This window comes from Monodelphis domestica, chromosome 4 (genome assembly GCF_027887165.1).
Source record: "Monodelphis domestica isolate mMonDom1 chromosome 4, mMonDom1.pri, whole genome shotgun sequence".
NCBI classification, from domain to species: domain Eukaryota; kingdom Metazoa; phylum Chordata; class Mammalia; order Didelphimorphia; family Didelphidae; genus Monodelphis; species Monodelphis domestica.
This window is the reverse complement of record NC_077230.1, coordinates 216,729,254-216,801,342: the sequence shown is the minus strand read 5'-3', so window position 1 is coordinate 216,801,342 and position 72,089 is coordinate 216,729,254. Positions and strand designations below refer to the sequence as shown.

Sequence of the window (72,089 nt, the reverse complement as noted above, 5' to 3'; positions counted from 1 at the left end):
TACCGTCCAACTTATAATCAGTACTGTGTATTGCTTCCAACACAAAAGAGCAGTAAAGGCTAGGCAATGAGTTAAATGAATTGTCCAGGGCCACATAGCTAGGAAGTGTCTGAGATGATATTTGAACCTACAACCTCCTGTCTCTAGGCCTGGCTCCCTATCCACTTAGCTACTTAGTGGCCCCCCCACCCCACCCCATCTCAATACTGTGTTGGAAGTGGAAGATGGCATGAAGTTATTGGCTAAGGGTTGTTTAGCTGGTAATTTAGTTTATTCTGTCTTTATGACTTTCATTTTTCCCTGAGTTTAAAACTCCCTACATCCAATTAAAAAGTATATATGGTATAATTAACAAATAAGATCTACTTGTGCTTTGGACATATGTTGGCATTGTGGCTTTGTCATTTTCATCATTTTTATGTGGTCATTTCAGCCCAAGGGATCCTTTTCAGTTCTTATTGTCAGCTCACAACTCCTATTAAAGCATATGGAAGTTCTGATCTTGTGCCAAGTTTTAAATTGGGCCATTTATACCTATGCTTGGGTAAGAGGAGAAAAAGATGGTAGAATGATAGGAAACTGCAAATGTATTGTTTGTCTTAGAAATGAGCACCTGCCAATAAAGGCCAAAGCTGTGTAACTCGTGTTGAACCTTTTTCTAAAATTAAAAAATTAAAATGAGCATCATTTCACATATCTCAAATTTGACTCATTATAGTGCCTATTAAAATCTAGATATATGTATTTCCCAATATAACTGTGGTTCAGATGGCATTTTCATGTCTATTTTCTGTCTTTTAAAACTTTATGGAGAGAGAGAGAGAGACACAGAGACAGAGAGAGAGACAGAGACAGAGACAGAGACAGAGAGAGAGAGAGAGAAGCAGGTGGGTAGTGGGGCAGGCAAGACAGACAGATACTCAGGAAACCTTGAGAACATACCTGTAAAATTCCACTTCAAAGAGTTTACACTCCTGCTCTGTACTTTTAAGTTGCTGGTATTGTTTCAGATTTCTTGCTAGGAATGTAACTTCATTTGTCAGACCAATAGCATAACAATACTTGTCAGTGTTTCTTTTATTGATCCCATGTGAAGGTTTAAAGCAGTGCTTGATGTGAGGTGGCATCCAAGGTCAAAATCATGCTGTCTTTACTTCTACCACAAGCTTTCAGAAGTGGAATCCTAAACCTGGAGTTAGTTTTTTTGTGTTTGTTTATTTCCATTGGATAGTTTTGAGTCAAGGAAAGAACAAATGATACAGTAAGATGACAGAACAGTCTCGGGGCAGTTAGAGACAGAAAAGGAGCACCAAAAAATGTCAATGTTTTGGAAGGGCCCTTGTGTTGATCATCTGAGAGAAGGGCAAGAGAATTTGGGTGCAAATCATTCTGAATAGTAGTAGTGTCTATGTTACTGTCATTAATGTTTTAGGTGGTTTCTAATTGTATGTTAACCCAGAAAGAAATATTGGTTTGGTTCCTATCTCTGCACAATCTGCTTCCATAAAACATCCAAACCTAAGTTGTATAAAACAGTATAGATAAGACATCCTCTCTAAAACGCTTCACTCTGGTCTCAGCACTTTTGTTTTTGTTTTTAACTGGTATCATCTTTTTCCAGATAAAACTTGGTCCAGGGGTTTGCAGTTGCCTCTTAAGAGTGAGTATATGAAGGGACTGACTCTTTGCACTGGTGCTGGTGCTTACTGCTGGGCAGTGAGCATAATGACTCTTTCTATGTGCTGTTATTGCACTTATTCTTTTTCTTTTTACCCCCATCTATGCTTCTGTACACTTTCTTCTTCTACCTCTGCCCATTGAAGTCATATATATATATAGCTAAAGAATTTTGGAAGTAAACTGAATTTTCTCTAGGAAGAGTGAAGAAAGGGAGACAAAAAATATCCTATGCCCATTCAAATGATCTTGCTTATTGTCTCAATATTTTTTCACTAATTTTTGACAGAATTGAGTCAGCCTGGTGTAGTGAGAAGAGCACTGGATTTGTAGGTGATTAATCATCAGAAGCTGTAGCTATAGCTTTAGCTATTAAAGACCCTGAAAAGAAAATTTTGCTACCGAACATCAAGTGAATTGATATCAGAAACTGACATTATTTTAAAATGGAAATTACATTAAAGAAGAGGAATTACCATCTGATTTGCTACTAATGACTAGGGGACTTTTCTATCTGACATATAGCTAAAAATTCTATATTTGTTGTTTATCCAATTAGAATGCCACACTCTTGAAAGCAGGAACTGTCTTACTTTTCAACATGTGTTGCATATAGTAAATACTTAATTAATGCTTTATTTATTCAATAATTAGGAGTCAGAGAACTCAGATCTAAATTCCAACTAGTGTATTGTTATAATTTAAATTATTATATCTACCAGTTATTATTTTTCATGAAGTTTATTAATAGAAAAGGTAGATAGCATGGATTTAAATCTCTTCCCAAGTCTAAGTTCTCAGACCATATGTCTCTACCAGTATCTTTATTTCTACCCTCACCTCTCTCTCCAACCCTGTGTCCCTGCAAAAAAGTCCAGGCGAGTTCTGCCCCCTTTCTTTTATTGATGTTCAGGACATAACTGTGGTATCTGAAAAATGTTGACAGACCAGTTGGCTACTTAGGAGGGGATAAGATCCCCTCAGCACAATATGACCTTAGATCACATACTCTTTCTGAGCCCCAGATTTCTCAGCAATAACAGGAGAGAGATAGAGAATAGAAATCACTTCCAAGATTGCTTCCAATTTTAACTCTGTGATCCTGAATAGTTCTATGATTCTACTACTTATGTAAATTGTCAGGCCTAACTCAGATCCTTCCAACCCCTAAAAAAAAGGTGGGCTGATTAATATGTAGATAATTCAGACAACTTCAACTATCTCTATTGGTCGTCAATTATCTAGGTAACTTTTTTATTTTCATTTTTTATGTTAACAGTTTTTAATAATCATATTTGAAATTTTAAAATTCATGTTCTCTCCTTCCTTCTCCTTTCTCCCTCTTGCCCAAGACAAAAATAATATGATATAGATTGTACATGTATTTTTTTACAATACATATTCCATGTTAATTATGCTGTGAAAGAAGACATATTGCTTTCCCTAGAGAAAAATGCATGGAAGAAATAAAGTGAAGAATGGTATTCTTTAACCTGCATTTAGACTCCATCAATTCCTCCTATGGTAGTGAATAGCCTTTTCCATCATTAGTCCCTTAGGGTTGTCCTGGATCCTTGCATTGCTGTTAACAGTTAATTCATTCACAGTTGATCATTGTACATCATTGCTGTTAATTGTGCTTAATATTCCCTTTGTAAGAATTTAAAATTTAGGTATGAAAGTTCTAAAGTAATATTGTGGTCACTGATTTAAAAATATAGCTTAAGTAAAAATAACTTTTAGTAGTTTTATTTACAGAGGTAGAAAGAGTGAAAGTGAAAAAATGTAAAAAGGAGATAGAGAATTGTCTAGCCTACCACCCAAAGCACTTCTATGGTGTTTGGCTCACCCCCAGCAGGGCTTGATAATATTCAGCCAGAGGTCCCAAGGGTTCCACCAACACAGCCTCCTCCTGGAAAGGAAGACTTCTCTGGAACCAATCTCGCCAGAAGCCAGGAAAGGAAGGCCAGCTACTCACCTAGCAAGTGGACACAAGATCCAGGGAAAGACTCTCTTCCTTCAGTCCAGTTCACTGATGCAGAGTGTCCAAAGACTAACTCCAAAGGAGAAGTCCAAAGGAGAAGCCCTCCAAAGAAGAAGTTCAAGGGAGAAGACCCTTGGATGGGAAGTTCACTTCTTTTTATAGTCCTTTTTCCATGTCACTTCCTGTCCCTTCCTCATTTTATAGGAAAAAATCTCAGTCTTTCAGTTTGTCTAGCACTCCCCAGAGGTGGGGCAGTGGCCTCTGGAGTTGTCATCCACTCTAGCAAGTGACTCTTATACTTAATGACTGGTAAGGTACTAAGTAGGTGTACTTAAGTTTTTGATTGATTAACTTAAAAGTTGCTGATTGGTAGATATTTTGATTCATTCTTCACACCCTGTTTCTGCTCTCTTCACTTATAAAAAATAATGAAATCTCTGGGTCATCCTTCTGAGCTAAAGATCTAAATCTTAATTGTGGTAAATTATCCTGTAGCAAAGACCCCCTATAGACATTCAACAGTGTGTTTTCTAGGTTTTTTACTATTAATTAGCATGTTACTAATAAGGTAGAAGGTACATATTATGTTAAGAAACATGCCATAGTGTTTGGTAGCAAGAGCTTGGAGCATCTCATGTGAAATCATAAGTTTCAGTATAAGTTTAAGATAAGAAAACTTAATTAACTATCATACTGTTTCTGGGAGGGTTTAGGTCAAAGTAACCTTTCTTGGTCATAATACTCTGGGGAGTCTGTAATTGGCATAAATTTTCACAGGATCAAATAACACCTGGACATGCCAAGGTTGTTTCTATATGGTCTCATCAGGTCAGCTCTGCATTCATCATTCCAAATGTGCCCACCACCTTCTGAATGTGTTTCAGCTTTCTTAGATAACTACACAGAAACACCCCCCCCCAAAAAAAAACCCCTACAGTTTTTATTTCTCTAGCAGAAGATTTTGACATTATTAATTGCTATAATATTTGAATACACTAAACTACAACCTTTCTAATACTATGATTAATTTTCTATTATTATAATTGATATCTTATACACAATTTAATAACGGTTTAACTTTTCTAAAGATTATACTTGTAGTTATCTACCTAAAGTATTATATGTGATCATTTGATTTATGATCAAAAATATAAAAGCAATAAAAACAATTTTCTTTTCATACTTTGTATCACTTCATTTAAGTCTTTCCAGGTTTTTTGTTATTGTTTTTTTAGTCATTTCTTGTGACACAATAGTATTCCATTACAATCACAGATCACAATTTATTCAGCCATTCTCCAGTTAATGGACAACTCTTCAATTTCTAGTTCTTTGCCACCACAAAAGAGCTGCTATAAATATTTTTTTTCTACAAGTAGGTGCTTCGCCATCTTTGATCTCTTTGGAGTACAGACTTAATAGTGGTATTTTTGGATCCATGTAATTCTTTTCAACCTTCATTAATGCCCTTGGTGGCATGTACAACTTGTAGAACCTTAGGCAGTGACTACCTTGGATCTCAGTTTCCTCAGTTATTTCTAAAATCTTTTGTAGCTCTAAAGAAATCAGTTGATAAGCATTTATATTCTAGGCACTATGCTAAGAGTACCTGGGCAGCACCATCGCCAATGATGGGTCCCTAGACCACGAGATTAATGCCAAGATCCAAAAGGCCAGTCAGGTACTTGGGTGGCTGCACTGCAAAGTCCTCTAACACAGAGGTGTAAGCCCTGCGATGAAGCTCAAAGTGTATAACGCAGTGGTCCTCAGCTCGCTCCTGTATGGTTGTGAGACATGGACACTGTACCGGAAGCACATGAAACAGTTGGAGCAATTCCACCAACGCTCCCTCCGGTCAATCATGAGGATCCAATGGCAGGACCGAATCACCAACCAGGAAGTCCTTGGCAGAGCCAACTCCACCAGCATCGAAGTCCTGGTCCTCAAAACCCAGCTATAATGGTCTGGACATGTCATCCGCATGGACCCACAGCGAATACCAAGACAGGTATTCTATGGTGAACCGTCAGCTGGACTCAGGAAACAAGGCCGACCGAAGAAAAGATTCAAGGATCAGCTAAAGTCAAACTTGAAGTGGGCTGGCATTACACCAAAGCAACTAGAACTCTGCCTCTGACAGAAGCAGCTGGCGAACCCATATTAACCATGCTGCCACCACCTTTGAAGATGAGCGACGTCAACGTCTTGCCGCTGCGCGTGAACGCCAACACCAGGCCACAACCGCACCTCCCGTAACAACTGGAGTCCCAGGCCCCATGTGCCACACACTCTGCGCCTCAGCCTTTGGACTCCAAAGCCACATGAGGGTACATCAATAGATGATAACGCACAAAGACAATAGTCATTCTCGGTCACCGAGAGACTACCACTACTACTATGCTAAGACCTGGTGATACAAATAAAGGCAAAAACAGAGTCCCAGCTCACAGTCTAATGGGAGGAGACAACACATGAACAATTTTCAGTGTAAATTATAGCTAATCCCAGGGAGATGGCACTCTCAGTGAGGGTGTGTGTGTCTTGGAGAAGGGGCAGTGAGGTGGGGACAGGCATACCAGGTATGTCTTCTTGCAGAAGGTAGGATTTTATGCCGAGTCTTAAAGCAAGTCAGGAGGCAGAAGTGAGGAGGGAGAACTTTTCAGGAATAGGGGAAAGTCAGTAAAAAAGCCTTTGAGGCAGGACATGGTATATCCAGGGGGAGTAAGGAACAGTACTACTGGTGTTACTTGAGTAGTTGGAAGAAGTACAATTATAAGAAAACTGGAGGAGTTGGAAGGGACTGCTTGTGAAGGGATTTTATAGACAAAGAGAGGATTTTTTATTTGCTCTTGGAGATAATAGGATAGGGAGTTCCTGGAGTTTATTGAATAGAGGCCTGATAGGGTTAGATCAGTACTTTAGGAAAATTACCTTGGTAGCTGAGTGGAAGATCCTATATTCTGTTCCTAGCCCTTTTCCCTTTCCATGTTATTTCACCTTGATATTGACCTCTTATCTTCCTACTTTATACACAAGATGTATTTTAGAAAAGATTTATGTGTATATGTAACATTTCCATTTCAAAGAATATTGCACACACTGCATAGCCAATGCCCACTTTACTGAGAATTCTCATTGATTCTGTGGCACTTATATTTTTAAGCAGAAAAACTGGTAATAATTTCTCCTTGCATTTTGTAGAAGCTACTAGCTGGAAAACCCACATGTTTACCAAATGCTCAGGGTGATATACCATGCTGTTACTATCCTTTTAAAAGGCTGATATGAATTAGAAAATAAAACCAAATGGCAAAATAGAAGTTTGGGGTCGCCAACTTTCATTTTAATTCTTCTTTGTCAATACCTCCTAATAGTCTCCTAAGGCTTGCTTTACTTCTAACTGGCTTGCAGAGGAATAGAGATGCTTTTCTTCAACTCATTCATTTAGGGAACCTTAAATGGACATCATTAGCAAAGAAAGCATTAAAAATACAAGATTTCTTCTGTTAGTTGAAGTAGGCTTCATTGCTTGCTGCCAAATACAGAACTTTATAAAAGCAATATTTCACAAGTCAGGTTGATGTGTGTTTTTAAAATAACAAAAACCCAACTTTTTTGTATCCTCTTGTGTATATGTAATCCTCCTCTAATATACCAACTGATTATTTTGTGGGCATTTATAGAATTTATCTTATTTTTTCCTTAAAACAATCCTATGAGGTTGGGGTTATCATGATTTCCATTTTTATCAGTGAGGAAACCAATGCTCAAAGAGATCCAAGGTCACAAACAGAGAAGGAAGAGACAAACATTATTAGGCATATCTTACAATGTCAGGAACTGTCCTAGCAGCTTTATTGTTATCTTTTTTTATCCTTACAACAATTTTGCAAAATAAAGGTTATTATTATCCCTATTTTACAGTTGAGGAATCCGAGGCAGACAGAGGCGAAGTGACTTTTTCAGGATTACACAACTAGTAAATTTCTGAGGCCAGCTGGATTTGAACTCATATTTTCCTGACTCTAGGCCTAACAACATCCAGTACAGCAGCCAACTGCCTTTGAACATTTGAAATTCCATATCCAGTGTTTTATTAACAATACTGAATTGCCTCTAATTTCTCTAGGCTTTGGGTGGGTAAATAGTGAAATATGTTTATCTGATCTTTGGTAGCCAACATTTAACAGCTAGCATTTATATAAATAACATTTTAAACTTTGAAAAATACTTTATAGATATCACTTATTTTATCTTCATAACAGTCTCAAGAAGTAGGTACTATTGTTTTCCCCATTTTACTTATGCAACAAATATCCAGAGACAAGAAAACAAATTCCTGTATTAACAAAGTCCAGAAATGTTTGTCTTCATTTGTCCCTAATTCTATCCCCTTCAGAAGGGAGATAGTGTGTTTCATCATTGACATTCTGAAATCTGACTAATCCTTACATTGATCAGAATGCTTAAGTTTTTGAAAGTTGTTTGAATATATAATACTGTTGTTTATATGTAGAATGTTTATATATTACAGTATAATTTTGTATAATATAGTATTATATAATCAAACAACTTTCAAAAATTTAAGCAGTCTTAACTGATGAACATCTCATAGCATCTAATTTTTTTATTACCTCCAAAAGAGTCACTTATAAATAAGTATACACATATGAGACCTTTTACTCTTTCCATTATCTCAGGAAAAAGGCCTTGGGGGCAAATAGTTAAATATATATTTTTTATCTTTGGTAGCCAACATTTAACATCTAGCATTTATATAAATAACATTTTAACTTTGCAAAAAGCTTTACCAATATTGAGTTAAGAAAACTTAAAAGAACTTATATGTATAACTTTATTTATAACCACTCTTTTGGGGGTAACAAAAACAACCAGAAGTCATGAAAAGGCCATAAATTAAGGAATGACTTACCTAGTAACTTTACTATTAAAGGATATGCACATTTTAGTAACTTTTGGGATATGGTTCTATATTGCTTTCCAGGCCAGATCAATTCAGAGCTCCACCAACATTTTTTTCCTCTCTTTACTTTAGTTCAATTGATTTTGTTAGTGTAAAGATTTATTTTGGAGGCCCCATTTTCCCACAGCCCCTCCAGAATTTGTCATTTCTTTTTTTTTTTTGTTCAATTTTGTCAATTTGATGAGAATGCAGTAGGAGCTTGCTTTTATGTGTATTTTTCAAATTATTAGATTAACATTTTAATATGACTATTGGTAGCTTACATTTCTTCTATAGAAAACTACTAGTTCATACCCTTTGACATCAGTTGGGGAGTGGCTTTTATTTTTCTAAATTTGAATTTGGTCCCTGTATAATATAAAATGAGATCTTTATCATTACTCCAATTTGTTTATGATACCTTATAGATATAAACATGTACTCATTTAAAACATTCCTTGGTAATTGATTTGTGTTGACCTATTCTTGGCCTCTGACCAAACCCCTTTCAAGGTTTCCCAGAAGTTTTTGCCAAAGAATGAATTCTTACCCTACTAAATCATAAAGTCGAATTGATCAAACCCTAAGCTAATATTCTCATTTGCTTCTGTATAGTGTGTCCCTGATCTATTCCACTGATCATCCTTTCCATTTCTTAACCAGTTCCAAATTGTTTTAATGACTATTTCTCAGTAATTTAGTTTGATACCACTTACTGCTAGGTCTCCCTCCTGGCTGCTTTTTTTCCTCCTACCTGCTTTTCCCCTTTGAGATTCTTGATCTACTGTTCTTCCATATGAATGTTTTTTAAACAAATGCAGGTGTAAATCTTGTTGTTGTTGTTGTTGTTTTGATAACATTATAGTGAACAATGCTCTCTGTTGGGGAATCCTTTAAATCAAGCTTGCTTTCTCCCCTCAGCAGAGATTGAGAGTAGTAGTGCATTGTTTCCCTCTCTGAGTCTTTCAGATACCTGCAAGAGAATTGTAAACTTGCCATTCCTAATTAAATCTTCACTCCTTTATCATTAGAAATATCAGGAATAGTAATTCTTGCAATTTAAAAATATTTTTGCCATACTATATGAAACCTATTATACATAATAAACATTATACATAGTATGATATATGTGAAATGTGATATAAAATAATTTTACTATAATTTCTTTTATCTGTGTAAATGTTCTTTAAGTACAAATCCTTATAAGCCAATATTTAACTTTAAAATAAAAATTTTCATCCTACTGCATGCAAAAAATTGATGCAGTTTGGTCTTTTGAAACATTCTTTAATTCTATTCCTTCTAATATCCTTATAGATCATTCCCCCACCCTGTCATTTAAATAATTTCATGACTACATTTAAACATTTTCCATAAACTGTTTACCTGTCTTTTTAGTTATAGAGACCTATTGAATATACAGTCAATCCTCTATTATTGGTATGAATCTAATTGGTCTTGAGAATATTTCTTTCTCTCTCTCTCTCTCAATTTTGCCTTTGTTCTGTTCCTATGGATACATCATAAGACCATGATAATTATGTCACTACCTTGCTGATTATACAAGAGATCAGATTTAAAAGGATACCAATTCTCATTCTTGCAATCTTTAACTGAAGGTAATTCACTGTGCACTTTGAATACTCATTCAAATTTATATGAATAGGTATGTATTTTTATTTTTTTGATATGCCTCTTTTATGGGTCATCATTTCAAGGTCAAAGGACTATACCTGTTTCTGCCTTTACATTTAAAAGACGTGGCTCTGCCTTCCTTTTCAATTTGGTGCTAAGACTTTGTATCTCTTGATAACAGAATCACAGATTAACAGAAGTGGAAGGGTCCTTAGAGGCTAACTTGTCTATCTAGTCTTCTCCCTCAGTCCACAACTGAATGATATTCCCCTTTACAATATATCTGACATATTCACTCAACCTTATTTGAAAACTTTCAAATAGGAGGAAACCAGTTCCCAAGTCAGTCCATTCAACTTTTTAAGAGATAAGGAAGCTTTGCCTTATATTAAACTTATGTATGACTCTGCAACTTGTACCCATTGCTCCTATAGTGTACATTTTTTTCAAATAGCCCTTACTCTGCAGAAGCCTTTGTCTTGCAATAGTTATGAAAACATCCCCTGTGCTCCTAAGGTATTCAGTTTCTTTTCCAAAACTTGGTAAACATTTTAACAATATTTTCTACATTTTTTCCTAGTAGCATCATTTGTACCCATATGAATTACTAAGATTTTCATAGTCATTCAGTTTGAAATTTCTTGGACAGTTCTCTGTTAAGTTGGAGAAAAAGGAAGTCCTCTATATTTGTTATCAGGAGGACAAATAGTCTCATCCATGGCAGTCGGATGGATCACAAAAACTTTACAAATTTCTGACTGGGAGGGATGGAGGAAACTTGCAAGGAGTTCTGGTCTTTGATATGTTGAATATGAATGGCTTCTTTGTTCTTTATGGTGTAAACAAAATCTGTTCTATATTTGATGATTTGTGAATCTCACTGCTTGTAAGAAAATCTGGTACTATGATCAGAAAGAGTTACAAATTAAAACTCCCAGATTTCACTTTGATGGAGCAAATGAATAAGAGAAGTTAGAAGTCCCCATAATGTCCTGGACCTTTCGTGAATGAAGGAAATCTTTCATAGAGGATGGTCCATTTTATAGTTTTCTCTTCAGCAGATCTGCTGTAGAAGGCCCAACAACATGATTTTTGAATGTTTCATTAAGACCTAAAATACAAAGAAAAGCAAGCTAATTTACAGGATTCAATAGGAAGAAGAAGAATAAAATGAGAATGAGTCAGAAAGTGGGAAGAGGGATAGAAAACATTCCTTAATTTATTAATATATCAAATCCCAAAACTTCATTTTATTTGCCACACATTATAATTTCTAGCAGAATTAGACAACATTGTCCCTAAATTATGCACTCACATTTTCACAACTTTTTTCAGGCTCTCCTGGGTCTACAGAAACAAATTTCTCTGCTTTCCTTATTGACAATTATCTATTATTTATATCTATGTGCAAATATAATCACTTCCAGAAAACCTTCCCTGATTTCTCCCATTTGTAATATCCCTTCACTTCAGATCTCATTTAGGATTGTTTTGTAATTATATAATGTACTTAATATTAAGGGAAATAATAATGTTACAATATATAATAATGTTTCTTTTTGGTTAACATTATTATATATAACATAATATGTAACAACTATAACATGATACCCATAATTTGTTATAAATGTATAATAAATGTTCTTATTCATGGAAACAAAGTCTCAAATTAGCTATGTCTAAAATCTTTGTTTCATTCTTTTCCCTTTCTTTCCTATCCTTCTCACCTCCTCCCTCCTCAAGAAGGTAGGTAATATGATACAGTTTTTACATATATTATCATATAATATATTTCCCTGTTCATCATGTTGTGAAACAAGATACATATTATTTATACTAGACAAAAATTCATGGAAGAAATAAACTGAAGAATGGCATGGTTCAGTCTTCATTTGGACTCCATTTGTTTTCTGTGGTGGTAGATATGATTTTTGTTATTTTTTTGGCATGAGTCCCTTGGAGTTGTCCTGAATCCTTGCCTTGGTGATAACAGTTATGTTATTCACAGTTGATCACCACACAGTATCTCTTGATTCTGCTTGCTTCACTTTGCCTCTCGTCATATAAATCTTTACAAGTTCTTTTTGTGATCATCGTGTTTGTCATTTCTTATGGCACAATAATATTTCACTATGTAACTGTGAAAATGTGGGTTTCCAAAATTGCCAAAAACTTTAAAGGTTTCAGCCAAAGTGTAAAGATAATTTTTAGTGTCTTGATTTAAATAAAAAATAAGTGGTCACCATGGGAAAATTCCCAAATATGAAAATACCCAAGTCAGCTGGGCTTTATGGAGATTTTAATTAATATAAATGAAGGAATTAAAGGAAGAGAGAGAGAAAAAAAAAGAAAATAGAAAGGGCCTAGGCCATTTGCCTTAAGGAAGACTAGTCAGTCTTTATCACTCACCACAAGATCATCCCAAGAAATCTCCAGTCCTTCACTGAAATCCTCAACTCCTGAACTGAGTTCAGAGTCTCCAACTCCTCCAAACTAACTCCAAACTCCAACTAAGTTCAGAGAGCCAGCTCCTCCAAACTAACTCCAAACTCCAACTAAGTTCAGAGACCCAGCTCTGAACTCCTGACCTCCTTTTAAAGGGAATTTTCTCTTATGTCACCTCCCCTACAATTCCACATCTACCAATCACAGTAGACACTTTTCCCCAGGACTACCCATTCTTAGTTCACATCTTCTTTTGTTATCACCTTCTCTGATTAGATTATATCTTCTGAGTATTTCACATCTCTTTGCTAAGCTTGCCCTTTGTAAGTTGCTTGACCTTTTAGTGATTAATTTAACCTTTATAGGTACTTATCACCTTTTTGTAATAGATCTAAAATAGACCACCTAGCTTAGGGTTTTTGCTTCACTATAAGTATGAGTTGGGGACTTTTCATTGTTCAATCAGGAATTTTACAACTTTATCTTCCCCTAAGGCACTGTCTGAGGATGGTGGAGTAATTTTAAAGTTCTCAATACATTCCTGACTAAAATGTCCATTGTAGAAAATGGGGAATAGCTTAATCAAATCTTCTGAAGTAGAGTCTGAGCAGTTTTAAGATTCACAATTATTATCATTTACCACAATTGTTCAACTATTATCAATTGATGGACAATGCTTCAGCTTTCAATTCTTTGCCACCACAAAAAAGAACTGCTAGACATATTTTAGAACATATAGTTTCTTTTTCTTTTCCCTTGATCACCTAAGGAAATAAACTTAATAGTGGTATTACTGGGTCAAAAGGTATGCACAGTTTTATAACTCTTTGAGTCTAGTTTTAGATTGCTCTCCAAAATGAATGGATCAGTTCACTGTTCCACCAACAATGTATAATAATGTTTCTTTTAAAATAATAAATAGCAATAAAACTCTAGGTCTTTATGTGACGGTGATTTATTGTGCTACTAAGATCCTTGAGAGCAAGAACCATATTTTATCTTAATTTTGGATCACTCCCAATGCCCTATACTTTAGGCCTTAAATTGATGTCTATTGTTATATTATGTTAAGTTAAAAATTCTCATCTCAATTAAAATACATAAAGATAATAATTCTTTATGAGATTATTCTTAAAAATCTATCAAGTTAAGTAGGATGAAACAGGATATCTAGTAGTCTTTAATTTTGCTATCCTGGGCAAATAAGCTGGTCCCACTGGTTTCTAGTTCTATCTATGTGGTTTCATTTTTAGGCCACCTATATTCTATTGGTGAATCCTATAAGCTTTCCTTTGCTATATCAATGATTTCTCCTTCCTTCAATCAATCAAAAAATCAAACAGATAATTATCAAATGCCTACTATGTGCTTTTCTAGGGACCATAAAGGCAAAAAGAAATGGCTCATGTCCTCAAGCAGAATGAATTCTATTGGAAGAGGATAACCTGTATACTCTATGCACACACAAATATTTACAAATATATATATTTATATTATACACATATCTATGTATATGTCACTATTATTTTTTATATTATACACATATCTATGTATATGTCACAACTTGGGGAAGGCACTAACAATGGGAGAATATCAGGAAAGGCCTCACATTAGAGATGGTGTCTGGCTTGAGCTTTGAAGGAAATTGGGGATTATAAAAGTTGAGGAGGAAGTATATTTTAGGCCATGGGAGAAAAGTCTGTCAAAGGAATAGAAATTGAAGATGAAGTGTCATCTGTGACAAATAGTAAGAAAAAGACTAGTTTGGTTGAAGCAAAGAGTTTGTAAAATGGAGTAATATTTAAGCATGTGGAAACAGCATAAGAAGATTAGGGGCTTCCATTCCAACAAGGCTATGGAATGCCCAATGCACCCCAGTTTGCAAAGTCTCTGGGAAACCATAGCTTATAAACTGTCAGACATGCAGTCTGTTCCCTAGTATAAGAAAAAATACATAGTGTATGTTCTTCCAAGAAAATTACTGATGCAGGAGTTCTGTGAGAAGAACATATAGTATTCTATACAAAACTGGGACATACATTGATATGTTGAATTGACATGCTACCTGTGATTTATTATCCTATAGAAAACTCTGTTCAGAGCCACCTAGGTAATCTAAATCCTTTGTTTCCATCTTGTAAACCATTTTTAACCATTGTCCCTGCAAAAGACTTGCCTAATCCCTTAGACTATGCTAATTTCCCTATAAAATGTGCCCCATTCATTAAACTTTGTCATCACCCAGCAAGAGTATGTCCCCACATGTTTGATCTGTCAGTCTGGTGGTTCAACCCTCCTATAATCCCAGAATCATTTTTCTCAACCTAGTTTATGAACCCACAAGTAATTGGTCAAGCAGGATTTGACATAAGCACAGTACCTGACATACAGTAAGTGCTTAATAATTGCTTATTGATTGACTGATCATCCATATTCAGATGCAAAATCTCTAGCTAGACTGATCCTCAATTGTCAAATATCAAATATATTAAGGGAACAGCTCCTTGAAGATACTATACTTCCTCTATGATGTTTGCCTAGAGAAGCAAGTCTATGTAATGTCATGTAATTAGTAAACTTTCAGATTTCTTTGCCTTTTCAGGAATTTGAACTACATCCATAAATATTTTTTCATCTAAGGGAGGTACTTATACAACTTCTGATTGCCTTCTCTCAGGGTTTTATGGAGGGAAGACTCATCAATTCCCTCTGAAGTGTCAATGTTCAGATATCCCAGGATTTGGACTAGTTATAGGGTCATATGATCATAGAGTGAAGAGCTACAAAATCAAGACATGGTCCTTTCCCTTAAGGATCTTGGTAGCAAGATAAGTATCTAATGTAGAGACAATGGTTTCATTCCTATTCTTATTCAAAAGAAACAGTATTACACATTAATATGTAAGTATTTTTGCTTAAGTAATAAGTACATCATAGTAAACAAAGTCCAAGATCTGAGGAGGAAAAGCCATTACTTACTGGGCTCACTACCAACTTGGCTCTTTCATTTGTTCCCCTCCTCTGGTTAGAATGATCATACTTCCCAAACCCCATATCAATAAACATCTTCCCCTTTTTTATCTTCAATCTTTTCCTCTCTAATAGGTCTTTCCTCACTGTCTATTCCACTTCTCCACAGAGGATACTTTTTCATGAAATTTGAGCCAGTGTGAGCTGTGAGTTCACTTTCTCTCCCAATTTTATACATCAAATTATTTTAGCATCATTCTCTGTTCTCCCTTCCTTTACTCCAGTCTTCTAGAATCTTCTTTTTATGTGTATTTCAGGTGCCACTTCTTCCATGGAGTCTTCTCATGTTCTATCCTCTCCCCAAGCTGTTAGTTATCTTTCTTTCTTGAATTTTCCTTGTATTTGTTTGTACATATATCATATTATCTCAGTGAACTGTAATCTCTCTGAAAACAGGTACTATTTATTTTTATATTTGTATCCCTAGATCATAGCACAGTGTGCATCATATTGTTAATGCTTAATGTAAAAGTATCTGGTAAAAAGATTATTCTTTTGCAAAGTCTAGTTAAAAGTTCATTTTATTTTCCTGATTTTTGTGTCTGCTTCACACAATACATATGGTCATCATGGACGTTGTGCTCAGTACCAGGTATAAAAATCATTTTCCATAAATAGCTGTGGATTTCCCATAATACAAGAGAACAGAGACAAATGGTGCCATGGCAATGACCCTGGGTGTATGCAAATACATATTTGCAGACATAATTAGGTTCTTGCATATTTCTATTTCCTTGTACTTGCTAATTTTGTCTGTGCTATCATCTCCATACTGCTCCAGCAAGTGAAAGGACAGTGAGATTTTGTAATCTAGTTCAATTCCATGAGCATTTTTGTGCCTACAGTGTGCAAAGCAATGTTCTAGGAAGATATGAAGTTTAGATAGGACACAAGCCTTGCCCAAAGGAAACTTGTAGTCTACTTTGACAAACAGGTGAATACACAAATTAATTGTAATAAAACATTTCATGATGGTCTTTAATTTTATGATGCTATTATAATATAATTTCATTACTCTGAAGTATTACTAGTATGGGAACTTCTTTTGCTTATGCATATCAGCAATTGATCTAAAATTTATAGTTTTAGAGAGTTGCTGTGGGTACTTGAAAATTAAACTACCCGTCCAAGGTCCCATCATCAGGATGTCTCAGAGGTAGGACTTGAGCTTTGGTTCAGATGATCCAAAGTTTTCTATCCACCATGTCACCCTGCTGCTACAATAATATTTTATATGATAGAATGATAGAATATTATGTGATATTATGGAAGTGAGCTGGTCATGTAGTAAGAAATAGTAAAAGAATCCATGTAAGCCTCTGATACAATAGGTTATTATCTGTGGAGAATTTGTGTAAAGTCATTGAGTATTTATAGGATCACCAATTTATTGTTGGAAAAGACTTTTGAGGGCATAAGACCTACCATATCTAGTTTATAATTGGGGAAACTGAGGCACAGAGAGGTTAAGCAACTTGCTGATGATCACACAGCTCCTATCTGAGGAAGAATTTGAATTCAGGTTTCTCTCAATCCAAATCCATCACCCTATTCACTGTGCAACTAGCTGCCAAGTCTGGGTTGCAATTTTCATTTGTGGAAGGAGAACCTACACTGGTAATATTATAGATCTCCCGAAGTATCACAAGGTTTTTGCAAGTGCCTGTGTCCCAAGAGGTGTGCTATAGAGTTTATTTTGAAAGACACTGAATTTGAGAGAAATGTTGTTAGGTTTCCGGTTGCTTCCTAAACATTTCAGGAATATCTTATTTTTATATTTCTTTTCCACAGAACAGACATTTTCCTAACCTAGATTTAAAAATAAAAGCAGGGAGCAGCTGGGTAGCTCAGTGGATCGAGAGCCATGCCTAGAAATAGGAGGCCCTAGGTTCGATTCTGACCACAGACATTTCCCAGCTGTGTGACCCTGGGCAAGTCACTTGACCCCCATTGCCTAGCCTTTACCACTCTTCTGCCTTGGAGCCAATACACAGTATTGATTCCAAGATGGAAGGTAAGGGTTTAAAAAAAAGTAGATTTTGAAGCAAAGAATACAAAGTCAGGATTTATATTCCTGTCCTATGTAACAAGAGAAACTCATTGGGAATCAGAGTAGGAAAATGAGTGAATATTGCTGCTTCAAACCATAAATGTTGCATTTTCTAAGAACAAAGTAGAATTAGGGACAAGAGAAAAGTTGTTTTTACTAAAATTCTGTGGTAACATCATGGGAAAGTTCTCAGTAGTCTGTTTGATACTATTAATATGAACTCTCCCTTACTTCAAATATTTAATTAGTCACCAAGTCTTACTATTTTTACATTTGCAACATTTTATTTTAACAACAATAATAGCTAGCACTTATTTAGAGTTATAAAGTTTGTAAATAGAAGGTATTACTTTCTTCATTATAAAGATCAAGAAACTAAAGCAGACAATGCTTAATTGACTTGTACAATCACACATCTAGAGTCGGAGGAGAGATTTGGACCCATGTCTTTTTGACTCCAGGCCGAGCACTCTATTCACTGAAACACCTGCCTGCCACTCACATTACTTTGTATTTATGGTATATACATCCCAAGTGTATTTGCTATTTCCCCCATTATAATGTAAACTCACTGCAAGCAGAGATTGTTTCATTCTTTGCCCTCGTATCCCCCCCAAACAGTAAGTACCTGGCACATTGTAGACCCTTAAGGAACACTTATTAATGGATTGATTGTATCTCCAAATTATTGAGCCTCCCCAAGAATGATGTTTATGTAGGGAAGTTCTTCCCTGCGCTGAAGAGTTGAGTCATTCAGTAGAAGCAATTATCAGATGATTCTAACTGTCCCTGAGCCAATAGAGAAGAGATTAACTTTGAAGATGAAAGTGAAGATTATGCATTTTCATCCTAGTTAGCTGGTTAAAAAAATTCATACCATATTAAAATGATTTCATCTTCCCTGTGGATGTTTTATGAATTGAGAGGTGGATTTGTTAACTTTGAAAATATTTCGCTGCTTTATTAATCAAGCCACATAGCTTCTCATTTACATACAGGAGGCAACACTTGTCATGTTTATGGGCTTTCTTGAAAAAGCTTCAGCAAATACAAATGAGGGATTCAGTTGTATATTTTAGCTTTAGAGGTTGTGCTTATTCCCTTCTCTGAGCTTTTGATGTCCATGTGGTTAATGGCTCCGAGATGCCAGGACATGAATTTCCTTTGCTCTTGGACAATTGGGCTCTTTATCTTCCGCTTTGGCAGTACTTAATCCCAAGTCTCCTTTCCTTAATTTTTCCAAGGCCTTCTACTGTCCTGTGACACAGGTGTATGGTCTAAAGACTGATCTGAGACAAGGTTGCCTGGTGGTCAGGACACTAATATTGACCTCTCTCCCCCCAAGAGGGACTTCTCATTCCTCTCCCTCAGTGAAACCACACATTTGATCATTTGATTATTCGAAAATAATGGCTCAAATTTCTCATGTTTTAATTCATTGTGTATTTCTTGCTCCAACAATGCAGATCACAGTGCTCTCATGCCTTCTCATCCTGCCCTATTCTTGTCTATAACCTTCTGTAAATCCCCCCCTCTCCCCATTTATTACACTGGGATAACCAGTTAGATTATAGTTGAGGTTAATAGTTGTGATCATTTTTATTTGTGCCTCTTCAATTCTTCAAACTCCATATTATAGTTAAATTTTAATTGGAATAAAATCTAACTGATTTTTTTGTTGGGGAGAGGTAGGAATGCAGGCTGTACTTTGATGACTGGCATCTATGTCAAAGGATCTAGGTTCAAATCCTACCTCAATTAAATTACTCATTTTTTTATTTTTTACAAAACCCAAAGTGTTATATAAATTCCAGCTACCACTAAGACCATTACTACCACCACCACCACCACTATTACCACCAGTATTGGTACTACTCCTTCTACTATCACTTGTATTACTTCTACTATCATTATTATTACTATGATTACTTCGGATGTCTACTAGTTGTGTGGTCTTAGGCGAGTCACTTTTACTCTGTTGGCCTGTGCTCCCTCCAAGGGAAACAGGAAAAAGTTATAGTGGAAGACTTCTGAGGTCCCTTTCAGTTTTATAGTCATGTTATCTTATCCTAAGATTGTGTTTGCCTGGCACATAATAAACACTTTTTGTTTTTTATTCTTGATTAAAATAATTCTGTGCTTTCAAAGTATTTTAATTCTATTTATTTAATTTTAATTTCTAATGAATTACTTGCACCTCAATTTTTTTAGTGAGGTCTTAAGTATAACCATTTTTTTACATGTAGCTATAATTTTTTTTTTTGAAACTCTTACCTTCCATCTTGGAATCAATACTGTGTTGGAATCAATAGTTACAATTCTAAGGCAGAAGAGTGCTAAGTGCTAGACAATGGGAGTCAAGTGACTTGCCCAGGGTCACACAACTAGGAAATGTCTGAGGCCAGATTTGAACCCAGAACCTCCCATCTCTGGACCTGGCTCTCAATCCACTGAGCCACTCGGCTGCTCCCTTAGTTATAATTTTTAATAATTGCTTTCTGACATTTTTTGAGTATAGCAATATTTTAAAGGCAAAACTATTAAGGTTTTTGATAATCAGAGTCATTTAAACTTTCTTTTTATGTGAATATTTTGGAGAGTCATAAAATCATGATGGTTCATTGGAGGAGAGATACTGCCTCCTTTTCCTATGGTTTTCTGTATGTGTATAGAGAAAATATATGTATATGTGAATAATTTGTTACATTAGAAAAAATCATTTTACCCAGAACTTCCACGTCCAGAGAGGAGTGAAGCAGAGCTGGATTTACAAGCTTCAGTGCCCCTGCACAGCAGTTTACAGGAGGAACTCAAGGATATAATCAGCAAATAATGCAAATGACCACAAATCGAGTCCATTCTGCTGTTGCCCATGATTAGAAAAAAGGGTCCAATTCATTTTGCAGAAGGCTGTATAGCCAAAGTTCTGACCTAGAAATGTACCGCTAGATCAGTAAAGCTTAAAGTGAAAATGACTTTATAGATGATGAGTGCCACTCAGATAACAAAGATGTAGCAGTTGTTGAATGATTCAGGAATCCCATTGCCAAGAGATACTGTCGGCCAGAATCAGGTATCCTGTTCTAAAACAAATTAAGTCAAATCATCAACATACACACATTCAGTAAGCATATATATAGTCCCCAGCCCCCATAAATTATATAGACCATATAGTTCAGTTATTAAAGTCTGGAACTCATTTAGCAAAGCAGGCAACCATCTGACTGGTAAAGTTGGGCTGCTAAAATAAAGTATTCAATTTATTTCAGCAAGTCTGGTCATCAAACTTTGCAACCTAATTATCTCAGTGTATGGTTACAGAAGTACAAATGAGGAAGAAAGTGAGAGTCAAGGGTCTGATTATACATGGCAAGCATAATTGAACAAATAAATTGAACAAACGTATGAAGCACCTACTATGTGCAAGCTGATGTCCTAGATGCTGGGGGAAGGAAAGGGTTCTATGCCACCACTGTGGTTGTTTGTCCTGCTGTGCCACTGGCACTGCTTTACCCTTTGCTGTTGAATTCTTTTGCCAAGGTGGTAAAAAGGACCAAAATGTGCTTATGATAAATTGCCTTGTTCCACCTATGAGCAAGACTGATTTAACTGAAAGTGGTGCTTCCTTTTCACAAAAGAAGAATGGTGAGTTAGATTGTGTTCTTTTGGTGATGCTCTGAGTTGATCCTATCACAGCTAAGAGGTGATCCTTTTGTCCTTTGTATTACCCTACCTAGGAGACAGGTAGCACCATGGTACAGAGTACCAGTTCCGGAGTGAGGGAAACCTGAGTGCAAATTCAACCTTAGAGCCTTAACATCTATGTGACCCTAGACAAGTCACTTTTTCTCTGCTTTTGTCAATTTCTTCAACTGTAAAATGAAAGAATATCTGTAAAAGTGCTTACTGTAATTCCTGCTACTTTGTGGATGCTATATTTAAATATGTCTTTATTTCTCCCTTGCCTAGGCATCACCCTTATTCCAACCAGCCCTTCTCAAGTGGTGTCTCATACTCGAGACAATCTCTTCATCCTCCTATCAAAACTTGCTCTTAGCCTACATTTTGGAAAGGATATGACTAATGAAATTTATCCTTTATAAGACATTTTGTCACCCATCTCCATACTTTTGCATGGACTCTTTCTATTGCTTAAATGCACTTCCTTCTACCTCTCACCTCTTCCTTAAGGAATCAGTTCAAGTGCATCCTTCCTTGTGAGGTATTCTGTAGGGCCATTAGCTGCCAATGCCTCCCCCTTACAAGGTTACTGGAATCTCTTTCTTTACATAAACATATGTGTGTATGTTGTCTCCCCAGCTGTAAAGTAAGCTTCTAGAGTGCAGGGATTTTTATTTTTTATCTCTGTATCCCCCGTGTGTGGTACATAGTAGGTGCCCAATGAATTACTTGAAGATGGTACAAGAATATTACTTGATAACAATGTCTTAATCTAAATTATGACTGAAACTCAATTGTTGGAGGAGAAAGTTCCAAATACATGTCATTTTGGGGGTGACTCTCAAATTACACAAAGAAGTGCTTGCTTATTTTGGCTGACTGGAAAGCTCTTTCTGGTACCTGTGAACAGAGGAGCACAGAGTGATTTTAAAGCTACTCCTGGGGTTGGGTATGGTATATTGGTGTTGTTCTATATTGTTATTCTATCATGGAAATTTGATTAGAGGATGAGTCACTGCCTTATTGCATTTTATCATAATATGAATGGCACAGATTTTAGATGAATTCTTTCAAGTGGAGGAATCATATTGGATCAAGGAAGACCAAATTATTGAGAAAAGTAGCTGCAATTAAACCAGTTTGTGTACATTAAAAAGCAGTCCATTTCCTTTACCATCTTGCATTGCTGGAAAGAAACCCTTTATTGTGTTCATTCACTTGCATAGTTGTCAGATTCCTCATAAGTGGTCGTTACTGTCCTCATTTATAATGACTCCAGAAAATCAGAATCTTTCCTGAATTCCCTTTCTAAGACATCTACAGAAGGCAAGAGCCTAGAACAATACAATCACAATAGAAGTAAATGTAATAAGCACAGCAGGTGAGCAGAAAAATGTTAACATTTGATATTTATGATTGTAAGCAATTTTTTTTTACTGCAATTGCCTGTGTAAATGAATCCAATGTGCAATTCAACTTGTTTTGAAGTGTGAGATGATTATGCAAACTAGCTTATTATGGAGGATGGTGATTATGAGGCTTCTCGGATGTGATATTCTAGTAATAACAAGAGTTAACAAGGAAAATTATGTCTATGGGAAGAGAGATTTTCAATCATAAGATATTTAACTAGTGGGTAGTGATATCTTTGGCACCGCAATTTACAAAGGGCATTTACTAAGGTATAGAAGGGTTGCAATCTATATCATTGGAAGTGATGCCACAAAATTCTGCTTCCATGAAATGAATTAAGAATATTTATGAAATGAGGAAGTTGGCTTAGGTGATGTAGAAGACCTTTACTAGCTTTGACTCTTTAGGTTTGTTACTGTCACATCATTACTTAATTATATTTTCATATTTATTTATGTATACAAAATATACATATATCATTATATATTTATATTTTACACGGTATTTTAATTTCATTTAAAATCCCATATTAATCAATAATAAGTGACATTCCAGAGTATAAAATGATTTATGTCTATTTAAAAAATGAAACAAAATGGAATGCTACACAGTGAAAATGGCAATATAGTTGAACTCGGGCCATTTTGTTTATTAGGAACCAATAGTTTTTACTCCTGTTGAACATTAAAACATGGCTTCAAGTACTTATCTATTATATAACATGCATTGCTTTTTAGTCCCCATTTTAATAGCCTGGATCAAACATAAAGTGCAATCTTTTCTTACCACAGGATAGTATACTCTTGCTAAGGACTGAATATATAAAATTAGTTTCCTATCAAGATAACATTAACCTCTGTTGGATAGACTGGCTAATGACTGACTAATGAACCGAATCTTCTGGAAAACATTCAGATCATTGAGTTTGTCTATTCCATAAAGAATTTTTACATCTTAGAAGCTACCCCTTTAGCTGTTAGTGAAAACACATGAGCAAATAATTCTAAACTAGTTCCTTAAAACTAGTAGCTTAATTGGCATATTAAATAATTATTTTTTAACTCTGTTATTCACTCAAAATTTTTTGACAAGTGCTTTTTCTGTATAAGCAACTGTTAGTAAAATACCCAAGCTTTGACTTGCACATTAGATATACATATGTTTTTGTGATGATAGGAAGAGTAACAGGTCAAGAGTCAGAAAGACCCAAGTTCAAATCCACCTCTATTAATTTCTATCTCCTTACAAGCATATTCTTTCTAAACCTCTGTTTCCTTTATAAATAACTATTGCATCCCAAGATTCTGTTGGTGTCTCAAATAATATAATGAATTTAAAATACTATGTATAATTTGGTAATATTATGAACAGGAGATTCTTTATCCTATCCTTTCCTTTTTAGGGATGAGTTAATAGAGGAAAAAAATCATTTTTTGTGTAAGTAGTTTCAGTTTGACATGGTATAATACAGGTAAAAAAAAACAAGAGAAAGGGAAAATATCCTGAAAGTTTTTCCTTTGAAACCTTTGTGCAAATTTAGAAAACTTAAGATTGAATGAATTTACTAGAAATCATAGAGGGTCCTTTAAGAGTGGAATGAAATTTTAGTAGCAAAATGAAGGTCAGTTAGGGCAGGATAATGTAAAAATTCTGAATACCTAATTACTATTATATCAGTTTTAATATCCACCCACATTCTGGAACCTGATACATCCTAACTCTCAAGGGTATATAGATAATTATGCTTTTGAGGTGTTCAAGTGCTTTATCACCAAGTAAGACACTTGAACTCCAATGTGAGAAGGTTAATTATTTGGAATATCCTTGAAAACATTTTCTAGTAAGAGTGGATTACATGAAGACACCTTGAAGTGACAATGCAAGACCCAAGAAAGATAAATGTAAAAATCAATGATTTGTCCATGTTCCTCAGAGGACAGCTTTAGAATACTAACATTCCAAGCTGCTAATGTTTCCTTGTTGAAAAGAATTTTAAAATTTTAACTACTTATTTTTTCTTCTGCTCTTCATAGAAAGTAGTTTCAGTCAAATTCAGCCAGTAAGCCTTCCTATGAACCATTCTTGATAGGATAAGGCAGAGCTATGTCTTGGAAAGAGTACCAGTCATCAGGGTCCTGATTCTTTTTTTTCCTCTTTAACTCTCAAAAGCCATGTTTGAATGTAATGAGTTCATAATTTTCTACTTGATAGCCTACAGTAAATTCTTGCCATGCAACTATTTTTTAAAATACCCTTTAAATGGGTCTGTAACTTCACTGACATAGGTATTCCCACTAGCAATGCAGATAGCAACCTATCCCTACCTATTTTGTGTTACTTTTTACATGTCCTTACCAGAAGTTAATATATTTGCAGTTATCACAAGATTTTTCAAATATAATTATAGTTAAAAAACCCTAATAAAATGTCAACAGACTTTTCTATGCTAATCCAGTTTCCCAAAGTTAAAGAACTTGAGCATTAGAAGAGACCTGAGTGGCCTTCTAGTTTTGTCTAGTTCTGAAACTTAGTAGCTATGTGACCCTGGCCAAGTCTCCTAACTTTTCTGGCGGTTTGTTTTCCTCATCTGTAAAATGGAGATAATGATACTTACCACTTCCTATCTCACAGAATTTTTGTGAGGAAATTGCTTTTTAAGCATGGTGAAGTAGAAAATTATATTGTATAATTATAAACTATTATTATTATTAGTGTGGGGATTGTGAATAGAGGTGTGAGAATAAGGTAGATGGGTAAACGCATTGCTGAAGTTGCTGCAGGAGAGATTAGATAAGTGCATGGACAGGAGATCTAAGAAATGACACAGAGGACAAAGTCATGGATAAAATGAGAGCTGGTTAGGGGACACAGAGAATCAAGGACTTCTCACCAGAGCAATCAAGCTAGGGAGGGCCATGGCGGGCAGGTGGTGGAACAGATAGGTATGTATTTTAGAAGCTAATTCTATTTTGGGTGATGTAGAAGTAGAGTTCATTTCAGAGGCAATGGTGAAGATGTCCTCTAAGCAGTCTCAGAAAAATGAATCAAGTATAAATCTTCCTTCCCAAATTGGCATTTTAATGGAGTAACTCAGGCCACCTTCTGTAAAAAAGCTTAAGCATTACCCTAGTCCTCCCCGCCTAATGCCTTCCATGAAATTATCTCCAATTTGTCTTGTATATATATCTTGTATATACGTATTTGTATGTATATTGTATCCCTCATTAGACTGTGATCTCAATAAAAGTAGACCACTTTTGCCTTTCTTTTGGTGTCCCCTCCAACACGTAGCATGTGGTAGTTGGCATTTAATAAACACTTGTTGACTTGATTAGTTTTACCCTCAGTTTTCCAGATACTGCTCATCTTCAGCAATATTAATACGTATTGCTTTGGCTTCCAAGGTCAGTGTGTTTACTGATATACATACACACATGTAAATGTGTATGTGTTTGGGGGATGGTAAGAAGGAAGGAAAATTTAATGTATTTATCAAAGAGCAAACAAAAGATATTAAGACATTAGTCATGAAACATAGAAAAGCAGATATGATCTGATCCATATGTAGAAATCTGATGACCATTATGCATTTCTATGCACTGCTTTTCTTTTTATTTATCTTACACTAAAAAATTTATCCATTCAGAAAACATTCTCTGTACAAAGAAAAATTTAAAAATCAATGTCTTTATAGCAACATAACTAATATACCTACAGCAGAGGACCTTCTCCAGCCTATAAACAATTCTATACAACTCTAATGAATAATTATACTTCTGACTTCATTAGTGTCCTTTTCTACATGGTCTAGTTAAGTGAAAACCCATTTCTGAGAATCATTTAAGTCTTTAGATGTTTGCTTTTTTCATCTTCTTTGTTGTCAGATTTACAGAAGTCATATTCACTTTAAATCTAAGTGCCTTTAAAGGAAGTTAAAACAGACTTCTTGCCAACTAAATAGATTGAAATAGTAAATATGTACATTTCTAGAAAAAGATGTTTCATGGCTAAAATTTTTTAAGTATGAGTTTTAAGATTCTATTTTTAACAAGGCTGAACTTAGCTTTTCAGTAAAGTATTTAAGTAATTTCTGCTCATAGCTATGTATCTCTATTACATCAATGCTTATTATTGCTAAGAAGGCAAGAATTCAGAAAATATGAGCTTTCTAGCTATTGAATTTATGACAACCAAAATTACTATAGATGTTTCATGTCAAGTTGGTAGAACTATACATACTATTTCTTCTGTTTCCAAGGAGAAATTATCAATTTTGATGAAATCAGGAAATGCCATTGATAGGTCTAGACACTGACTTGCTCTGTAGTACTATGTTTTAATGCAGTGTTTCCAAGACTATTCTGTCCAAGGAAAAAATTTGGAATCTGAAATATATTGATGGGCCACAAAATACGGTTCTTGGTATTTGGGGGTCTGGAATAGCCAAAATAATAAAGGAGAATAATGAAAATGTAAAGTAAATTAAATATGGGAAAAACTCTACTTTTCCTCTCCTCAGAACCTGCACATAGTAGTTATTTTTATACATGTGTGATTGAACATATAAAATTTTAGAAGACAAACTATCACTAGGGTAGAAATTTTCTATCAGAACCAATCAATTAGTTACTAATCAGTTAGTGAGAAAATTGACTGCTTGAATCTTGTGAGTGGGAGAATGGAAATATACTAGACAGAAATAGAGAAATGGGTCATAATTGTGGAACTAGGAGAAAAATGATGAGCTACATTTTGGAAATTTTGAATTTGAGATGAGATGACTGAATCAAAGGCAGCTGATATGGGCCAGAATGTAATTTAGATATTTTGCTTTGGGAGTCATCTGCTTACAAATATCATCATAACAAAAGACTGAAACAATCATTAAAAGAAGTTCAATAGAGATCCAAATTGAGAAAATACCCAAGACAATCTTTTTTTTTAAATTTAATATATTTTATTTGATCATTTCCAAGCATTATTCGTTAAAGACATAGATCATTTTCTTTTCCTCCCCCCCACCCCCCATAGCCGACGTGTGAGTCCACTGGGCATTAGATGTTTTCTTGATTTGAACCCATTGCTTTGTTGATAGTATTTGCATTAGAGTGTTCATTTAGAGTCTATCCTCTGTCATGTCCCCTCAACCTCTGTATTCAGGCAGTTGCTTTTTCTCGGTGTTTCCACTCCCATAGTTTATCCTTTGCTTATGAATGGTGTTTTTTTCTCCTGGATCCCTGCAAGTTGTTCAGGGACATTACACCGCCACTAATGGAGAAGTCCATTACGTTCGATTATACCACAGTGTATTAGTCTCTGTGTACAATGTTCTCCTGGTTCTGCTCCTCTCGCTCCCAAGACAATCTTTCAAGGGACATCATTGCTCAGGGACTGGAAGATGGGAGAATCAGCAAAGGAAAATGAAGTATGATCAGACAGGTCAATAGGAGAAGCAGAAGAAAGTAATAAAAAGAAAGTCAGGGGAGGAAAAATGATCCAATATCTTAATAGCACCAAAAGTTGAAGAAATGTAAAGCTGAAGACTTAAAAAATCTTGGATTTAGTCCATAGCATTTAGAAGATAAAATCGTTAATGTGCTCCCTCTGACAGCAATACATTAAAATTAGAATGATATGGAGAAGCTGAACAAGAATGACACCCAAATTCACAAAGCATTTCATATTTTTGAATTGATGCAAAATGAAGTAAGCAGAATCAGAAAAACAACATATAGAAAGACTATGACAATGGAAAGAAAAACAACCACAAAACAATAGAAACTGAATTCTGCAAAATTTTGATGTGAAAGTTTGGCTCTAAAGAACCTATATGACAAAACACCTCCTTTGACTTCTTTGTACAAATGGGCAACTATGAAACTAGGCTTCTAATACTACAGATGCTTTAATATGTTTTTACTTGATTGATTAAAACCATTGGAGAACTATTTGATAGTAGTAAGTATGCTCAACCAAGAGAACTACTTGTTGAGTACTAAGCAAACATTTAGTAAAATTTGTGAACTCCTCATTTGTTGAATCTGTATGTCTTTGTATTTGGGGCAAATGTAATTTCTATCTCTAAATGTGGGACCATATAAAATTGTGCCACCCCATGTGGATTTTATTTATGGCTCTGGGAAAGGAAGTGGCATTTAAAGGTAGGAGGAATATAGAATGATAGCTTAAGGAGATGATAGAAGCATGTGAAGATTTAAAAAAAAAAGAATTAGTGAGATATAGTCCATATGTCCTAAAAATGCTTTATTGAGTATTTTACAAATGAGAATGAGATATGTAATTAATGTTAGCTACCATATCAAGACTTTATTTTGTTAGGATGAATTGTACATAGAAGAACAGTAGATTATATTCATTCATCTAGTCATTCATTCAGGTCTGTTGTCATTCAAATTAGATATTCTATTATAATACTTTAGTACTCCAATGTATCAGTAATTTCATCAGTGTGGTTTCTCTTCAATGATGCAGATTATAATCCATTAAGTAAACAAGATTTTTTAAAGTGCCAACTATGTGACTGGTACTGCACTAGTTACTAGAGAAATAAAGAGAAGAGAAAACCCATGTAGTCTTGCTCTGAGTAATCCTTGCATCTCTAACCTGTATCAGTTGGGCTATGTCCTCTTTTAAATTTATCATATGGCATCCATTCAACATGTTTGGAGACTTCATCTTATCTTGAAATGTTTGGATTTCTTTGGAGAATATCCATCTATTATCCTTTATTCTTGTTATGTTGCCTATCTTTTTCAGTCATATATTCCTAGAGATAACCCTTAAATTATTTGTTACATACTGCTTCCTAATCATATGCATTTCCTTTTTGAGTGACCCCCAACTTTAATTCTTCAAAGACTGCTATTTTTCATGACTTAAGGACACATAACCTCAATAGATAATTATTGGATTAAAAAGATAGGTCTTTGCTTCTAGGAGAAGTTGGGAGTTATGAAAAAAACAAACAAACTTTGTAATTTCCCAAATTAAGTTGCAAGGAATCAATCTACTTTGTGAATATGTGTCAATATATAGCCTAAATATTATATGTATATATACATACAATTTATATCTATCTACATATGTGTATATATAGAGATATCTACAGATATCTGTCATCTATCCATCCATCCATCTATCTATCTATCTATCTATCTATCTATCTATCTATCTATCTATCTATCTTAAATGACATTAGAGACTTTCTGTGCCTCTACCAGACCCACAATATACTCTCCCCTCATTTGAAAATTGTGCCATCCCCCCAAAAGGGGTGTTTTGTATGCATGATTAATGTCCTAATTCAGGAATCCTCTGGAGTCTCTGGAGGTGTAAGTATTGTTTTTTCACTTGCTTTCCCAGAGCCATAAATAAAATCTGCACTTAGAGTGGCACAATCTCATATAGTCCAATATATGGTGATAGAAATTACATTTGTTCCCCAATACAAAGACATACAGATAAAAAGTAAGGAACATTTCACAAATTTTGCTGTATGCTTGCTCTGTACTTAACAAGTAGTTCTCTTGGTTGAGCATACTTAATACTATCAAATAGTTTTCTAATGATCAACCCAAAGGCAATAAAGAAAGGAGAGGAAGTCCCAAGGAAAACTAGATTCCTGGTTTGGAAGGAAATCTTTTCTTTACAGATACTCCTAGACCATTTAGAACTTTCCCTGAAGGAATTCAGGATCCGAAGTTTACAGGACATTACCTCCTCACTCTCAGGTAAAAACCCAAACAAATTGATTTAGTGCCTGTAATTTAATTCTGGTTCCCAGGCTTGAGGGTACTTCACTCTTTTCCTTTTGCACTAGGGGCCATTCTTCTGCTCTGGCTCCTTCATAGATTAGGTTCAATCACTTAAAAGGAAAGGAGGAAGGAGAGAGAAATAAAAAGGGAAAAAAAAAAGAAAATCCAGTTTCCTGTCTCATAAGTGCTGAATTCCCATCACAATCCCACAGACTATGTGAATATTTACAAAGGTATTAAGGATCTTGGATGGACAGAAAATAACCTTCAGTCCAATATGAAACCATTGACTCTGAGCTAAAACTTTAGCATGCTTTCCTCAGTAGAATGAGACATATAACTGAGGTCCAGAAAAATGTTGTAAGTACTCCTTTCTACACAGAGCATAAAAAAATTCTCTATGGTTCCTTTTACAATAGATCTGTTTTGGTGAACCTATGGCATGTGTGCCAGGGGGAGCTGCTCCTTTCCCTCTTTCCACCACATCTGGCAACATTTCTCACATCACCCACCCCTCTGCCCAGAAGCTCAATGGGAATGCTTCCTCCCTCTCCTGTCTGGAGTAAGGGGGTAACTCACATGTGGTATGAAGATTGTAGTTTGGGCATGAAGTCTCTAAAATGTTCTCTGTCACTTCCATAGATGATCTCCTTAATGATACAGGAAAATTTCTTCTGGCCCCTTATTTTCATTTCCTCCAAAGGAATCCTGTTGTAAGAGCAGTGTTCTCGAGATTACAATTCCACTCAACAGGACAAGTAAACTCAGTAAAATAGCAAAATAAGATCAAGTAAGCACTAAAAATGATTAAGGTTTCCTAGAAAAGGAACTAAGTAGTTTCTTAGTTTAGATTCAATATCATTAAAAATTTGATAATCTGTCTTTAAATATCAGACAACTTAGTAAATATGCTTTTTTGCAAAGTCAACTCAAATGAAGTGTACAATTAAGGGAATATTCTGGGAAAATGTACAATTATAGATTTTTTTTTGCCATTTTTTTCTAGGATCTTGAAAACTAGAATAGCCCAACCTGAATGTATCATTTGAAGAATCTTTCCAGAGGTCCCTGAAAAGTGAAAAACATCAAATTTCATCCTGGAGGAACCAACACATGTAGCATACTCTCTTTAGCACATTCTCCCAGAGCTAGGCTTGCAACATCTATCGCTCATGATGCCAGTGTGGTTCAATGATTTGGAGCATTTCTTTTTTATTATCATGCGTTGCAACCCCTAACAGCTTTGTTGTTCCCTTATTAGGGGTCAGTGATGAATATTTCAGTTTTATTTAATCATTTAACACTGGGAAACTTTTACAAAGGGATATTGTTTTGAATTTATAGCAAAAACAATGTACAGAATTTCCTCTAATATCTCAGACTTATACTCTTCCTTTTACTACCTTGGTGTCTGGTAGAAGAGGCTCAACTTAACTCAGTTGGTGTACAGCACCCATTCCACTGAGTTCATGTCTGAAGGTGGTACTCACTGCTATATGTGTCTTTTCAGTTACTGCTGGGATGGGGTCCCAAAAGTCAAACATGTATACTTCTCTTTGTTCATTGATGCATCATTGTTTCTCTGTCTGCAACCTAAATTCTTAACTCATGGTTGGAAAATTTGGATTTATAGGATTATAGACTCTGTTCTCTTCACAGACAATTATGATTAAGAGTCATTGAAGTTCCACAAGAACCGTGAAGCAAAAAGATCATGTAATTAAAGCTGACGGGTCTTTTTGAAGGTCTTTGCAACCAACCAAAGAGCTTCTTTTTTTTACAACATATTTACTTGATTGGACATAGTTACAGGATATTCACACATGATCTATCATCTCTCCAAGGCACTTTTATTACATGTTATCATGGCTTTTCTAGAAGTAAGAAATAAGGCTCCCCAATGTCTCCCTGTGAAGAGACATCAATAGAAGTATTCTGAGCACACACCAGACTCCCCATTAAATATAGATATATAAATATATCACAGAAACTATATAAATATAACATAATTAGGTACAAATATGTGATGTAAATGTATGTATGTGTATATCTACATATCTATATGTATATACTGTAAAAATAAATTGGTGAGTTGTAAAAATAAAATATTTAGATGGAAAAACTGTTCAATATAGGTTCAAAACTGTTCAGATAGTTTTGATAGATGTAATCAAAAGTATCCTCAGTGATGAAGTGAAATTCAAATATGAACTTCCCTTCAGAGCCAGGTGCAAGGACACTAAAGAGACTCTTATAATAAAAATAAAATATTTATTGTAATATATAAGGATAAAACAGGATTTCTAATTCTAAGGGATTTTAAATTCACCCAAATAAACTTCCTGGTCCCGCAAGGAACTGCTTCTCCTGTATTTCACAGGCTACACTAATCCTCCCTGATCTGACTAACCCAAATTTATACTACCTAAATAAAAACTACCACTATTATCCTTATAAATCTTAATTATGTCTTCAAATAATAAAATAGCAAAGGCAACCTGGCTGAGTCTCAACAAGAATCAAGTTAGGACTCAGTCTTAACAGACTCAGAGTCCAAACCAAAGACCAAGTTTTTCTTTGAGTTAAACAATCTATAAAAACCACAATAGATATTCATTAGTGTTTCCCAAGTTGGGAAAGGAAAACACTGAGATCCTTCAGATATTTCCCTCAAACAGAGAGGCAAAGATGTTAGGTCCTCCAGCCCTGAGAGAGTCTCTGAGGGTGTGTCTCTCCCAACTGCAAGAGACCAACTCCCAATTGCCAGAGAGAGTAACTGACACAGAAAAATGATTAAAACTGTCACATCTGAAATCAACATGCTCTCCCAGCTCTGCTTTAAACTCCAGTTCTTTCTCAAGCCAGCCTCTTTACTTTTTATCCTTAAACTAATAAAGCAATACTTATTTTTAATATCATCCTTATAATTTGAACTTCATTATCAGTCTGGAAAATAGACTGCCTATATTCACCAGGTTTTTATTATGTAGATGTTAGGTTGAGATCTTTAGAGTGATTATGAATCTCATTTAGGAAGATCTGTAATGTTTCAAATATTGAAACTATTATGACAATGTCATCTACAAACAGGAACATCTGGAGGACCTTATGGTTTATAGAGAATACCTCTTAGATTTTGTACCAGACTTCTTTCATGAAAGAGATATTTAATATGTATATTTCTTCCCATTTTATACCTTCCTTAATAATAATCATGAAAAGGTTATGAAGTTATATCTGTTATGTTTTCATGGAATCATGCATGATTTTGATATACTAATGTTAGACACATTTTTGGAAGAGAGTTCTGCCACAACAAATGTTTATTTATAGAGAGCAAATAGTAAGTACAGAGGGATCTTAAATTATATCTTATAGATTTTAAAATCCTAGAAGTCTTAGACTATTTTTAGTTTTTTTTTAATATTCTAATTCCTTAGTAATTCTAATTTCTCATCCATATGACAGATTTTTAAATACTTGAAGACACATCTTTATTTTTCTTCAGGGAGAACACAGTTCTTCAACTGATCCTCATATTATTTATCTTGAGACCCTTTAACATTCTGGTTACCCAATCTAGATGTTCTCTAGCTTATCAGTATATTGCTTTAAATGAAGCAACAAAACAGAACTCCAAAATCATCTCTCTTTCTACTACTCCAAGATAACTTCATGTCATGGAAACTCTTTGAACCTTAGAGTTTCCTCTTGCGTGGTGGTTCATTCATTTCAGGTGGTGTGGAAAGAATTTTGATTCTAACTTTGTGTTTGAGCTAACGTCTTCCCAGATATATAGGAGGAAGAGAATTCAACAATCATTGAAGGGAACAGGGGAATGAAATCTCTGACGCAGTGGCAAACCATGAGATGTGTCTCACTAACTTCAAAATAATGAATCACATCTGATCTTTTAGAGCTGATCCAGTTGGCCTCAGATGTTTCCTACCATTAAAGTGTCCAAGATTTAGACTTTTCAAAACATCTATGAGCCTAGTTAAGCAACATCTATGTCGGGCTTTCCTCTACATCTTCCTTGCCTTGTTCCTTTCACAATCTACTTTCCTCTAAAATCCTGTCAGTGACTACTTTTAGGAGCTGAGACTAGGCTTTTTCTGCTCAAAATTACAAGCCTTTCCCCCCCCTCCTTCCTTCCCTTCCCTTCCCTTCCCTTCCCTTCCCTTCCCTTCCCTTCCCTTCCCTTCCCTTCCCTTCCCTTCCCTTCCCTTCCCTTCCCTTCCCTTCCCTTCCCTTCCCTTCCCTTCCCTTCCCTTCCCTTCCCTTCCCTTTCCCTTTCCCTTTCCCTTCCCTTCCCTTCCCTTTCCCTTTCCCTTCCCTTTTCCCTTCCCTTCCCTTTTCCCTTCCCTTCCCTTCCCTTCCCTTCCCTTCCCTTCCCTTCCCTTCCCTTCCCTTCCCTTCCCTTCCCTTCCCTTCCCTTCCCTTCCCTTCCCTTCCCTTCCTTCTCTTCCCTTCCCTTCCCTTCCCTTCCCTTCCCTTCCCTTCCCTTCCCTTCCCTTCCTTCCCTTCCCTTCCCTTCCCTTCCCTTCCCTTCCCTTCCCTTCCCTTCCCTTCCCTTCCCTTCCCTTCCCTTCCCTTCCCTTCCCTTCCCTTCCCTTCCCTTCCCTTTCCCTTTCCCTTTCCCTTTCCCTTTCCCTTTCCCTTTCCCTTTCCCTTCCCTTCCCTTCCCTTCCCTTCCCTTCCCTTCCCTTCCCTTCCCTTCCCTTCCCCTTCCCTTCCCCTTCCCTTCCCTTCCCTTCCCTTCCCTTCCCTTCCCTTCCCTTCCCTTCCCTTCCCTTCCCTTCCCTTCCCTTCCCTTCCCTTCCCTTCCCTTCCCTTCCCTTTCCCTTCCCTTCCCTTCTTCCCAAAGATATTGGCAAAGATATTGGAATGGTTTGCCATTTCCTTCTCCAGCTCATTTTACAAATGAGAAACTGAGACAAACGTGATTAAGTGATTTACCCAGAGGGACACCGTTAGTTAGTATCTGGGCCTGGATTAGAAATTGGAGGTCTTCCTGACTTCAGATCCAGCACTCTGTTCTCTATACTACTTGACTGCCCCTTTCTCATGTATAAAATGGGGTTTATAATAATTTCATTGTCTATTTCATAGAGTTCTTATGAGGAAAATAAAAAAATCTCAGAGCTTTTACCCACTTAAACTAAGATATGAAAACTATCTTATTATTTAATACATAAAGCTTTTTACAGGAGTGGAAAAGATCAGATAAGGTGAGGTTGTTAACTTGTATCTTATTCTCATGCCTAGATTGATTAGGAAGGAACCCCAGGACTCATCAAGCAGAGAAAGTTCCAAAGATGTGCTTATCTAGACAAGCACATTGACTTCCTTCACTTAGAAAAGGAGTTAAGCCTGGGATTTAGGGACTATAGAACATAGACATTTATATAAAAAAATATTAGGCACACAAATTGATGATCTACTGTTTCATTTGGTCTTTTGTTCTCTGCATAGACTAGGTACTCCCCAATAGAGCTTAACTTCTTTGAGAGCAGGAAATTTTTAACTTTTGCTTTTTATAATCAGTACCTAGCTCAATACCTAACACAGAGAAGGTGCTTTAATACATTGTCATTAATGTATGGAATTAAAAAAAAAAACACCAGACCCAACAAACTTTTTGACTTCCAAATGTATGGAATGGCTGGATTTATATGACTTGTGTTGACAGTGTCTAAGAATGTTGAGGTTCCTCTTTATGCCCTCCTGATTTCAAGAGTTATCCCTATTCTTTAAAGATTAGTAAGTAGTATAATTACTTATTGGTAGCATAATTACTTCTTCAATAAATTGATTCTATAGCAGCAAAACCTGATATTAATATAGGATTTTAAGGGCTATAAATTGCTTTAGACATTTGCATTGAATAATGAAATATTTCATGCCCTGATATGTTGAATCCCACTTTAGGCTTTTATGGCAATGAGAGAATCCTGGGCAAGTCATTCAAACTCTTTGAGCCTATTTCCTCATCAGTAAAATAGGAATAATAGTACCTCCTGGTACAGAGCATTATCTTGATGATCAATTGAGATGTTAAGCAAAGCATTTTTTCAACTTTAAAGCACTATATAAATGCCAACACTAATTTTTTATGACTAACACTCATAAAAATCATAAGTATACTAAAATTAAGATGAAAATAAAGTGTCTATCTCCATATTTGATGTATACTTGTTCTGTAGGCTTGTTGCCACATTACCCTCTGTGTTGTACAATTTGGTATGGGGGCTATGGCAGATATCTTGGACTTTGTTCTTGGGCATACATAATTGGAAGAAAGGGTATTATCACTTTATGATTCTGTTTAAACTAACATAGCCTAGTGTCATGTTTACTGAAGATAGGTGAATATGCTTAGACAATTCAGCAAGAAAATATTTAGCCTCCTAGGGAGCTTATGCATGACTTAATTAGGAGTACAACACTCCTTATCTAAATCAAAGGTTTATGAACTTAAGTTGAAATTATTTCTAATTTGGTATCATGCAATTTACTGAGACAGCAGAAGATATTAATTTCTTCCACAAAATAAAGAGTCCTTTTTCAAAGTTATGTTGCTACAACATCCAGAAATAATAAAACACATAAAATTAATACATTTTTGAATAATAGTAAAGTTTCTAGTCTTCAGAGTGCACAGTGAACCTCTAAAAGAAATAGAGAATGGTACCGGCTCTCAGGAAACCTGCTCAAATTGACTATTTACATACTTTATTTCCATCAAGTTCTATTGCTTCTTTTTGTATCCCCAACACTTAACACACAGTGCCTGGCATATAGACAGAATATGTCTCCTCAGAGAATGGGTTTGGGAGGTGGAGGTTAAGGACTGGAGGAGAGAGCTTTGGAGAAATGCCCCATTGCCTCCTTTCTTGATCTTATCTGTTATTGAGAGGCAGGATAGAGTTTCCTGCCTCTGGGTGCCTCTGGGTCCTGCCAAAATGCCAAAATTTATTTAGAGAACTACAGAACTCTAAGTTAACAAAAATGTTGTTCTATTAAAATTTAACCATTTAATAAAATTGAGATAATTGATTATATATATACATTTATATACTATATACATGATTATATATAACATGTATATATATAGATACATTTCTGCACATATGACTTACTCAACTGGATAGTAATCTATTGGTCAGCAGAACTTATATCTTGTACTTCTGAACATTTCCTCTAGTCTACTCTCTGTAAGGCACACAAGAACAAATAATTATTTGTTGAATTAATGACAAATAATAAAAAAGTATGATTATCTTATAAGAAAATAACAGAATGGTAGTTTTTTTGTGAAAATAAGGATTATAAATGAAAAAATCTCATTCATCTGAATGATGCTAACTTCAAATTCAATAAGAGAAGTTTGGGACTCTGCTACCCAACATGGAGATATCATGGTGTGTTTTGAAAGGAGGCAGAATAGACATCTCTAGCTTCTCTCTTGCAAGAGAGGCTTTAATTCCGGATAAGAGAGACAGCTAAAAGTCGGAGCTAGAGGACAATCTGTTCTTTTCAGAGAGGGAGTATTTGGTTCCCTTCAATATTGTTAATCTAGGGGACATGATTATGTTCAAGTGAACTTCTGTTTGCTTCATTACTGAGGTGAAGCAGGACTCCAACTTAATATCCGATGCTTCACCCCCTTTCCTGCTAAATACTAGTTCTACAATCAACACACATAGCAATTTTCAAAGAAAACCTCTTCATCCAAATTGGAAGCAAAACAGTAATGATAGAGAGTGGAGGAACTCTCACCAGGAGTGAGGTATCAGCTTATACAAGAGAATGTCTTGGATCTCATCCAAAGTAAAGTCCCCCCCCCCCAATTTTTTGTGGAAAATGTTTGGAATTGGGGAATGTTAGAGACTATCTTCTCCTCTCCTGTCTTCCCAGAGTCTTTTCATTCAACAACTTGAAGTGAGATCGAACTCATCCATCTTCCCTCTCTAAAATGAAAAGCAGAAGCATTCAAAATGAATGCAGGGCTTGAAATGACTTTAAGAGATCTTGAAGATTTGGAGGCAACTTGAAGAAAACTGAAGGAACTAAAGACATCTATCTCCTCTTGCCAATTCTGCCCTGTCTTTCATGCAATGCATTCAACTCTACCAATGAGAAGAGAATTTAATGCTAATAGGTTTTGGGACGATGGTTATAGTAGGAAACATATTTAATGTACCCTTCTTAGTATCTCAGATTATCTAATAATTTTATAAGTTTAGTTATGAAACAAAAATGTTTTCATGTCAAAACATGTTTGCATTTTACTATTATTTCTTAAATGATTTATGAAATTTAAGTCATCAGCTATGTTTTAGAATATTTTCATATTTGGCTCATCAATGATCTAAAATATAAAGAAGAAAATTTATCAACTAAATCAAAGTTGTTTATTGTCATCATTTGAAGGAATTGCATTAAATTCAAATTCCTGGATTTATAAGTGGTTGTGAAATATATTTAATTCCCTTAAGGTTAAAACAAGGAGGCTTTTTCATTATACCTGCTTTTCTTTCTCTTCATCCTGTTTAACACTTGAATATATTTTTACTTTAAAATATGTGAAATCTATTACATTTTTTGAAAAAGAAAACTCAGTACATTACCATTTCAATGAGGTATTCTCTTTCCAGAGAGCTCACCTCACCCTATGAATATTTTCAATGAAACCTAGGGGAATGTAAACCAACTTCTCTTCCAAATTTCTCCCCCTCTGAGACCTGGGCTACTATCTCAGATATAGTCTCCAAAATACATTAAATGGGGGTCACACAATTGCAAAGATGAGTAGATCCTGAATGTTCTATGGAGAATAGACTTATTTTAGATCTGGGCATAATTTCAGTTCAAGAAAAAAGAAATATTTTGCTTATGTGAAAACTCCCCAAATATAAGATTAGATTCATAAATTATATAACAAATTCATACTGTATTTTTCTCACAGATGGATTTTTTTTTTTGCTTATTATTGTTGAAACATATATTAACCAATTCAAAGAGATAACCACAATCAAACTGTAAAATGCAAACAGACTTCATGACAATGTGTTGGTAACTGCCTATATTATATTATTTTAGAGGTAGAGATAGAAGGAACTTTGTAGGTCATTGAATCCAACCGCTTATACCAAGAGGTTAAATGACTTGGCTAGGGTGTCACATCTAATATGTTTCTGAAGCACAATGTGAATTTGCCTGATACCCAAATAACATTCTACTCTATTACACAAAACAAAATGCAACCAAACCCTGAGGCCCATGGAGGTTAAGCAACTTGTCTGGGGGCATACAGAAAGTAAGCAACAGAGGCAGGATCATGATTACTAAAATTTAACATGATTTTACAAACATATATTACTTGTATAAATGATACTGATGAAACCAAAGAGGGTATGATTGATGAAAACAAAGAGAGTAATAAGAGAGATCTGGGTTGGATTCTTGCTCCCTAAACTTCTTATTTGTTAACCTCTAGGTAAGTTAAGTTATTAATGACTTGGAACTCATTTGAAGTTTCAAAGTCTCAGTTTCTTCATCTGTAAAAATGGGAAAATGATATTTGTATCTTTTTCTTTGTGAGTTTATTGTGTAAATTTATATATGTATATGTATACCTAAAATATGACAATATTAACAAAACATATCATAAGCTTAATCATATTTAGGTCATTGTTTTTGTTATAGAGTAGTGAGACAGACAGATCATGACAATGGCATAGTAAAAAAGAATGAGAAAAGAGGAAGTAAAAATAATAAAATGAAATGACATTCTAACATTCATAGACTATGGTATTCTTGAAGGAAATATGAGACATAAAAAAAATGAGGGAAAGCAAGATGACATATTCCTCCACCCATAGCTCTACTATTCACTGATGTACAACCCAACTTTGGGACTCTGAGCTCTGAAGGAGAGGATGAATTTCCAATTAGTAAATAAAGGTTACTCCAAGAAATCCACAATCGAGAGTGGTACCATTTGGGAAAAAATGGTCCTTGGTCTATGGACTTAAGCCACCTGGCCCTAGCCCCTTAACCTCTCAGAGACCTATTTCTTCATTTACTAAACGGGAAAAAATGATAACTGTACTTTGTTTTGTATTTGCATTGTAGTGTAATGATTAAAATTCTTGAGAGGTAGTATTACTTAGTTTTAAGTTAGTTTATTATTTGACTGCTTAAGACAAAGTAAACTAGACAGTAGGATCCCTCCATAATGTAAACAAATGCCAAAGAATTCAAGTGGAGCTAAGGGGTAGGTGGTGAAGAGCAGTTGGACAAGAGAGAGCTGGTGGTGGTGGGGAGCAAGCAAACAGCCTGGGTAGCCAGAAGAGAGAGACCTGGGCAAATGAGATGCTGGGCCAAAGAGACTGTGTGGCCAGTAGAGTGTGAGGGAATGCCCTGGGCATGCCACTATATACCTCTTGTGACTTCATCACTCAGTCCTTCTCCTAGACATCTCAAGACATCTTTGATGGCTAAATAGTCACTGAGAAGGTAGACTTGGAGACCCCAAATCCTTCCTCTTTACTTCATCACAGGAAGAGGCAAGTTTCAGGAGGACACTAATATACCTCTTCTTGTGGTTGGGTCACTGCAGATCAAAGTGGTGGTTAGACTGTTGACTTAATTACCTAAGAGAGTTCTTGTTTGCAGATAAATAAGGACCAGTTAACCATTCTGCCTGTGATTTGGCCTGCCCAGTGACATGTTCTGAGACCAGGCCAGGTCACTCTGGATTGGAAGCTAGATGTCCCTGGAAACCCAAGTTTTTTATTGTTTTTTTTTAAATAATATTTTATTATTTCCAAGCATTATTCCATATTATCATTTCCAAGCATTATTCATTAGAGACAAAGATCATTTTCTTTTCCTCCCCCCTCCCCCCATAGCCAATGCATGATTCCACTGGGAAACCCAAGTTTTAAGAAAGATTTAGCATAAAAATTATTATGATTCAATATTTATTTTTCCCAGTATATTTCCTTAAGGGTCAAGAAGTTCTTGAATGGAATAGAAGTTTGAAAATATGAGCTCAACATTCATATGTAATGTTTGATTGTTTTTAAGGCTTGCAAAAGACCTTTATGCTTATTTCTTTTGAGTCTTACCATAACCCTATCAGCAGGTATTATCCCTTTTAATGGAAATAATTGAAGTTTAAAATTCAGGAGACTTCCTGTGGTTACACAGGAAGTGAGTTTCAGAGATGGGAATCAAATCCAGTTTTTTCTGGACTCCATTCCATTCCATTCATGATATTCTGCTAGTCTCCTCAACTGGTCTTCCAGGACATATATCTTGGAAAGACATTGCAGAGGGACAGAATAGTCCCATCTAAAATTGAATAGGACTCAGTAGGCTTAATTGTATTTGGGAAATTAGGCAACACTTTCAACAACCCTAAGCTACTCCCTAAAACATAGAAACACTTTTGAAATATCAATATTCTTTTAGTTGTGTTAAATGACTGCAGGAATACTACAACCTCTGACTACTTAAATTATTAGTGATTTGGAGGACAAATGATTGGTGTCGAAGAAGGGTATAACTAGTATCTTCATACAAATTGTATAATTGGAAATAGGTGGCCAGTCATATGTAAAGACTGATGAATTACAGACAGATAGCCTAAATACTGCTTTGATATCTAATACTCAGAAAAAGAGGAATCTTATCAATTAATAAGGACAACTATTAGAAGGATTTATGTGAAGACATGGCATCACAATAAGTTTTATCACCTCAGGCAGTCTACTGATAAAAAATATTAGAAGCAATTTTAAGTAAACCATCAAATTATATAGTAAAAACTTAGCCACACCCAAAGCTCAAAATGTAAAAACCCATCTGATGCCCCATTCTCCAATCTATTCCTACAGCATGATTCTGAGATTCCTACACTTTAGATGCACATAGCCCATGTTGACATGAGAGCAGTGCTGATTGTTGGGGGCTGCCAGCTGTGCACTTCAGAGAGAACTTTGGGGTCTCAAGCAAGACAGAAAGGTATGAAAGAAACATATTAAACTTACCAAACTCAAATTGGTGGTTTATTCTAAGAGGTATTGTTTGTGCTTTTTGAATAATATGATTTGATTGTATGCATTGAGAAATAATTAGTGGAAAAGAGAGAAATTGCAGCAAGACAGAGGCTGGAGGTTGATCAGTTGTCAATCAAAGGAATATTCCTTTTGGAAAGTTACTGGGAAACAGTTGAAGGCAAGAGCCAACTGCTGACTGATTTTCTGGGTTTCTTGGCTGATGTTGGTGACTTTGAAGGAAGAAGCTGGGTTTATCTCTGGGACTCGGGATAATCAAGTTGGAGATGGTCTGCCTGATTTGAAGGCAGAAGAAAGAGGACAATAGTCCATATAGCTCTCTCTCTGACTTGCTCTGTTTCATGGTAGTGACTGAATTGCCATTTCTCTCAATATCCTTCAACCTAAGGCTCACTGTAGATAATAGGTAAAACCCCAACCCTCTTACCTCCATCCTCCATCTTTCCTGTTTTCCCCAATAAACCCTTACTTGAGATAAAGAAGAGAAAAGACTATTTCTTCTGAAATACCATAGCTCACCCTGAGTGACTTAGAAGGAGGTTGAAAAAGAAGGGGGAAGGGGAAACTGAAGGGAAACAAAGTGAAAGAAGGGAGGCTGGAAGAGGGAGAAAGAGAGATATATAGAGAGGAGGGTAGGCAAAAAGAAGATAACTACCTTATCCATTAGTTATCATTTATCCATCAAATATACACTCCAATATTATCTATTACAATGCATTGAGAAATAATTAGTCTAATTAGTATTTCTGTCCATTAGTTAGCACAACCAACTGCAAACCAGTTATACACACTATATGTTACATATGGACAAGTTATATGAGATCAGAAAGCATGGATACACTGAACTCTGTCAATGGAAGCAATAGCCATATCTTTGGGATGATCAATTTCCCAGACTTTTGAAGTACTTAGCATTAGATAGGCACTTGGAGTTAAATGAGATTGGATTCAGTGTCAGAATCATTGGGGTAGAGGTCATTGAGGGCTAACTGAGAATTAAAGAGCCCAGAATAGTAATCTACTATGATGAAGGGAAAGAAACACTGAATTTAGTATAGAAGAATCTAAGTTTGAAGATTTTGCCCTGCTAATTACCTGTATTATTGTACAAGTTACCTTACCTCTCTGGGCTTCAATATCCTCATCTGTAAAAAAAGAGAAAGTTGCAATAAATGATCTCTGGAATAGATTCTTACTCTGACTTTTTAAAAAAATATTATTTCATCAACTTTATTGGCAGAAAAATTGGATAACCTGTATATAAAAGGAACCTTGAATATTGATTCCTTCTGATACTATTAAACATTTAATGTGAAAAATAATAGCTTGAAAAATAAATTATGTTCAGAGCCAGGTGGTTCTAGTTTATATTATTATCCCTGACATAAGAGCAGCTAGCTAGTGCAGGTGATTGAGCATTGTACTTAGGACCAGGAAGACCCAAGTTCAAATCCTATCTCAGAAACTTACCAGTTCTATGATCATGGTCAATTTGGTTATACTCTATTTTTTTGTTTCACTTACAAAAAAAAGGATAATAATAGCACCTACCTTCTATTGTTGTTGTGAGAATGAAATTATTTATATATATATATATATACACATATTATACAGTGTTTTGCAGACTTAAAGATCTAAACAAATGCTATTATTATCATTATTTCTCCCTGCTTTTGACTGTTAAGAGATGAGAATTACAAGAAGAGCCCAAATGGAGAGGTACGAAAGGGTGGTTTTAATATTTGAGTTGGGTTGAAAGGGAAGTCAAACAAAAGGGGAGGTATAAAGAAAAAATAAGGCTTATTTCCTAATATATGTTCATTTGATCACTGATAGACCATTGCAACTTTGACAGTTTGGTTCCTTGTATATATTCCTCGGTCCAGCATAATAGTAGACCTCTTTTTAACAGCAGAATGAAAAAATATTTATACACTATTTGTAGGGATCTTGAGTCCAAAGAATGCCCTTTTCCCATGGAAACAAGGAATGTTGAAATTGATAAACAGAGGGAATATAGTAATATGTCAAAACTTGAAGGGGGAAACATAGAGCTGAGACTTGGGAATTCTGAGAGGAAAATGAGGAGGGAAGATGGAAAAGGGTTCAGAAATTTTGACTCTTTTATATACAGTAACACCTCAAATTCCCTTGCCAAAATATTCACAATAGTTCAATTATTTTTTTAAGCAAACACTTAACAAATATACAAGCAAAGCAATTCTAATGTGCAACCTGAAAACACCAATATATATTATTAAAGTTATAGTCAAATAGTTACACATAAATATATAAATACAGATTAAATATAGAAAAAAGCCTTTCTATTAGGGGTTTTACATTATAGCACATTCTTCCTGAATATTCATTATCAATGGAAAGTTTGGTTTCCAGAGAGTAGCTGACTATTCCTACCCTTAGGATAACTGCTAGAATTCTGAGAGATTGAGTTTTATAGTACTGTTGATCACAGGGTCTTATTTTATATGCTTATTATTGATTATCTGCCAGTACTATTAATTAGCTTTAAGGAAAAATAATATATGACATTGGTGGAATAATAAAAGTTGGTATAAAGGACATTATCCTCAAAATATCCTCAAAAAAAGTGGATCACACTTTTTCACAAATACTTATACGGACGCTCAGAGAATAGACATAGTATATAAAAGCCAATGGTAGCAAGTCTCTTGTGTAGAGAATATATGGACCAAAGGAGTAAATCAGTTCCTGTTTAGAAATTACTTTCTCCCTTCAGGAGGCCTTATAAAAGTTCTTGGTAGGTATATCTCTTGGGCTCTTAGGGGTGTGCTTAAGGAGTGCTGAAGCTGCCTTTCCTTAGTAGATATAGTTAATTCTTGGTTATGTCATTCAGTTGTTGATACAGACAATGCTCATAACCATGGCTGTGCAGAGGACTACTTATTTAGTCACTGGGTAGTTTCTCTGATGGTTTTGTGGGGTCTCCCAAACTCATATATTTATGAGGTGTGTGTGTAGGGTTAGGAAAGAGACCATTTCATCTACCCTTTTCTGTACCTCTCCCCTGCCCAACCCAAGCAACTCTTGCTCAATCACTTCCTTGGAGTTATTTCACAACTGGTACACTAAACTGCAATAATACTAAAATGGACTGTTCTGATACCAGAACATTGAATTCTAAATGGGCTTGCTGTTTCATCTACAGCCCTACAGGGCAGGACTGCTCTCCTTGATCAACCATAAGATATTTCCTATGTGGCCAGTCATCTTCTCTCATTTAATGAAGAAAGCATTTCACTTATTCACACATAGCTTATATGCTTTTGATTAATTGATCAGATCAAAACATCTAACCTTCCTCTGTTTAAATTCATTGGGATAAGATTTTCTATTCCCCAACACAGTTTTCAGGAGAGGAGAGCGGAAGATACAGAGTGCCTTTGTGTGCCTGAGTATGTGTGACAAATCTGTCTGTATAAATTTCTTCTTTTGCTTCCTAGACTTTTAACTCTTTGCCTTAGCTCATACATAGGCTTCTATTTTGACAATGTCTAACAACCTAAAGGTTTTTTTAAAAGCTTAAACCACTTTCCTTTTTCCTTAAAAAGGAACCCTTCAATTTGAGTTTCTATAAAATGCATACTTTAAAAAACTTTTCAAATATAAGATTGCAAGTTAGGCAGATCTTTGGGGAAATAACATATTTTTATATAATAATATATTGTATTTACATAGTGCCTTTGAGCCAAGCCTCCCAGTGCACTATTACAAGCTTTGGCATATACTAGAAACACTTTACCCACCAGTGAAATATGGTCTCAAATAAAACACATTATAATCAGTCAACCTAGAGTGTGCAGTATTAGAATAATGGATAAAATTGTAATTTGTAGGTGAATTAAAAAACACCAGTCCTAGAAAGCAAAGCTTAGAGCTTATTCAAATCCTATTTTCTCCTTCCACTTTTTTCCCTTTTCTTGACCCAATTATAACTGTTGCTTGACAGAAGGATTAATGAGGGGAATCTCCTTCTTACCAAGAAATTCGTTTATGTTTGTCAAAATTGATGACGTATTTGCCACAAGTTAGAACATAAGATCTTTCTCTGTTCAGGGACATTAAAATGGAGTCTATTAGACCATCAGCACAAAGAAAGGTCAAGTTAAAAGCAGTACATTCTAAGGAAAATGGAACAATTTTGTATTTATCTATGACAGGTATTTCTTTATATGTGCCAGGTTCTATGACTCATTATTATTTGTTTCTGAAATGAGCAAAGTACATTATTCCTATATGATACTACTGCCTTATATTTATATATTTCTTTAGTTTACAAGAGTCTTAGAATCTGGGATCTTTTTTTTTTTGTTTTCTCAGTATCCAGTCTTGTCATATAGCTCATGATACTCATGACTGGTATTGTTATCTTCATTTACTAAACAAAGAAACAGACTGAGAGAATTTAAATGACTTACCAAAAGTCACAGAGCTAATAAATAATGGCACTGAACCTCAAACCCAAGTCTTCCAAGTTCCACACACTTGCCATGATACTACACAGAATTTTTACCCTAAGAAATTACTGTATTAAACTAATCACAAACATGAATAAGAATCTCTTGGTATGTATCACAGAGGGTAATTATAACTATCAATGCCTTGATTCCTAGAAGAACCAATCTATCAATATGACTCTATCCTGCTAAGATATAGAGAATAACCCATCCACACCTTCTAATATTTTGTGAATTCTCTCTGCTCTCTCATGAGTATATTTCAGGGGGATCTTTTTAGCGTTTGAGATCCGCTAGATCTCTAGATATTATGTGGAACCCATGGAAAATATCTATTATGGAAACTTGCTGAAAACAGAATTAAAGGATAAGATTTTTCTTTCATACCCTATCCCCAACACTACATCTCTGAACCATAATTTCAGAATGTAACTTTTGGTGCAGCCTTTTCTGAGCAACTTAATTTCTTTTTTCAGTAGCTATCCATCTTTCTATATACATCAGTGTATTGGGACCAGTGGTCAATGTGCAAATAAATTTGGCTCTCAAGCAATTCAAGCAGCAGAAGAGAGAAGATTTATATAGTTACAGGATTTTCTTATTACCCTGAATTTTCTGCATGGGCCCTTTCCTAGTTAATGACAAAAAATTCTTTTCTTTTGAATTTGGGAGTATAATCTAAAATATATCAAGGAATTTTCATCTGTGTGATTTTTTTCCCCCATTACTTCCCAAGATTAATAGAATTAACTCCAATTACACAGTACTAATGTGGTTCCATAAAGAGGGAGAACAACATGCATTGCTCAATAGATAGAGATCTCTTGTTGCTAAGATAGATCAAGGTGTTGCTGGGATTAACCCAAGGTTCAGGGTATAGGAAAGACTTTGGTTAAGAAGATTGGGGTAGGGTAGGGTTAAGAATGAAAAATTTCATATGATGAGAAAGTGGAATTCCACAGAGCTAGGAGCAGAAGAGGTATGTAGTTGTTATTCTGAAGCCTTAGGAAATACCTCATGATGGCTCTTACTGCTATAGAAACTGGAGATGAAAAATATGTCTTCAGGGTATTTAGAACACCAGAGAGGAAGCAGATTGATACTGAATAGTGAGGGAGACAACGGAGAGACTGTTTAGAGAGACTGCTATTGGACAGAGAAAGGGGTGTTATTTGTTGTGTTGTTCAAGGTGAAAGGAACAGGGCACTATTAGATATGAAAAGATGGAGGGAATGTCGGGAAGGATTAAGAGAGGATAGGAGGAGTCAAGTTTGAGATAAACCCCTATTTGTCCCTAATCTCTTGTCCTTGGTTGTCATCATGGTCTGTGTGTGTGTGTGTGTGTGTGTGTGTGTGTGTGTGTGTGTGTGTGTGTGAGATCAGAGTGGACAAAGGATGGTGTCCAGAAGGAGGGTTCTGAAATGGATGATCTAGTATCCTTATAGAATTTATATGCTATGAGAATAAACAATAAGAATAGATATGAGTTCAGGTCCAATGTAAGAATATTTGCAGTATTACTCACCAACTGTAACGTAAGGATGGTTTGGGGATGGGATTAGAGGTTTAAATATAGGCCAGTATTGGAAGAATAACTTTGGGAAGGCCAGCTGTGGGCTGGCAGGCCCAGTCCAGGCAAAACCTGTCCTGAGGTAACAAACACAGACCACTATATAACAGGGACAGATTGTTGGATTTATTAAACAAGGGAAGGTGTAAAAGGGATTTGGGATAATCCTAAACGAATATCAACTATCTAAAACCCTGCAGATCTAAATATCTTTTCACAAATTTTGAGCTACACTGATTATTACCTATCTAAGATCCCAGACCCTAAAATAAATAAATCCATACTAGCTCCCAAACCCTACTTTTCCTGGTGATAGAGGTAGTGGGTTTTGTCAGTTAGGCAGAACAGGGCCCAGGAGAGGTCTTGGATCCAGATGGACCTTAGCCCTAATCTTACAGACAGATGGTTCAGGATCACACCAAGAAGATCTGTAGATACCAGCCAGCAGGGAGTCAAGTCAGACTGGAAACAATAAGGTAGAAACAGCCAAGGGCCAGTAGCCTGTCTCCTCCAGGTCAAAACCAGAGAGAGCAGCTAACAGCCTCAGTACCAGTCTAACCCGTTCTTCAAAGTTCCAGAATCTTCCTACTTGTCTCATGCCACTTCTCTCTGCAAACTTACATGCTTTCCTATGTAATTTTTTTTTTCAGTTTCTTATCCTGAGGAGCAGGTTATGGTTGTTGTAGATGAATAACGGGCAATTGGAACTCAAGTGACTAAAAATGAACTCACAATAGGGTCAGAATGGGGGAGATAAATTTACAGGGAAATAGTAGATTTGTTGGGATGAAGTCAAGGACCTCTTATGCTAATCAGATTAAGAATAATTGATTTAGAGTTTAGAGGTCATCCTGCCCAATTCCTTCATTTTATGATGAAGAAAACAGGGATAAGAGGCTAAGTGAATTACTAATCATGGCCAATCTATACTAGGAAAGGAAAGGAAGGTTGAGATTTTTGGGGGAAGTTGTTTCATCTTCAACCAAAGAATCTTCTGATCCCATCTCAGGAGATTTTGCTTGAGATAAATACTGGCTTTCTTCCTTGATGCAGTTGTTTTTTTTTTTTATGTAGGATTGAGTTGAGACTAGGGTGGCTTTAATGGGATATATGCAAAGGATCCTGTTAACTTGGTCTTCTTGAGTTAGTATAGAGCTCAACAGAAGTAGTAACAAATTTTGTAGAATTACTGTGACTAGAGACCAATTACAGTCCTCAATAAAGAGGGATAACTAAAGTACAACTAACAATTCCATAATAAGTCAGTCAACAATATTTTAGAACCTATAGAGTAAATAAAAAAAAGAGTAAATAAAAAGCACTACATAAGGCACAATCATCAACTTCTCATCCAGACTTTGATGCTGGCTATGAGAGTTGCAGAAAGAAATAGGCAGAGTTAACTTTTATTACTGTTTTCTTTTTTAAATCCTTAATTTTTTCAATTATATGTAGAAACAATTTTTAACAATTGTTATCTGATGTTTTGCATTTTAGATTCTGTCCCTTCTTCCCTCCTCTTCACATTTTCTGATGTAATAGTCATGTATAAATTATATTAGTTTTGTCAGGCAATACATATTTCTATATAAGTCATGCTACAAAAGAAGACATATTGCACATACAGAAAAAATTTGTGAAGGAAAAAAAGTGAAAAATAGAATGCTTTGTTCTTCAATCTGACTCCAACAGTTGCTTCTTTGGCTATGGAAAGCATTTTTCATTGAGTTCCTTTGTGGTCTCTTGGAACTTTGCATGACTGAAAATAATTTAGTCCTTCACAGCTGATTATCATTTAATATTTCTTTTATTGTATATAGTGTTCTTCTGGTTCTGCTCAGTTCACTTTGTATGAGTTCATATAGGTCTTTCCGGGTTTTTCTGAACTTTTTCTGCTTGTCATTTCTTTCATTATAGTAATATCTCATTGCAACCATTTACTACAACTTATTCAGCCACTCCCCAATCAATAGACATCTGCTCAGTTTCTAATTCTTTGCCACTACAAAAAAGAATACAATAAATATTTTTATACAAGTAGGTCCTTTCTCCCTGTCTTTTATGTCTTTGGGATATAGACCCAGAAGCACAATTGCTTCCTTAAATTAGGGTCCTTTAGGCTTGGTTTCAGATTGCTTTTCAAAATGGTTGTATCCATTCATAGTTCCACCAAACAGTATATTAGTGTCCCCAGAGTAACTTTTCACACCAACTTTCAATGCTGGGGCAGAGAGATGGAGGTAATTGTACCCTTTCCCGATATATTGAGGATATGGAGGAGTTGACTATGTTGCTCTATGAACCTGGAAGAAGGAGGACACTTATGTATGATTGCAGGCAAATTTTATCATTTAATTTGTTTTTTTTTTAAAACTTGCTATTTGGTTTTAATAAAATGATCATTACTTTTGACTTAGTGAGCCATTTGGTATTATCTGACATAAAGATGTATTGGTAGAATTTTTGAAATTAAGATTATTCAAGTAGTGCTCTGATACTGGTTAAAGCTAAGAGGGGCATGATAAAAGACAAAAACAGTAAGGCCTTAACAGAAGTAGAAGGGACTAAAAAGTGGTGAGAACAGACAGAAGAACTGTCCAAGATATCTGTTAAGATCACTGCTAACCACAATGATGTGGTTACTGATCTAGAGCCAGATATCCTGGAGGATGAAATCAAGTGGGCCTTAGAAAGCATTGCTAACAATCAGGTTAGTAGAGCTGATGGAATTCCAGCTGAGCTATTTAAAATTCTAAAAGGTGATGCTTTCAATATGCTGCACTCAATATGCCAACAAATTTGGACAACTTAACAGTGGCAACTGGATTGGAAAAGATCAGTTTATATCCTATTCCTAAAGAAGGGCAATACCAAAGAATGTTGAAATGACCAAACCACACTCATTTCATAAACCAGCAAGGTTATACTTAAGATTCTTCAAACTAGGTTTCAGCAATATGTAAACTGAGAATTACTAGAAGATATGGCTTATTTTTGAAGAGGCAGAGGTAGTGAGACCAAATTCCCAATATTTGCTGGAGTATAGAGAAAGCAAGGAAGTTCCAGAATAACAAACACCTACTTATGCTTCATTGACTACACTAAATCCTTTGTGTGAATCACAGCAAAATGTAGCAAGTCTTCAAAGAGATGGGAGTACTAGATTATCTTACTTGTCTCTTGAGGAACCTTTATGAAAATTAAGTAACAGTAGAACTGAACATGGAACAACTGATTGATTGAGTTAAGATTGGGAAAGGAATTATGACAAGACTGTCACTTCATTTATTTAACTTTTATGCAGAGTACACTATGCAAAATGCCAGCCTGGAAGAGTTAAAAAGCGGAATTAAGATTAATATCCACAATCTCAGATATGCAAATGATGTCATTCTGATGATAGAATGTGAAGAACAATTGAGAAGCCTCTTGACGAGGGTCAATAAGGAGAGTGTAAAAGTAGGTTTGAAGTTTTACATTAAAAAAAGTTAAGATCTTGGCAATTGGTCCCATCACTTCCTGGAAAATGGAAGGAGAAGACATAGGAATAGTGTCAGGTTTTATATTCTTGGGTTCAAAGATCATGGCAGATGGCAACTACAGCTATGAAATTATGTTTGCTTTTTAGTAGGAAAGCTATGATAAATCTGGACACACATTATAAAGCAGAAATATCACTTTGTCAACAAAGGTCTGTATTATAAAAGCTATGTTTTTTTCCAGTATGACTGTGAGAGCTGGACTGTATGGAAAGTTGAGCATAGTTGAATTGAAACTTTCAAATTGTGGTACTGGAGAAGACTTCTGAGTTTCTGTTGAACAATAAGGAGGTTGGATCAGTCAATATTTTAAGAAATTCATTACATTGCTTCACTAAATTATGGCCCTTTAGGCTTGGTTTCAGATTACAAACCTTTGGAAGAGCAAAAGTGAAGCTGAAGTTTGGGCACTTAATCAGAAAACAGGAATCATTGGAAAAGACTCTCAACTTACATTGCCAGTAACTTTACAAAACTAAGTTTCCCTTCCTAGTCATCACACCTCTTCATATGTTAACTTCCTCTGATCAAATATAAGCTCCTGTGATTATGAAGATTAAATTAACTCTCCCCTACCCATTTTTAGATTTAATCACCAGAATCCTATACACCCCACTTATACTTGAGTGGGTTAGGTCTGTGAACCAGGAATGCAATAATGGGTGACGAATCAAATTCAACTGACTGTCCTTTGGGCAGACCTAAGCAAAGCTTTAGCTATAATTGGTACACATAAAAATGGAAGGAAGTCACAGAAAGTGACAAAAAGAAACAATCTTCAAAAATGCCAAGAATTTCCTGTGAACTTCTCTCTCTTTGGTCTTTGACTTGACTTTGGAAGAGATCGGGTTTGAGATCTCAGACTGCTTTCCTTTAGACTGACACATGGTGAGTGAAAGACTGACTCCATTTCCTTAGATTTTTTGAAGGGACTAGTCTCAGGAGAGGCCTACCCTTGCATCCCCAGGTCCTTGGCTCAAGGCCAAGGCCCCTCTGGCTAAGGACTAACTAGCTCTGCCTGGGTTGAGCCAGGGCCAATACCAAAGTATTTAGTGCATAGTCTAGATATCTTACCCTTTTCTCTCTCTGATTTTTCTTACTTTCACTCTTTCTATATTTGATAAATTGTTAAAATAAATCTCTTTGGAATTAATTAAAATTCCTGGCCCCTACTCCTAAATAATCTAGTCCAACCTTTTATAAAACCCCTCATATTTCTACCCCTTAAATGGGCCATATCTATGTATGTATCTCAGGGAGGGGTAGTATCTCTGGTATGGAGGTCTTGTCATGCCCTCCTAGGGCAGCTCTCCAGCCTCTGACCCCCACCTGACACCCACCTCTCACTTGTGGCTCCTAGTAGCTGCTAGCATGTGGCAGCGGCCACACCCCGGGCAACGGCTTCGACAGGCCGGCTAAACCTTGTGAGGGTAGCCATCGGGTTGTTGACCCCTGGTGAACCAGGGCTTTGCTCATCCAGCATGTGAAGACTGTTTCGGCCGAACAGGCGGAAGAAACCAATAAGAAGGTTCAACGGCTGAGATGGCGACGCAGCAAAGCACTGTGGAGTGCTTAGGGCATGTTGGAGCACAAAAGACAACACGGCCATCCAGTGCAGCTGAGGAAGTCTCCAGGTGTAGCGACTTTTCATGCCACTGGACCCAGGCTTCCAACGCCGAGAGAGTGGGACTGTCTCTGTGCATCGACTTTTCCACTTAAATCTCCTTCACGCAGAAGTGTTTTTGTGCACACTTATCTACATCACAGATGAAAGCGCACAAAGACAATCGTCATCCTCGGTTACCAAGAGACTACTACTATGTATGTATGTATGTATGTATGTATGTATGTATGTATGTATCTATCCATCCATCCATCCATCTGTCTTCCTTTTTGCCTTTCTGTCTTTCTTTTTATCTGTCTATATCCATCTATCTCCAAGGTATAACACAGATTGCCTAATAAGTATTTTTTTCATCCATCTATCTATCATCCATTTGTTTGTAAGGTTTTTTTTCGAATAATGGCTTACTTTGTGTTTCATCTTTTATAAATCATCTATTAATAGTTTTCAATTCAATTTGATAATATTAAGTCCTAATTATAGGTCAAGTACTGTGCTCTTTTCTAGAGATATAAAAATTATGATAAAATCAATATCTATACTCATAAAGCTTACATTCTACTGTTGGGAAACAACTTATTTTTATTAATTTATATAAAACTAATACATGATAATTTTGGAAAAAGTGATAAAAACTGAGTGGATCAAGAAAGACTTCGTGAGAAAAAGACAAAGATGAGCTTTAACTAGAGCTGGAGATTCCAAGAGGCAGACAAGAGAGTCAGTAGATTTCTAGACATGGAAGTAGCTTATACAAAGACATGGATTTGGGATAATGAATGACATGTATTAAAGGACATGGAAAGTTAATTTAATTTGCAAGTAGAGTATATGGGAATAAGTAATATGAAATTAATTTAGAAAGAGAGGTTAAAGTCAGACTGTGATGAATTTTAAGTGCCAGATAGAAGAGTTTGAATTTCATCATAGAAGTAATAGAGAGACACTGAAAGTTTTTGAGCAAGGGAGCAAAACAAACTATCAAAAATGAAACATTGTGTTCATGTGGAAATAGTATTAAATAAGATAAATAATAATAGCTGACATTGACATGGCACTTTTTTTGTGCTAGGAATAGTGTTTAGATGATCTCATTTTATTACAACTCTGGGAAATAGGTGCTATTATTAGCACTGTTTTACAGATGAGGAAATTGAAGCATACACAGGTTAAGTGATTTGTCCAGGGTCGCACAGCTATCAAGTGTCAGATCAGATCTAAACTCAGGTCTTTCTGACTCTAGGCATGATTGCCTCCATACTGTGCTACCTAGCTTTCCCAAATCATAGAAAAATCAGCTAGATGACAAATATAAATAAAAGAATTCCATGCTGGAGGTGAAATGAGGTACCTATGTGCTGTTTACTGCTGACTGTTAAGGGTAAAATTTAGGGTTGAAACTGAATATATTTTTAGTGGTTGCCAGGGATTTAAATTCCAAATCACAATGAAAGGGATAATGGAATTTTGTGGTGGTTTATTTATAATAGAAAGAAGAAATTAAGAATGAGGGAGAGAGAGAGGAAGGGGAAGTTCTGCTCTGGCCTTGCCTGAGTCAGGGGGAGTTCAGAGGCCTCAGCCAAGGGACCTTTCCAGAAGATTAAATCTAGCTCTGCTTCTAGCCATGAGACTTCCTCCAAGATAAGAGGCCTCCTTGGAGATTGGTGCCTTCAGAAAGCCAGGGAAAGGGTATTCAGCCTTAACACTCACCATGTGGTCACCTAAGGGAAGCAATCTGAGGCCCTACACTGGTGTTCCTCCAAGTCCAGTAGCACCACCAAGGTCCCAAAAGTCCCTGTCCCAGGAAGTGATGCAAAGTATAAAGACAGTTCTTTACATCACTTCCTGTGTCTCATATATACCAATGGTGGTTTAAACATGGCTTAGGATAGCCCAGGGGGCAGTCAGATTTTTCTGATTTGTCATTTTCTAGCACACATGGGTCATAGACCTTTCTCCCCCAAAGTTAATCCTTAAGTGGGGGTGTATATATTCCTGGTTGCTAGAATTCTAAAGACTAAGCAGGGTGGAGTAAATCTAAAATTCACACTATAAGAAAGGAGTAAGAGGAATTATAATCTTAACATTTATCCAACAAGAGTCTCTGATTTATTACGTTGAAATACTATGATTTTACATTTCTTTTAATTTTATTTGAATATCTTATCATTAAGGGTGGCATGGAATAGAGATGCATGCTAGCAAAAGATGCTTTTCATGGATAATGTTTAGTTTAGATTCTAGATAGAAGAGAAATTCAATATAGAGGACAAGGCCCTCCATATGGTCCTGTTTACATAAAAAATCATGCTGATTACATCAAAGCCCAGCACACTGAAACTGTTTAAGTAGAATCTGCAATTATTCCAAATCTATTCTTCCTGGGGAAAAAAACAGTGGATGAAGACTATCTATTACATATCTATTGTTTAGAGCAATGTTCTATAAAGTGGCAGCTGTGCATCCCCAGGGCTTCTTGGTATGATCCAAAATTATGACATCAGTCAATTGAAGAGTAGAAAGACTAGCTGCATCCTGCCTTACCTGTAGGCTTATCTGCACCCTCATACCACTGACCTCCACTGCCTAGCCTGAATATTGGCACTTCAGGAGGGTTACAATCTAACTAAATCAGTCACCTTTAGCAGCTGCAGTAAGAACCTGGCATCTTCCCTTCATCTTTAACCATTTGGCATGATAGAATAAGTTGCACTGAATGACCAAGCATGGATGAGCTGTAATCTTTGATGCTTTTTCTCACTATATTAGTTTTCTATACAAACCTATCTCTCTAACAAACTTAGCTATTACTGTTTAGGGCGAGATTCCTAAAGTCAATGTCATCTTTATTCTTTACTTTTAATCCAAATCAAATGCTTGATCTCCACAACAACTTTCCCATCTTTTCCCCTTCTCTCTAATAACACAAACATCATCCTAGTTCACCCTTTTAATTGCATTTTTCTTAGACTCTTGTAATAAGCTTTTAATGGCTCATCTTGTCCCAATCTTGCCTAACTTCAATATATCCTCCACAACATGGACAAAGTGATTATCCTTAATTCACATATGAACTTGTCCCTTCCATATTCAATCAGCTCTAGTTCTCCATTGTCTCTAGGCTCAGAATTATTTATTCTCTATCTCTACATAAAATTTAAATCAAATTTAAATTTAAAATTTAGCAAACTAATACATATGTATAATTTATTTTAAGAAGGTGAATATAAACAAATTGGGCTCAATTTTTATTTTAACTCATAAGGTGCATAATGAAAAGTATTTGGTGGTTTTGAGTCCAAACTATAGCATAAAGTTGAATGTAAAACCTAAATAGCCAATCTATGAAATATTATTGTATCTACATCTAACACTAAATAATAACTAGAGTATAAATGAAAATCTGTTACCCTAAAAAAAGAGCTACATTTCCCAGGAGCCTACTGACTTCCTGTCATTACATACTTCCTGTAGACAGGGAATAAATATCCAGTGGGTAGTCCTGCCTGCCTCTTCCTTTGGCATGCAGCCAGTGGTGATGGTGGTGAGTGGTGAGTTTGAAAATGGCTAGCCAGCCATGGAAATGTGGTCTTTATTTTGTAACCTCTTATTCCTTGATTCCAAATGATAGTTTAATAAACCTCCTAAAATATATTTTTATTATTAAGACATAATTTTAATTTTTACACTAGTGACTAGTAACTAAAAACTACTAACACTAAATACTAGTGTATGTACATCTATTTTTGTAACTACATGCAATGCCACATATATATGTATTTATCCCATGTTCTACATAGGTATGTATCTATCTGTGTATATCACAAAAGTGTAAAATTGTAGAATAACTTGTACAGTGATCTGTATTTATATTTCAAAGATATTTTGTTTTCCAAATTACATATAATAATAATTTTCAATGTATAATTTCTAAAATTATAAGATCAAAGCCATCTTCCTCCCTATCCTCCTCTCTCTCCTCCCTATCCACTCAGAGAAGATAAGCAATTTGATCTAGACTCTCATACGTGTATTATCATTCAAAACATTCTTGCAAACTCATCATCGAACAACCTACATTTCTACATATATAATTAATTTGCTCTATCTGCCTAGTATAAAATACAATCCATCCATCTCTTCTATCCCATCCTATGCAACTTTCATTCATATTTTCCCAGAAATCTTCCATAGGTCATCAATTTGGCATATTAAAAATCTTCCATTATTTTTGTTAGCACCCAGAGCTACCAAGGCCAAAGTCTGGAAATAAGCCTCAACGCACTATTATAGCACACATAAAGCATATTATAGCACACAAGCATACTATCTTGGCTCGTTGGATACCTTGCATAGATTTGAACAGGTGGGGAAAAGGCTGAATTGAATTTATGAAAATCTGTAGCACTTTTCATGATCTCAAATCACTTCCTAAAACAAACAAACAAAAATTTAAAAACAATATTCTTACTGATGAGCTTTATGGCTGTGCACTATGAAGGAGTCAGAAAAATTAAAGTTGCAGCTAACACAAAGATCTACCCAAAGATGTATGACTGGACTAAGAAGGCTTCAGTATACCACCTCTTTATGACTTGCTCTCAAGAAGTGGCAGGAAAGATTCAGAAGTATGATAAAGACATAGCACGATTGGAAAGGGATATTGTATGACAGATATATAGCTAGTATACTGCTCTGGTACTCAATGTCAACAGGATGATATGCCTACATGCCAAATGGATCAATCCCCTGTGGAGACTATAGATGAATTTTTTGGACTAGAGATGCACAGGATGAGATGGCATGAATGGGCTGCAATTTGATTCATTTTAGTGCCCAAATCAATGAGATCATGGCTCCATCAAAGAACTGATGAAGAATATATGGCAAAAACCTAGAATCAGAGAAAATAGGTGATTTGCTTATGGGCGTGTAGCTAGTAATGAGACTTGAACAAAGATATTCTAGCTCTAAATCTAATATTCTCATCATTATAATGTTTTAGCCATAATAATAATAACAGCAATAATGATGACAGTTGCCACCTCTCATGTACAATATATTTTACCAAATGTCTCATGTAAATTACATCATTTCAGCCTCCTAAGAAACCTTTAAGGCAATTGGGGCAGGAAAGAGTGGAAAAAGCATTTCATTGTCCCCATTTAACAGAGGATGACAAAACTAAGGCTTGGAGAGTTTATATGACTTGTAACAAGATCACCCAGTTAGTAGGCAGCACTACAGGTATTCAGACTGTGGACACTGGCTCCAAATTGAGAGATTGCTTTACTAATTATACCATCGTGCCCTGACATACTAGTCTTTATCTGGTATTCCTAGAGCATGGACTGAGTATGCTTCAGGAAAAGAGCCAATAGGAATGTTCTGGTGGAACTCTATGTAGTCTTACTGTCTCTCCTCAAAGACATGGCATTGCTTATCTAACAGATAAGTGACACAGAATCAAGCAATAAGCAAAGAATGAAATTCATTCAGAAGCTATTTTTTTCCTGCTAAAAAAATTGATGTATATACAGCCACAACAAAGTTTATTCAAGTTCATTTTAGGAATTATGTTTTCCATTGTCCCACCAAAGGCATCAGGCCAAAGTCAGAACAGTGAAGGGACATACTGGCATGAAATATGGATTTGAAATGCCAACGCAAACTGTGTGCTTCCAAGGTCACATATTGCATGAGCTTATATATTAAAAAATATATGACTTTAAAACTTAAAAATTAAAGATGTTTGGAAATTGACGAGTACTCCATTGAAACTCAATCATATTCATCCACCAGTTGAACAGAGCAGACAAGCCAGTCTTCATCATGAATTTTTTTAAACAAATAACATATAAAACATCTGAAAGGAAGCTATTATAGGGAAGCCAGAGGCTGTTAAATTACATAGCAACTGTTCAATATTATTTCATGAATGAAAAGGGACTTGGATTTTTACAAGGGTAAATAACCTCATGATTTTAGGAAACATAAGTAAAAACAGCAATTCCAATGAGAATCCAAATTTATACTCTCAAATACCAACATATTTTAATAGAATTTAGTGTTTGGAAGAGAATGCTGGACTGTTTAGGGTGAATTACTCTAATTTTTTTTTGTTCAGTCATTTCAGTCATGTACAACTCTTTGTGGCCCTATTTGGGATTTTCTTGGAAAAGATAAAGATAGTTTGCCATTTCTTTCTCCTGATCATTTTACAGATGAGGAAACTAAGGCAAACAAAGTTAAGTGACTTACCTAGGTTCACAACGTTAGTAAAAATCTGAGGTCAGATTTGAAGTCATTGAAAACAAGTCTTCCTGACTCCAGGCCCAGCAATATATCCACATCACCTAATTTCCCAGCTTACTCTAATACTTTTAAAGATTATTTCCCCATGCTGATTCTACTATGGCCCAAGATTCCCCCCACTTGATCAAATCACACACTCAAATATTGAACTTTGTCCGTGAAATTGTAGGGTATGATACACGAGCTACAGTTTATAAGCACTAACACTGGAGGGAAGATGGAAGGATGCAGGTATAGGCCAGACACCTGTCTCCTGGAGCTTCATCTTGTTTCAAACTAGGCCTTTGAGCCATTTTTCCAACACACTGCACACAATGTTACTCCTCTATCTCTTTATATGTTTTCTTACTGATTAGAATGTGTTGAATACACTTAACATCTTATTTGTTTTTATTTATATTCTTAGTTCTTGGCATCATAGTAAGGGTTAATAATGTTTATTATCTATCTCTGTCTCTGTCTCTGATCTCTTTCTCTCTGTCTCTCTCTGTCTTTCTCATTTCTCATCTCTCTCTCTCTCTCTCTCTCTCTCTCTCTCTCTCTCTCTCTCTTTCTCTCTCTCTGTCTTTCTCTCATTTCTTTCTAATTTCCTCTGTCTTTCTCTATTACATGCTTATGATGCTGAAGGCACTGTTCTAGAAAAAGGAAATACAAAGACCAAAGCTGAAATATCTTGTACTAGTTAAGTTGATTTTTTTTTCAATTTAAGTATAATATTTTACATCCATCCCTAAATTTGATCCTATTATAGATTCAGCTCATGGTTCAAGATGGTCATGAACTTTTTTTCATACAGACTTTAATCATCCTGTTTTTTAGCTATTGATACTAGCCTTGAGTCATGAGCCAACTTGATAAGTATGCCATCTATACTTTAATTCAAGTAACTGATAAAAATACTAAATGGCACAGATTGAAGTAGATTCTGGGAATATGCCATTCAGATTTTCCAGTTCATATAAACAATTCATGATCAATCTTTTGTTCTGGTCATTCAATGAATTCCAAACACAGAGAAGTACTGTGTCAAGTATACATTTTTCTACGTTTTTCATCAGAATGGGATACTAGCAAGTGCTTTGCTAAAAACTAGGTAATCAAGAATCTTACCTTGAACCTATTTAATAAAAATGTCAAAAAAGAGAAATGGGATTATTCTCCCATGATATTTTTAGCTATTATTTTTTTACCATTTATTTTTATTTTATATATAGCATAATATGACATGTAACACAATTCATGATTTGTTATAAATTATAATAAATATATTTACCCAAGAGAAACAAATTCTCACATTAGCTATGTCTAAAAATCTGTCTTATTCTTTCCCCCTCCCTGCTCCTTTCTATCCCTCTCAACTCTTCAAGAAGGCATATAATATGAGATAGGTTGTACATATGTTATCATATATTACCCATTTCTCTGTTCATAATGTTGTGAAATGACACATTGCTTATGTTAGGAAGAAATTAATGGAGGAAAAAAGTGAAGAATGCTATATTTTAGTCTGCATTCCAACTCTATTCCTTCTGTGGTGGTACATATCCTTCTTCATTATGAGTCAATAATACTTTATGGACTATATCTAATTTTTCTGCCAAGTTGCTTTCTAGTTTTTGCAGAATTTTTTTTTACCATATAATGCAAAAACTTGAATCTTTACCTTTGCCAAACAGAAGTTTACCAGTCTTTTATTTATAGTTTTATAGTTTTATTTATAGTTTGTTATATAACTATTCTGTTCCATTGATCCACTTTTTAAAAATTATTCAGCCAGGATTAGATAGTTTTTGACAATTATAGCTTAAAATCTGATACTGGTAGACCTCCTTCCTTAACATTTTTATTACTTCCTTTAATATTCTTGACCTTTTATTTTTCCAAATGAATTTTGATTTATTTTTTTCTAGTTCAATAAAATATTTTTTGTAATTTAATTAGAATAGCACCAAATAAATAGATTAGGTAGAATCACCATTTTAAATATATTGGCTCTGCCCACCCATGAACAATTAATATTTCTCCATTTATTTAAATCTTACCTTCTATAAAAAAGGATCTTAATATATCCATATGATTTCTACATTTATTTTGGAAGTTCTACTCCTAGATGCTAAATTCTATCTATGGTTAATTTAATTGAGTTCTCTATTTCTTACTATCTCTTCTTGCAGGACATTGTTAATGACATATAGAAATGCTGATGATTTCTGTGGGTTTATTTTATGTCCTGTTACTTTATTAAAATGATAATTTCAAATAATTTTTTTAGTTGAAACACTAAGATTTTCTCTTTATATCATCATATCATTTGTGGAAAGTGATAGTTTTATTACATCTTTCCTCATTCTGATTCTTTCAATTTCTTTTTCTTTTCATATTTTTATTGCTAGAATTTCTAGTACAAATTGAGTAAAAATTTTGAGTACGTATCACATATGTTCTTGAAGAAACCATTCTAGTTCTCTGTTATTTCTTTTCTAAATTTTGATAACAGAGATTTCTTAAGGGATACATAGAATCTGGGATTTGAAAAGGAATTAGAGATAAAAGACTTCAAGGCAGAAGGATTGAGAGGGAGAGTAGAGAAAACTCTCCCTCATTGTTTTTCTATTCTTTTGTCTTCATTTTCTGGATGCTTTCTCTATCATTGCACTTTCCCTCTAGCGATAAGTATGCCCTAGCAAGTTTTGTTTTAACATCATGATATTATCATGTCTGTTGATACTGAATTTTGCATATTAGGTATGAGAAGAACATTGCTTTCTATCAGTCTCAGAACTTCCCCAAAACACTTCATTCTGTTCTTGGGGACTAGTAACTTGTAAATTAAATTTATACAATGAGCAAAAGGGACAAAGGGAAAGGAGAAAAATGGAAGGAAGGAAGGATGTGAGAGGAGCTGGACACAGATGGAAAGAAAAAAGCACTATGAAAGGATATACCTTTTCCTTATGCCTGTCATAAATATGACGTTTAGCCACATTGGAGGAAGTTTCCTTAATCTCCTGCTAAGTTTCTCATGGATGTATTTATTGTGCTCATTCCAATATATTTAAAGTGAGAAGAAAGTATTAGAAACCAAGAAAGACAGTTAATGTTTCATGATACAATGTTAAAAAAATCTTTATAGACTTTCAAGAGGTGTTTTCATCCTGGGGCTTTATTTCAAAAAGTGTTTTATTTCACACTGCTTTCGTTATCTACTTAAGGAATATTGGATTATTGAACTGAAGTGTTTATAATGTGTCCCTTATTTGTCAGCACAGCTTTTGGGACCCCTGTCTTATTTAGGGGAAATTGTGATTTATATTATCACTTGTCTAATCTTCTCCTTGACAGACTTGGAGAAGGTGTGAGATAGAAAGAAAGGTGAAAATGAAGGTAATGCAAAAGATATTTTGCCAGGTGAAAAGAAACATCTATTATAGCATTGAAATGCTAGGTCCTAACAAATTCTGTCATCTGATTGATTTTGTCATTTTGGATGGTGGGGAAAAGCACTAATGTCTGGGAAATAAGGTAAACCCTATGATAGGAAGTAGTACCTGTAATACGTCTTAAGAGATTGGGATACTAAGAAGTAGAGGAGAGGAAGAAGAAAATTTCTGTCCTGGAGAATATTTATGCATATCTAGGTATAATGTGGAATATACATATATACATACACACACACACACACACACATATATATATATATATAATGGGAAGCATGAAATAGTCCAATTTGTCCTGAAAACAGAGAGGATAAGAAGAAGTAAATGAAATGCAGTCTAGAAAGATAAGCTGTAGCCAGTTGATAAAGGGCTATCAGTGCTAAATATCTTATCCTGGGAGTATCAAGGAACCATTATAGTTCGTTGAGAAGAGTTGTGATACAGTCAGTCTTGTGTTATCAATATCAACATGATAGCTTCATAAAATGAGGTCATACCTTCTTTTGATATCTTTTATGTCCTATGTAATTCTTTTTTTTTTGTACCCACCATATGCCAATTTCTCTTTGTGGGTTCCTTAACTCCAGTTCTTTAAAGACTCATAGAATTTTAGGACTTGAAATTCTACCATATCCCTCAATGAATATCATTGATAAAAAGACATTTGATTCAGGGATGACTTGGAATCACCTAAATAACAATAGCAAATAGAAACATTTTGCATTACTTACCATTAATAGGGAGTCCTTCTTCAACTTGGGTACCCTGTTGTACCTCCTCCATATTGGTAAGAAAATGTATCCTCCAGAAAATAAGTCAGCCAGAAACAGACATATAATGGAAAAACTGAATACCACATTGCAATACAAATAGAAAACAGAAAGGGACCCCAAACATGTTCAGTGGATCCCATGTGGAAATTTTATGGAAGGGCATTGCCTAGAGTTTCCCAGGACTGACAATCATGAATGGACTATTATCTGTAAATTTGAAAGGAATACCCAAGTTGATGAGATAGCAACATTAGAGTATATGATTTGAAGAAAGAAAAGATTAGAAAAAAAAGATCAATTAAGGACTGGCAAATGAGTGAGATACAGATGTGACTCAATACTTTGTTACTCACTCAGTATTAAATCTTTGATTACTGAACTTCTTTGGGTTTGAGTATAAAAATGATTTTGACCTGGTCTCCTGACTTGACCTATTCAGCTCAGTGGCCTATAATCCTGGCTACTCCCTTTGAATTCTTCTCCATACGTGTCTAATGACTTTTAATTTCAATATCTGTCTTTGACCAAAAACAAAACAAAACAATTTTGCTTCTGGTCTTGCCCAAGGATTTGTGCTTGGATGTCTTGGATAAAATCTCTCTCTCTCTTTTCTTAGATTTGAACTCAGGGCTTCCTGACTCCAAGCCCAGAATTCTATCTACTGAGCTACCTAGCTGCCTTTAAGAGATATTCCTGTACTACATTGGTGGTTGTGGTATCTAAAGCAGTTATCATCAGTGCCTGATAATGCTCAGCAGACTTAGCAGTAGGGAAGCAACAAAGGGAAGTTTCTAGTCTGTACAATAACATTTGCCAAGTTGTTAAGGTTTATGTGGGATAACTTCAGGATAAGCACTTTCTGTAAGTACATAATATTAAAGGAAGTAATCTTAGGCCTTAAGTAGGAGGAGTAGAGTAGAAGCATTTGATTTTAGCTTTAGTTTTTAAAATTAATTGTAAGATTGGCAATGGGAACCAGGGGCTAATAATCTGTGATAAGGGTGATTTAGGAAATGCAATGCCACGAGATGAGATTTAGAGTCATATGGTTTTGGTTCAAATCCTAGTTTTGTCACTTAGCTGGCTCTGTGACTTTGTGAATATTGATGAAGTTTTCTAGTCCCTAGCATTTTCTCTAAAATGAGAATATTAACACATAACATGTCTACTTAATACTAGCTACCTGTCATAAGGATTCCATCATGAATGTGTGCAAAGTACTTTGTAAACTTTAATATACTCTATTTATATAGTTATGATACTAATCACTTATGGCTATGATAATAATTATTATCAAATACTCTAAGTATAGTGTCCTTCCTGTGATCACTAACTCAGCTTCCACTAGCACTGGTAGGTTAAATCCCTACAGGTGTTATTGCTCCTTCAGTTTCTAGGGAAAATGACATAGGTGATTGCTCCTTAACACTAGTTCATGAGCCTTCATTGGTATGCTTTTTATTAATAAGAAGCTGGCACATTTATTTAATTTTTAGCAAGGGCATTTAATCAAAGTCAAAGAATAGTGGTTGCAAAGCATTTCTCCTTCAAATCAGGGGTCTTCTCTCCTACAAATAAACAGCACCCATGGAAAACAGGAGTCATCAATTTATAATTCAGTGGTATTGAAGCACACATGCGAGATATACTTATGACTATGGCAATTCACAATTCCAGAACCATGGAGCCTCAATGTCCAGTCTTTCTTTCTAGAATCTTCATGAACTTTTCTGTGGGGTATGTTGTGGATTATGGCCAAGTAACTCTGCCACTCAGCTGGGATAGCTTTTCACGAAGGATGAAGTTTTGGATAGATTTTACCATTTAGATTACTTTGCTATTATTGCAATTGTTTGGTTGTGTCTCATGCTGATGCTATCCCTGCGGTTTTTTGGGTAAAGATTCTGGAATGGTTTGCTATTTACTTTTCCAATGGATTAAGGGAAAAATAAGTTAGAAGACTTGTCCAGGGTAACACAACTAGGAAGTTTCTGAGACTGAATTTGAACTCAAGTCTTCTTGACTCCAAGCCCAGTGCTCTTATCCACTATGCTACCTAGCTTCCTACTCTAGCTACTCCATCATTGGGTAGTTACTATCAGACTAGCTTAGACAGGTCATCCTGCCTCCAGGTTGGGAAGATTGTTTAGCTGCTAGGCTTTTGACATGGTGTGGTATCTTTGCTGGGTGATCTGATCCACTGGATTCCCAGGGCTAGTTGGAGGCTCCACACCTTTGATCCCATTTCTCAGTTTAGAGTTATTCTTTTTTCAGCTCCAGTGCTACTCTGTTGTTTCAGTAAGGGCAGTAACCCTCAGTCTTAGATGAGCAGAAGTCTTTCCTTTTTGACAATTGTCACCATCAGGAAGTGAACTGAATAGATCAAGTCTTTCTTGGTGAGCAGTTCTTCCTATTTCAAAGCAGGCTTCATCAATGAAGGATTCCTCCTTTTCTTATATTGATCAGTCTCACTATTCCCATTAGGTTTTTATACAAATAAATGCTTAGAGGAAAACAAATGCCCAACCTTCTATTCCTTGACAAACTTATTGTCTTTGTTGGTCTATTCATATATAAGATTGAACTATAAATATGTATATATAATATAATTTTTTTCTACAGAAAATAGATATTAGAGATGACCTAAGTGTGTGGATGTCAGGAGTACTCAATTATCTCTGCTCCTCTTCCCAGAATTTAGGCTCAAAGTTTGGCTAAAAAATGCAGAGTTTCTTTAGTGTCTTCTGAGAACAGCTCCTGTAGGTGGAGGACAATTAGATTTACTGTTTTTGGATGTCTTCCTATAATTTTATATTTCTTTTCTGTTATCTGATTTGTTATATAATGAAAAGTCAAAGAGTAGTCATTACATTTAAGCAAATAAATACATTAGGAATTGATTTGGAGGTTTAAAAAGACTTCTTGAAACACAAATCATACATGTATCTGAACAATGACTCAGAAGTTTTCCTTTTGATTTCTTCATGGTTGCCCATCTGAAGATGAATTTAAATAATTAGCCTTAAAAAGGAATACAAAGCCAGAATATGTATACTCTATTCTGAAATACCATCAACAGTTCCTTAAATTAAGCAAATAAAAATGTTCACAAATTACCCAAATAAGTTGCATTTAATCAATTCTACAATCAGGACAATTTCTTTCCAATTATTTTTGAAGAATTATAATTAACTGTGATGTAAAATTTAAGTATTGAACCATACACTACAGGTTCATATATTTCCAACTGATATTCATCAATTTGCCTCCTTTCATTATATATTTACAGACTGATGCCCATTCTATTAAAATGTTTATTATAATTATTTTAAAGTAGTTACGATAAACACTAACAATTATGTTAACTATAGACCTACCTTTCAATTTATACCAGGATGTTTTCTTAGCTATATTCTATCACAGTAGCAATGTAATCATAAAGTAGAAGCTGAATATTTTTATAATTTATTTTTAATCAGCATGACATTTAAAGTCAAACACTGAATATTAAGCCTACTAGGATGATGGTTTTTGAAAGAAAATCCATTTCTCATTTTCTTTGGATTACTTTCATACATGATAGCAAACATTTTAGTGAATATAATATATAAAGCCTTGTTAAATTATTATTTTTTAGCACAGGCATGCCTTCGTTTTTTCTAATTAAGTATATTAACTTTATTTCTATCTTCAAGTGTCATCTAGACTTCAAAACTTCCAAAAAATGAATTCTATCTTTAAAGATTATATCATGTTCAAAACATTTAACATGATATTCTTGTTCATTCTTGTTCCTAAAAGTTAAGAGCTTAAATGTTTTTAAGAATTATTCTTATTTCCTAATATGTAGAAAGAAAAATGAAAGCAATAAAGAGAAAATATTTTATGGATTAAAAAAAAAGGAAATAATGAAAGGCAACTATATTTATGTTTGTGAACAACTAAGAGTAGCTTGTCATTTTGAAGACTTGCCTCTGTTCCAACAGACTACTTTCCCCAATATAACTTCTTAGCTATGTGCCAATTCAGGGAATTATTTCTCTTTAAAATTTTTTATGGTTTGTTATTCTGTACCTGACAAACACAAGAACAAACATTTCCATATTCAAAGAACAGAAAAAAGTGAGTTTATATTAAATTGTGAATTTTTTTCTATATATCTTGTTTTAAGTATATATGGAAATTTAGCACATTATTTAGTTCCAAATTGTTTTGTTTTTCTCTTTTGTCCTCTAAACCTCTTTATGCTTATTTAAATTAAATATATCATTTCCTTATTTCATTCTTTATATTTGTATTCCCAGGTTTCCGGTCTCTCACTCTCTTGTTCTCTCTCTCTCTCTCATTCTCTCTCTCATTCTCTGTCTCTCTTTTTCTTAAAATTTGAGGAACATTGCTTTCACTGGCCCACTTTCTCTTCCTTCTGTACTATTTAAAGCTTGCATGTATCTCTGAAGTCACGCCATTTGTCATTTCCTAATGGGCAATAATATTTCATTACATTCCTGTGTCAAAATTGGTTTAATCATCCCCATAATTAATGGGCATGCATTTAGTTTTTAATTATGCATTGCTGTGAAAACTTCTGCTATAAATATTTTGTACATATGGTTCTATCCCCTTCTTCTGCCAGATTGCTTTCTAGTTTTCCCAGAAGTTTTTGTCAGAATAAGAATCCTTATCCCAGTACTCTAAGTCTTCTGTTTTATCAAATACTATGGAACAATATGTATTTGCTTCTGGATCTTGAGGTCCTAAGGTGTTCTAATAATTGGCTTTACTTTTTAAACTAATATCACATAATTTTGTTGATTAGTGTTTTATAGTATAATTTGGGAGCTTGTATTGGTATTTTTCTTCCTTATCACCTCCCAATATTCTCCTTGAACTTTTCTTGACATTTTCTTGTTTTTATTATTATTTTTATAACTATAAAATAATACATTGATAGGTTGATTAGCATAACACTGTAAAAATAGACTCAAACTCTGGACTTCAATCCCCACGAGCCTTTGCTCCACTTCCCCAGAATGCTTTGTAATCTCACCCGGGCTGAGATCGAGAAGGTATTTAACCTGATTGCAAAAGCTTTTGGCTCTCTTGGACTTCTGTTTTGGGGCAGACTTGGCTCTTTCCATAATGTAGGTGAGGTCTTGTCTAGGCCTCTCCAGCTTAGGCACGTTTTTCTTATCCTGTATTTTCTTTAATCTTTAACTTTTAATAAACCTCTAAAAAATATAATACTCCTTGTAGAGAGAAACTAATTTCTACCTGCCTCAGTCTCCCCTAAATTTTAATCTTTACAACACTAAATAAGTAGATCAATTTAGATTGCATTACCATTTATATTATATTGGTACAAAATAACAATGAGTAATTATATTTATTTAGGTCTATATTTCCAAAAAGAGTGGTATATTTGTGTTTTCATAAATTATCCCGAATATTATAAACATATTTATAAACATATATTGAATGTAATTGCTTTATCTATTCCTTATTGGCTTTATTTCTTTTGATAATATACAAGATGACTGATAATTTTTGTGGCCTTATTTCATACCCTTTAATTTTGCTAAAGATATTAAATTTAAATTAATTTTAGTAGATCCTTCATTTCTTTCTAAGGAGATGATAATATCATGTATAAAAACGATTATTGTGCTTCCTCTTTGCTTATGCTTATTCTTTCATTTTTCATTCATTTTCTTATTACTTATCCTTTTTAGAAGTATATAGTACAATAGTAATGATGATGGATATCCTGACTTAGGTGAAGATTTTTATTAGAAACAGATATTATCTATGAAAAACAAGTTATTTCAACATTTTGAAATATTTTAGAGAAAGGGGTTTGTATTTTGTCAAAGGCTTTTCCTATACCTCTTGACATAGTCTTGTGTTTTTTATTGTATTTCTAGTTAATATTATCTATTATGATATTGATAGTTTCCCTAATATTTCTCTTTATTCATGGCAGGAATTCAACCTACTTATATCATATAATTTTCTAACATATTGTAAAATACCTTGCTAATATTTCATGCAATTATTTTGCATCATTGTTCATTAGGGATATTGGCTAATAACTTTTTCTTTGTTTTCTCTCTTGCTGGTTTAAGTATCAAGATCTATTTGTATCATAAAAGGAATTTGTTAGAATTCTTTCTTTTTCTATTTTTATAAGCAATTATATATTCTTAAAATTAAACTTTCTTTGAATACATGATAGAAGTGATTTTATAAACCTACCCCAAATTTTTAAAATTTAAGACTTAATTTGTGGTTATTTAATTTCCTTTTCTGAAATCAGGTTATTTAAATTCTCTATTTCTTTATTAATCTGTGTATCTTACATGTTTAAATGAATAATACAATTTCTTATAAAATATCTGACATATAAATAGGAAAATAATTTCTAATAATTTTTCAGTTTTTTGTTGTAATTTTTTCTTTTTGATATTTGTAATTTCCTTTTAATATTTATTTAAAAATTTTATTCTAAATTTAGTAAACAGCCAGAAAGAATTTTCCTACACAAGAAATTGAGCAGAATAAGTTTATATGTACAACTAAAAATCTCTATTATTTACAAGTTGCTTTAAGAATATCATAAATTTGGGGCTGTTAGGTGGCTCAGTAAATAGAGAGCCAGGCCAGGAAACAGGAAGTCCTGGTTTTAAATCTGACTGTAAACATTCCCTAGCTGTCTAACTATCTACTTCCTGGCTGAACAAGTTACTTGACCCCAATTGCCTTGTTCTTACTACTCTTCTGCCTTGGAACTGATGCTTACTACTGATTCTAAGAGAAATTTTCGCTGTTGATTATTGCACAGTATTGCTGTTATTATGTACAATGTTCTTTTCATTTTGCTTATTTCACTCTGAAGTAGTTCACATACATATTTCCAGCTTTTCCTGAAATCATCTTGTTTATCAGTTCTAATAAGTCAAATTTATAAAAAAATAAAAAACCCAAGTCATTCCCCAATTGACAAATGCTCAAAGGGATATGAACAAGCAATTTTCAGATGAAGAAATCAATGCTATCATATATAAATATCATATAAAAATATTCTAAATTACTCTTGATTAAAGAAATGAAAATTAAAACAACACTGAGGAACCACCTCACAACTATCAAATTGGCCAATATGACAGTAACAGAAAGTGATAAATGTTGGAAGGGATGTGGCAAAATTAGGACCCTAATTAGCATTGTTGGAGGAGTTGTGAACTTCACCAACCATTTTAGAAGACAATTTGGAACTATATCCAAAAGGTTTCAAAACTGTGCATAATTGTTGATCACATAATACCACTACTGGCTCTATATACCAGAGATCATAAAAAAGGGGAAAGGACCTACTTGCACAAAAATATTTATAGCAGCTCTTTTTGTAGTAGCAAAGAATTGGAAATTGAAGGGATACCCATCAGTTGGGGAATGGCTGAATAAAATGTAGCACAGGTTGGTAATGGAAGGAAACAGAGGTTTAGAGAAGCTAAATGACTTGCCTGGGGTCATAGACCTAGTGTTTGAGATCACATTTGAATTCAGGTCTTCCTGACTCAATGTTTCTATCCCTTC

At 35.0% G+C, this 72,089-nt stretch overlaps 1 long non-coding RNA gene across 5 annotated transcripts; it reads right to left on the bottom strand.

Annotated features, from left to right (window-relative positions):
- Window positions 1–21,042: 21,042 nt before the first annotated feature.
- On the bottom strand, window positions 21,043–49,452 carry LOC103093450 (uncharacterized). 5 transcript variants are annotated; one of them, XR_008911275.1, is made up of 5 exons: window positions 49,110–49,452; window positions 43,838–43,887; window positions 37,796–37,868; window positions 31,233–31,361; window positions 21,043–22,799 (listed from the first exon to the last, which is right to left on the bottom strand). It is a non-coding gene; the product is annotated as an uncharacterized LOC103093450 (long non-coding RNA). The 5 variants fall into 5 exon arrangements; XR_001630065.2 differs by having other exon boundaries at window positions 49,205–49,452; XR_001630067.2 differs by having other exon boundaries at window positions 49,247–49,451.
- Between the last annotated feature and the right edge of the window lie 22,637 nt (window positions 49,453–72,089).